Consider the following 72,089-nt stretch of genomic DNA (forward strand, 5'->3'; position numbering starts at 1 on the left):
ATTTGAAGAAACCAGAGTAATAGCCCACGCATCGAATTACTGAGACTCTGTGATCTGGGAAGCAGTCGAAATTAGACTTAGCGATAATAACTTTAGTAGAGACAACGGCTATGCACTTAGCGACACTTGAAAGAGTGCACTGGATGAAAAATCGCAGAGAAAAACTACCCGCACTTTACCTCCTAATTCAAGGGATGGTGCTGCGAGCAACGCAGGATAGAAACTACATCTATGGAAGCAGAGGGCACCACTTCACTACGCGCCACATCGCTGTTGCTATGATGTATTGCAGCTAATCAGAAGCCGTCCTTGGCATATAAAAGTGGGAACCCCGCTAGTTCACGACAGTCAGTTTTAGCCCTGACGACGACCATGGAGGTAGTGGTCGAAAGCTTGGAGTTTTATCTTGAACTGACGCGGCATGTACACCGAGAGATTTTTATTTAGAAAAATATTGCCTATATTTAGGGTTCTTGGCCGGCCGCAGTGGCCGTGCGGTTCTAGGCGCTGCAGTCCGGAACCGCGGGACTGTTAAGGTCGCAGGTTCGAATCCTGCCTCGGGCATGGATGTGTGTGATGTCCGTAGTTAGGTTGAAGTAGTTCTAAGTTCCAGGGGACTGATGACCTAAGATGTTAATTTCCATAGTGCTCAGAGCCATTTGAACCATTTTTTTAAGGGTTCTTGGCGATCGCACAATGTCGTTCGTTGAGGTAATACCAAAAATCGGGTACTGTCTTTTCGCCACTACCGAATAGGTAGTGAACAGCTTGGCCGCTGATCCACGTCACAGAGTTCGTTTTTGCTCTTGGGAAATAAATCTTATCGTGGAAAAGAAGTGATCGGGTAGTTATCCTGTCGGGAGTCGTGCGTGTGAGAAAAGCCAATATCTGACGCACCAAATACCAAACGTCCTTTGCCGATCCGCATTCGAAACAATGTTCATCCGTGCCAATCACTTAGCATGAGGCACATAAGGGTGAATCAGCGAGGTGGATGTGATGTAGGCGGTACTGGCACAACTGTTTCCCATTAACAGTTACGTACCATGCAGATTGCACGTCAGTATCAAGGGTGGTGGCATTCACTGCGTGCCACACAGCGCGCCACTTGGTAGTGGGGTGTTTGCTTTCAATCACATTCGGCGTCCTGTTCATTTGCGTGGCAGCATATATCGGCCTCGTCATCATCAAGCGGGTTGGTAGTGGTGCGGTGCGGATGTAGCTTAACTCAAGGAAGAGTTGGCTAATGTAGAAGAAATGTGCTGGGATGTCCGATGTCATCACAGGGGGTGCGAGTGAGATTGGTCGTAAGGCTTCCAGTAAGAGACTTGTGAGGCACGTCGGACTTCGTCGCCACAGTTGCAGGTGACAGCTGACGAACAGGGCCTTCGCTCTGTTGTGAACATGACAAAGGCCTAAACCCCCTCTGCCCCTCGGGAGAGTAAGGGACTCGTAACGAATCTTAAATAACATGCACGTATTACCAAAGGTTCCCAAAACCGCCAACATGCGGTGAGCCAGGGTAGGTGGTATCGGGAGTATCTGTGCAAAATGGGGGATACGTGACGCCAAATAGACGTTAGCTTATCGTGTCCGTTGCAGGAGGTATGTCTAAGACGGTGGTCACTTATTCCTGCTCTCATCTGATTCAATAAACTCCTGTAGTTAAGGGCTGTTGAACGCTTCATGTCAGATGTGAAATCAATGCCAAGACAGCGGATTGTGTCGCTGATTCATAGCGGAGTGACGCTGTTGTCGGGTAGGCCTCTGCCCATAGACAGTGCGTGTGATTTGTGGAGATTGAGATGGCTCCCGGATGCCGCGCCGTTGGTCGCCACCCACGCCAGTGCTACACGAACATCGTCATTATTGCGAAAAAGGATTACCAGATCATCCGCATAGGCAGTGCAGCAAAAAGTGTGTCTACCAAGGGACATCCCATTCAGGCGTTGTCGGAGGCCGCAGAGAAGTGGTTCCCAGACGTACAATATCGCCGAAAGAGGGCAGCCTTGTCTCACCGATCGCTGGATCTGTATCGGCTGCGTGAGACGGCCGTTATATAACACCTTGGACGTCGCGCCGCGTAGGAGACGCATCAGTACATTAACTATGACGTCCGGATACCCCACGTGTCGCAGTACCTCCATCAAAAAGGCCTGGCTAAGGTCGAGTGAGGCCAAAACTCCTGGCAGTTGGCGAGCTTTGGCTAGCGCGATCATATCTCTATATCGACACAATGCAGTGCGAATATTATGGTCACCACCTAACGATGCCTGGTCCTGCGACACAACACATCGTACTGATCGCTTTAGGCGTGCCGCCAGAAGCCTGGTGAAAATCTTCAAGTCACTGTTGAATAAGGTCAAGGGCCGATAGTCACTGATACTGGATCCGCTCGTGGTTTGTGTATGGGCACAATCAGTACTTCTAGGAAAGCTCCAGGGATCTGCGTCGTGGGAGATAAGATCGCGACAAATATCAGTCCATGCTGGTGCCTGCAATTGTTGATATGTCCGGTAAAACTCCAGAGGAAGGCCATCAGGTCCCGGGGACTTATGAGCAGCCCCAGCCTGTATTGGTTCAATGATTTCCTCTTCCGTTACATCTGCAGTCAAATCCGCTGCCGCTGTCGGAGAGATCGTGCCGTAAGTGAGTTGAGAGACTTCGGCGATCACCTCTGGGGGATGTCGATGTTCCGAGTACAGCATAGTGTAGTCAGCATGAAGGGCGTTTCCTATGTCGCGCTGGGTATCAAGGCGTCGTCCGTCTTCCGTCGTGATAGCTTGGATCAGTGTCCTGCGTCGGCGCCGTCGTTCTGCAACGAGGTGGTACATGGACGGTTCCTCCTGGGCCACTCTGAGTGCGCTATCTGACGTTCGCACCCTCAAGGTGGCAACGTGTTAATCTGATGATCTCTGCCTTGGCACGGTTCACCGTCACCTGCAGTGCACGTGAGTACGGCAGTGTTGTACATTCCCTTAAGATGCTGTAGTAAAAGTCCATGGTATGTCTCTTCCATGCTGCAACATCTTGGCCGTAGCCTATCAAGGTCTTCTGGAGGGCTGGTTTGGCGCAGAGTAACCACCACGGCAGTGTAGACCGGTAGGTGCCACGCCGGCGGCTACAAGAGTCCCACGTGTTCTCTATAAGGCGGCGGCATTCCTGACAAGCTAGGTGGGCGACGTTCAACTTCCAAGGACCACGGCTGTGGCGCAGGGTAATGGCGCAGATGTAGGCCTCATGGTCAGAAAAAGCTGTGAGCCAAACTTCGGCAGCTCTTGTCCCCACATCTATGGAGCGCGAGATGTAAATCCGGTCGATGCGGCTGGAGGAATGGCTGGAGTAGTGAGTAAATCCGGGCCGATCGCCACAAACATGTTCCCACGAATCCACCAATTGAAGATTATTTAGAATTGTCACAAGTTCTGCGCAGGGGAATGATGTGGTAACTGATCCTTAGGTGTTTGGCTACAGTTGAAGTCCCCTCCGATTATCAAGGCGTCCTGACGGCCCATAAAGAGGGGCGTGATTGTATGAGCGAAAAAGGTGGATCGTTCGCGACGCCGACGGTGCAAAGATGTTAATGAGTTTGACTCCTTGGATAGTAAGAGCCTCTGGCGTCAGGGAGATACTCGACGTCTTCTGCGGATATACCTTCGCGGAGAAGGATCGTCACACCACTGCCATTTGCAGACGCATGTGAGACCCAAGTCTTGTAGCCATAGGGTTCCTTGAAGTCTGCGACATACACCTCTTGAAGGAGCGCAATGTCGATGTCTGCTGCGTTGAGTAGATCTTGTAGCATCGCTAGTTTATGTCGGGCACGTATGTTGTTGACGTTAATCGTCAATAGACGGTATGTTTGGTCAGCCAGGTCGGCAACTCGGTTGTGTAGGAGGCCAGGTGTGGGCGGCAGGGCGGCCCCACAGAGGCTGACGATACAGCCGTAGTCACTGTGATTGGTCGGTGCTGGGTACAGCCGAGGGAACATCTCTGCCCTCGGCATCCTCCGGGTGCTGTGGCTCATCCTCGACATCATCCGCCCAAGAATCAGATGCAGCAATTGGCAACTGTTGACTAGTGCCGTCAGTAGAGCGTTTGCGCGCATGTTCAGTAGCAGAAGTGATGTTGTCAGACCGAGGCTCGGAAATTGTATCCGCCGTAACATCGTGATGGGAGGGTGAGTTGTGGTGGTAGAGTCCTGAGTGTAGTCCGACGCCGGATGTTCGTCCGGGTCACACATCCGAAGCAGGCAATCATCGGATGGCGTATGGCGCCGTTTCTTGCGTTTTCGAGGGGACCGTTCTTTGCGGACATGTTGTTCTGTGTCAGAGTGCGGTCTCCATTCGTAGGAAGGCAGAGGTCGGGACAATTTCCGTTTCTACTTCCATCTTCTCTTTAGGTTCGTCTCGGTGGCACAGTTGGTCACCGTCTTGAGGCAAGTCTGCCGATGACGTCGTAGAGGGGGATATGCTGCCCGCCACACTGTCATCGACCACTCACTGCAATATGGTGTTGCGATCCTGGGCAGGAACAGCTGCTGCGGTTGCAGCCGCTGCATACGTGATGGGGAGTGAAATAGGCCTCGCCGGGGATGGAACTTCACCAACCGGTGTCTGAGTCAGTCGGCGTTGAATGCAGGCCGATCGGACATGTCCTTCCTGGCCACAGCCGGCGCAAGTACGCGGTTGTCCGTCGTACATGACAATGGCTCTACAGCCGCCAATTACTAAATAGGATGGCACATGCTTCGTCAGTTCAATCTTAATTTGTCGCACTCCATTTAAGACGGGGTACGTCTCAAACGTTTGCCATTTTTCAGCCAAGTGTCTTAGCACGTTGCCGTACGGTTTGAAAGCTGTCATCACAACATCTGGCGGGACTTCGAATGGCAGCTCGAAGACCCTCAGAGTGCGAAGGCCTAATCCAGCGTGGTCGATCGTGACAGTTCCTATGTGACCATCAGAATGCTTAAATTTAAGTCCACGAGCGTGTCGGCACACAACATCAGTGCACGCCTTCTCATTGATCAATTTTATGTAGACGACACTTTGTGTTATAGAAAAGTGGATCCCAATGATGTCTTGAGGTGCAATATGAAGTTTTTCCCGGATTAAATGTTCAATGTCAAGTGCTCGAGGTCTTGCGTAGTCCGCTGGAAATGTGATCTTAATTGTGGACTTGCGATACGAGTGCGCCATGGCACTACCGAGGCACGGACGCGCGACACTCGCCGCAGCGGAAGGTAAACACTAAACCAACGAGTTAAAATTTCATAGAGTGGCTATAGGTCCGCCATGTTTGAAGCAAATTGAAGTTCTGTCCGCCATGTTTTCTTTAGTCGAGGCATTCGTCTGCTGTGTCCCGCCCCCTTGTAAATGCGTTTGACTTACTTGAAACAGCCCATACTAGCTTTATTTTTTCTAAGACAAGCAATAGACAGCAGTGATTTCTGTGTACACTGACAGCAAAAAGGGATGTTTTTGTCGAAATATGGCTAAACTTTTCGATGTAGATAACACTACAAGACAACTCAAATAAGTCTGTCCATCCACTATAACGTTACTTGTTGCCCATAAATTAATGCAATTAGAGCAGGTACCACCAGAATATTACGGTGAAACTTATAAACATGCTGTGGTTAACTATCAGAAACAGTAACGGGCGCAGAAATGCGATATTTTTGTCGCTATTTCAAAGTAAACAAAGCCTCAAAAACCAGTACACTGTGAACGAGAATATTATTTGAAATATGTGTTACAACTAGTTAACACAAGCATAGTAATTCAATAAAATAATAATCTACAAGAAAAGTAAAATAATTTATTTACATTTAATTTTTACAATGTTTTAGCTGACATTCGTATTTTTTCAGTCTTTTCACTGACCTTTAAATAAAATACGCTTCGTGTATAGTTGTCTCACAACTTTACCTGTCTGCTCAGATGATTTTGATTTGCATAAGAGATTTATTCGACATACAAAATAATATTTGAGCAGCAGTTTTATCAGTTTAACATAATGGGTTTCTTCACCAAATTCAGTTTCTGTAAAAAGATGTTCACTGTTTATAAATAAGGAGCCTCTCACCAATTGCAACACTTCTGTCTGGAACCTCAACAAAACGTTTTTCTGACATTTCAGTATTATGTCCTCATTATTTCTGAAAACCTTCTCAGCAACATTACAAAGTTTAACATCATTAGCCGGATTGATTAAACTGGTTTTCACATCTTTCACTACAATCAATCCAGTTCTTTTAGCCTAAATACAAGCAAAAATAACTTCTAAGCGGTCAGTACAGTTAATTTTGTTTGTCACCTGTCTCACTATACTTCCAGCTATGTACTCAATGACATATTCAGAGTACATACTCAGTGAGGCATAATCTGGCACATAATCATGGTCTACAGCTGCAGGGCTTACCTTAGCAAAAGGAAGTGATGGAACAGTAGCAGGAGGTAGCATACTAGTATTTGATTCTTGGTAATTGCCATTTTGAGAACCTTCTATCTGTGCAATTAAGCATTTCCTGTACGCTGATCTAAACTGCACAGCATTTGGGTTATTTCTGTTTCCTCCTCTACTGCGAATGCTGGAGAAAAATAATTCCAAGTTATCTTGACTTGTTCTACGGGTCAAAATATAATTGAGCTCTGCATTTTCTTTCCAAACATACAATTCTGCAATTTGCCTCATGCTCATTAAATTCAGCATAAGTCCATACAACGGCATTTTTCTGTTAGACAGAATAACAGGAATTCCATCAGAAAGCTTTAAAGACTTGAAATACTTAATGTATTCATTGATCATTTTGCAGACTGTGTCTCTGTTCCCTCTGAAAATTGGTGCCTTAGTGCCCTTGCCCATTGTGTGACAAGAATTTAATAAATCGAAGGCACTGTCTAACATTTTGGTATATTTAACTGTTGCCTCACATCCATAAAATTCTTTAATGCCTAAATCTTTGCAGAACAACATGGCATTTGCAACAGAATTGCTAAGGATTTGTGCTGCCAAAGCCACTTTCATTTCTTGAGTATGGTACAAAATGTGCTGCCTCCTAAGTTTGTTTGCAGCATGCAAACCTTCCCTTTCATGGAAGTCCACTAACTTTTTTAAATATTCCCATTTAATTATGTTATCACTGTCTGAAATGGTACCATCTAACAAAAAATTCTTTTCTGCAAGTAAATTAAGTGCCAGCTTTAGCATGTGAGCTGTGTCAAACATGCAAAATACCCTCATATCATTATTTGAAGGGTGGGGAAACCAACACTGTGCTCCCTGTTCATCGCATCTAATCCATAAATTTGCCATTAAAGATCTATTTGTGGCAGTACCATCGCAAACCACAGATACTATAGTAACACCAGTGTCTCCAAGTTTTTGGAGATACTGTTGTACCAAATTTAGCTTTACAGTAGAAGATAGGGAGTGAACTAAACAATAACCCACAGGAATTTTCCAATTTCTGTTTAGCGCTGTGACCATGAACACAAGAGCCTCTTTTGCTGCCTCGCTATCATCACTTTCTATGCCACCCTCCCCAAAATCAACATAGCTCTTATTTTTTCCCCATCCCAAACAAGGTCCTTCTTAATAGCCATCTCATCAAACATCAATGTTGCAAAAATTTGGGTTGCACTATTCTCAACTTCAGAGGCAATTTTAGTGAAACCCTCCTCAGTAAAACCGGGATGGCCACCCACTGACATTGCCCAACGGCGAAGCGTTCTTGGGTGGGGTAATTTCACTAATTTTCGTAAGTAGCTGTATGCCTTGGCAGAATAAAAGTGTAGGGTCACGGCAAATTTCCTTATTTGCTGAGAATAATGGCATACTCTAGCACTGCACTGAAATTCCAATAGCTCCTTCAACAAACCAACTACATGTTCAATGTTTAACATATCAGAAACTGAACTACATAGCCCTCTTCTCAAACCAGCAACTAAAGTCTGTAACTCCACTATTCTTCTTTTGTGTCGTACACTAAGTTGCTTAATTTGCTTTATCCGCTTTTTTAGTCGCACATTCTCTGCTTGTACTCTGTTATACAGGGTGATTCAAAAAGAATACCACAACTTTAGGAATTTAAAACTCTGCAACGACAAAAGGCAGAGCTAAGCACTATCTGTCGGCGAATTAAGGGAGCTATAAAGTTTCATTTAGTTGTACATTTGTTCGCTTGAGGCGCTGTTGACTAGGCGTCAGCGTCAGTTGATGCTAAGATGGCGACTGCTCAACAGAAAGCTGTTTGTGTTATTGAGTATGGCAGAAGTGAATCGACGACAGTTGTTCAGCGTGCATTTCGAACGAAGTATGGTGTTAAACCTCCTGATAGGTGGTGTATTAAACGTTGGTATAAACAGTTTACAGAGAATGGGTGTTTGTGCAAAGGGAAAAGTTCTGGATGGCCGAGAACGAGTGATGAAAATCTAGCACGCATCCAGCAAGCATTTGTTCGCAGCCCAGGAAAATCGACTCGCAGAGCTAGCAGAGAGCTGCAAATTCCACAATCAACTGTATGGAGAGTCCTACGAAAAAGGTTGGTTATGAAACCTGAATGTCAACTACCCGAAGCGATGGATCGGCCGCCAGGCAGCCCGTGACAGAGCACTTCATCACTGGCCTCCAAGAAGCCCTGATCTTACCCCCTGCGATTTTTTCTTATGGGGGTATGTTAAGGATATGGTGTTTCGGCCACCTCTCCCAGCCACCATTGATGATTTTAAACGAGAAATAACAGCAGCTATCCAAACTGTTATGCCTGATATGCTACAGAGAGTGTGGAACGAGTTGGAGTATCGGGTTGATATTGCTCGTGTGTCTGGAGGGGGCCATATTGAACATCTCTGAACTTGTTTTTGAGTGGAAAAAAACCTTTTTAAATACTCTTTGTAATGATGTATAACAGAAGGTTATATTATGTTTCTTTCATTAAATACACATTTTTAAAGTTGTGGTATTCTTTTTGAATCACCCTGTATTGTGTTTTCAACTTCTTAGGGCTTGGTAGACAGTAATTGTGGTCAGCAGAAACAGATGTGGGTCCGATAGGCAGTGAAAGAATGTAGTTACATCATAAGTTTATAACAGAGTTACACCATAAGATTATAATAGAAAGTATGTAATTCAAAGTAATAAGAACACGGAGTAAAATTAAATAATTGACTTACTTTGTGCTAATGATGTCACTGTAACAGCACTATCTTGCAAATTGTCGAAAGATCGCTTTCTGGTTTGTGGTCGTAATACTTTATCTTTCTTTTGTAAATGTGGTGGAAAATTAAAGATAGTAGGTACTGCTTTTGACAAAAGGCGCCTCTGGACATTTGTGTGGTACATATATTTCTCTTCAAAATGAGCTGAACAGAGGTAACTGGCTGTAGTAGGAAACCAGTTTTCTCGCTTCATATTTATAGCCCATCTTTTTGTAATTTCCTTATCTTTTAAAGGAAATCTGTAATCAACGATAAATAAATTACTTTCCTGCATTTGTCTTAAGCATAATTACAGTTCCAATGCAAATGACTCTTTAATAACATTGGTAAACATTTTTGTAAAGCAGTGATCAATAAATTGTTATATTTTGACTAAAGTTCAGTCTTGATCACGTCATGTATGTTTTAATGATACAGGTGACAGGTTTCGGTTCTTTCTACAAAACCATCATCAGACCCTGGCTCCTTTAGGATGGTAGGCGGAGCTCTCCTCGCTGCTACGCAGTCAACTGTCAGTTGACTGCGTAGTTGAACGCTGAACACACTGCAGGCATGTTGACTTTATATTGTGTAACAAAAAAGTCAACTAGAAAAGTTAAATATTGCAGTAATATCACAACAGCTGACACACTTCCAACACAAACAACAGTAACGCTTTCCTATTGTTTTGACTAAGGAGAACATGGCGGCCGAGTTAGCGTTGGTTGCCGCTAGGAGCGCTGTAACTAGTATCTCAGCCACTCTATGAAATTTTAATTCGTTGCACTAAACACTCGCGCGCGGTACGCTAACAGGGGGACACAGGCACGACGACCTTGCCTCACCGCTGTTAACAGCGGACTGGCCATCTGAGCTACGGAAGCACGACTCACGCCCCGTCCTCACAGCTTTACTTCTGCGAGTATCTCGTCTCCTACCTTCCAAACTTTACAGAAGCTCTCTTGCGAACCTTGCAGAACTAACACTCCTGAAAGAAAGGACACTGCGGAGACATGGCTTAGCCACAGCCTGGGGGATGTTTCCAGAATGAGATGTTTCCTATTTTGAAATTTTTCTAATGTCTTAAGGATTTTGTTGCTCTGGACGCTGCCCAGTGGCTGTGTGGTTTTATGTTGATTTTTCAGTGGTATGATCAGCGGTGCGCGTCGTCCGTTGTAGCTGTCGTTTAACTGGGGGACGACGCCTTGGCGGCGACCAGCTCGATTTGTAACCGATAACACGCTCGCTGTGTTTATCGGAAGACTCGTTCTTTGGTGAATTTAAGCTGAGTATTTTATTATTTGTACCTGTTGACGGCGAGGCGTCAGTGTTTCCTTTTTCACCTTTCTTTTCAGCTTTCATTCAGGCTCGATCTGAGTTGTAGTTTTGGCGCACCTTTGATGTGTCATTACTTGTCACTGAAATTTTGTAATACCTGAGAAATGCCTTTCATTGTACTGGATTTTTAATACATTTTTCAAATGAGAAATTGTGAGTTGTTTCTGCAGTTATGTCTTAAAAGGTGTTCTGCTTCTGTGGGAGTTTTTCTCAGTAAACCATTTATTGTTGGATGATTCTTAACATTTATGTAAAGAGGGTTTTGTAATTATCGTTTGGGATGGGCTTTGACGGCCGTAGACATTTTCTCTGTTTAATAATGTTTCAGATTCTAGAGCAGTTATGTATATTATTATGGGATAACAGTATTTTACTATTGTCATGCAATTGTTTAATAAAAACTGTTGGAAATTACAATCCAGACTTTGTGTTTGATTGGTAATTATTGCTTTGTCTTTATTAAGTTGAAGTATCCTTGAGCGTGTGTCCCACGTCTCACGTAGGATACTGGGAAAATCTATTCAGTATACAAAGTAGTCTACTCATAAAACTCTCTTTTCGTCCATCCTAGAATATTTGTGGAACACATACTTGAAAGGTCTAATAGGGGATATCGAACGTATACAAAGAAAGACAGCACAAATGCTTTAACCTATAAGAAATAGTCTGTGCCGCATAATTTATAATGGTTTTGGAGAGTGTGGATTTACAAGGTGATTTAAAAAGTCTCGCACATATTGGAGGAGCCAATATAGGAGTCGAAATACAGTTACTTTGGCTTGGTATTTTGGAAGTAGTGCCGAGTCTGTGAAAGCTTTGAAATATCAGGAAGAACAAGGGTACTCAATGCACACATGCCTTCAGTTCAGCAATGATCATGCACAGTTTACTGCAGTTATCACTACTTAGGCCACGCGTAGTTGCCGTCTGGTCAGGGGCGGGTTGCCACGGTTCGCGCGGCTGACCCCGTCGGAGGTACGAGTCCTCCCTCGGGCATGGGTGTGTGTCTTGCCCTCAGCGTAACTTAGTTTAAGTTAGATTAAGTAAGCCTAGGGTCCAATGACCTCGGCCTGACATTGGGTCACAGCCCTGGGCGCATCGTTTCAGCATCTCTCTCTCTCTCTCTCTCTCTCTCTCTCTCTCTCTCTCTCTCTCACACACACACACACACACACACACACACACACACACAGGTTAAGAAAAAAGAGATCACCTTGAAATATACACACCATTTTTTTACAATTTAAAGAATTATTGAAATTGAATGTAAAATGATCAGACTTTTGTAAGTTTAAAAATTAACAAAGATCTAACTACAAATTTAATCATCAGTTAAAAAGTAAAATGAAAGGAGATTAGAAAATGTTTGCTTATGAATCCTCATGCTTTTAGATTAAGAGCAGAGCTTAAGTTACAGAAAGCTTATATTCCCATCAGATCCTCAGTTAGTTGCATAAATAATCGAGCGTAAAAAATTAGATAGAATATGTGTGCCAGTATCATGTAGCGTCTTTGACTAGCAAAAAGAAGTCTTCGGTCCCAGATTCGAAATCCACCACCGCTTGTATGTTGATTAATAATCAACATTGGCGGCTGAAGACTTCCTGCCTAAGAAGTCAGCGTCATTCTGCCAACGGCTTTGTCAAAGAGGGCAGAGAGGCGGACAGAGGTTCAGGGCACTCTCTTGTCATCTCCTGGAGATGGGGAACTGCCACTAAAGATGGAACAATCAGCAATGATGAACAGCATGAGGATGCAGAAGACAATGCAAACCACTGAATTAAAGGCACATAACGTGTAACCACAAGACATGTAGACTGAAATTGAAAAATTGTCATACTGACTCTATATTGGCGAAATATTCCAGAATAATGCCCCATTGGGATCTCTGGGAGAGGCTACTAAGGGGAAGGTGGCCATGAGAAACAGATTGAGTAACCAACGAAAGATTTCTACGGGTCGGGGCGTGGTATGTCACAAGCTTGAACATTTGAAAAGTCTAGATGTAGTAGCGCTCAGCGAGGTGAAATGGAAGAAAGACAAGGATTTCTGGTCAGATGAGTATAGGGTAATATCAACAGCAGCAAAAATTGGTATAACGGGAGTATGATTCGTTACGAATAGGAAGGTAGGGCAGAGAGTACGTTATTGTGAGCAGTTCAGTGACAGGGTTGTTCTTATCAGAATTGACAGCAAACCAACGCCGACAACGATAGCTCAGGTATACATGCCAATGTCGCAGGCTGAAGATGAAGAGATAGAGAAAGTATATGAGGACACTGAAAGAGCAATGCAGTACAAAAAGGAAGATGAACATCTAATAGCCATGGAGGACGATGAAGTAGCAATGAGGAGTAGGCTGAAGTTTAAGAGAATAGTCAGGAAGAATCAACATGCAAAGAAGTGGGATATGGAAGTACTAAGGAATGACGAGATACGCTTGACATTTTATAAGGCTGTAGGTACAGCAATACGGAATAGCTCAGTAGGCAGTACAGTTGAAAATGAATGGACGTCTCTGAAAAGACCAATCACAGAGGTTGGAAAGAGAAACATAGGTAACTGCAAAGAAACCGTGGATAACAGTTGATCGATGAAAGAAGGAAGTACAAAAAAGTTCAGGGAAATTCAGGAATACAGAAATACAAGTCTCTGAGAACTGAAACAAACAGGGAGTGCAGGAAAGCTAAGACGACATGGCTGCATGAAAAATGTGAAGAAATCGAAAAAGAAATGATTATTGGAAGGTCTGACTCAGCATATGGGAAAGTCAGAACAACCTTGGGTGAAATTAAAAGCAAGGGTGGTAACATTAAGAGTTCAACTGGAAGCCCACTGTTAAATGCAGAGGAGAGAGCCGATGGGTGGAAAGAGTACAGTGAAGGCCTCTATGAGAGGGAAGATTTGTCTGATGTGACAGAAGAAGAAACAGCAGTCGATTTAGGAGAGATAGGGGATCCAGTATTAGAATCAGAATTTAAAAGAGCTTTGAAAGACTTAAGATCAAAAAAGGCGGAACGATAGATAACATTCCATCAGAATTTCTAAAATCGTTGGGGTAAGTGGCAACGCCCCGCCATGAACCATGGACCTTGCCGTTGGTGGGGAGGCTTGGATGCCTCAGCGATACAGATGGCCGTACCGTAGGTGCAACCACAACTGAGGGGTATCTCTCTTTAATCGGGCAGGTAAGTTAGAAAATTTAAAAAGGGAAATGGACAGGTTAAAGTTAAATATAGTGGGAATTAGCGAAGTTCGTTGGCAGGAGGAACAAGACTTTTGGTCAGGTGAATACAGGGTTATAAATACAAAATCGAATAGGGGTAATGCAGGAGTAGGTTTCATAATGAATAAAAAGATAGGAGTGCGGGTAAGCTACTACAAACAGCATAGTGAACGCATTATTGTGGCCAAGATAGACACGAAGCCCACGCCTACTACAGTAGTACAAGTTTATATGCCAACTACCTCTGCAGATGAAGAAATTGATAAAATGTATGATGAGATAAAAGAAATTATTCAGGTAGTGAAGGGAGACGAAAATTTAATAGTCGAGGGTTACTGGAATTCGAGAGTAGGAAAAGGGAGAGAAGGAAACATAGTAGGTGAATATGGATTGGCGCTAAGAAATGAAAGAGGAAGCCGCCAGGTAGAATGCTCAGAGCATAACTTAATCATAGCTAACACTTGGTTCAAGAATCATGAAAGAAGGTTGTATACATGGAAGAATCCTGGAGATACTAGAAGGCATCAGATAGATTATATAATGGTAAGACAGAGATTTAGGAACCAGGTTTTAAATTGTAAGACATTTCCAGGGGCAGATGTGGACTCTGACCACAATCTATTGGTTATGAACTGTAGACTAAAACTGAAGAAACTACAAAAAGGTGGGAATTTAAGGAGATGGGACCTGGATAAACTGGCTAAACCAGAGGTTGTACAGAGTTTCAGGGAGAGCATAAGGGAACAATTGACAGGAATGGGGGAAAGAAGTACAGTAGAAGAGGGATGAAGTAGTGAAGGCAGCAGAGGATCAAGTAGGTAAAAACATGAGGGCTAGTAGAAATCCTTGGGTAACAGAAGAAATATTGAATTTAATTGATGAAAGGAGAAAATATAAAAATGCAGTAAATGAAGCAGGCAAAAAGGAATACAAACGTCTGAATAATGAGATCGGCAGGAAGTGCAAAATGGCTAAGCAAGGATGGCTAGAGGACTAATGTAAGGATGTAGAGGCTTATCTCAGTAGGGGTAAGATAGATACTGCCTACAGGAAAATTAAAGAGGCCTTTGGAGAAAAGAGAACCACTTGTACGAATACCAAGAGCTCAGATGGAAACCCAGTTCTAAGCAAAGAAGGGAAAGCAGAAAGGTGGAAGGAGTATATAGAGGGTCTGTACAAGGGCGATGTACTTGAGGACAATGTTATGGAAATGGAAGAGGATGTAGTTGAAGATGAAATGGGAGATACGATACTGCGTGAAGAGTTTGACAGAGCACTGAAAGACCTGAATCGAAACAAGGCCCCGTTACTAGACAACATTCCATTGGAACTACTGACGGCCTTGGGAGTGCCAGTCCTGACAAAGCTCTACCATCTGGTGAGCAAGATGTATGAGACAGGCGAAATACCCTCAGATTTCAAGAAGAATATAATAATTCCAATCCCAAAGAAAGCAGGTGTTGACAGATGTGAAAATTACCGAACTATCAGTTTAATAAGTCACAGCTGCAAAATACTAACACGAATTCTTTACAGACGAATGGAAAAACTAGTAGAAGCCGACCTCGGGGAAGATCAGTTTCGATTCCGTAGAAATACTGGAACACGTGAGGCAATAGTGACCTTACGACTTATCTTAGAAGAAAGATTAAGGAAAGGCAAACCTACGTTTCTAACATTTGTAGACTTAGAGAAAGCTTTTGACAATGTTGACTGGAATACTCTCTTTCAAATTCTGAAGGTGGCAGGGCTAAAACACAGGGAGCGAAGGGCTATTTACAATTTGTATAGAAACCAGATGGCAGTTATAAGAGTCGAGGGGCACGAAAGGGAAGCAGTGGTTGGGAAGGGAGTGAGACGGGGTTGTAGCCTCTCCCCGATGTTATTCAATCTGTATATTGAGCAAGCAGTAAAGGAAACAAAAGAAAAATTCGGAGTAGGTATTAAAATCCATGGAGAAGAAATAAAAACTTTGAGGTTCGCCGATGAAATTGTAATTCTGTCAGAGACAGCAAAGGACTTGGAAGAGCAGTGGAACGGAATGGACAGTGTCTTGAAAGGCGGATATAAGATGAACATCAACAAAAGCAAAATGAGGATAATGGAATGTTGTCGAATTAAGTCGGGTGATGCTGAGGGAATTGTTGTTGTTGTTGTTGTTGTTAAAGTAGTAAAGGAGTTTTGCTATTTAGGGAGCAATATAACTGATGATGGTCGAAGTAGAGAAGATATAAAATGTAGACTGGCAATGGCAAGGAAAGCGTTTCTGAAGAAGAGGAATTTGTTAACATCGAGTATAGATTTAAGTGTCAGGAAGTCGTTTCTGAAAGTATTTCCATGGAGTGTAGCCGTGTATGGAAGTGAAACATGGACGATAAATAGTTTGGACAAGAAGAGAATAGAAGCTTTCGGAATGTGATGCTGCGGAAGAATGCTGAAGATTCGATGGGTAGATCACATAACTAATGATGAAGTATTGAGTAGAATTGGAGAGAACAGGAGTTTGTGGCACAACTTGACAAAAAGAAGGGACCGGTTAGTAGGACATGTTCTGAGGCATCAAGGGATCACAAATTTAGCATTGGAGGGCAGCGTGGAGGGTAAAAATCGTAGAGGGAGACCAAGAGATGAACACACTAAGCAGATTCAGAAGGATGTAGGTTGCAGTAGGTACTGGGAGATGAAGAAGCTTGCACAGGATAGGGTAGCATGGAGAGCTGCATCAAACCAGTCTCAGGACTGAAGACCACAACAACAACAACAACAACAACAAGTGGCAACAAAGCGACTATTCACGTTGGTGTGTAGAATGTATGAGTCTGATGACATATCATTTGACTTTCGGAAAAATGTCATCCACACAATTTCGAAGACTGCATGAGCTGACAAGTGAGAAAATTATCGCAACAATCAGCTTGACTAACAGCTCATGCATTAAAGTTGCTGTAGAGGATAATATACAGAAGAATGGAAAAGAAAATTTAGGATGTGTTAGACGACCATCAGTTTGGCTTTAGAGTAGATAAAGACGCCAGATAGACAATTCTGACGTTGCGGTTATTAATGGAAGCAAAACTAAAAAAAGAAAAAAATCGAGACAAGTTCATAGAATTTGTCGACCTGGATAAAGCGTTCCACATGGGGCAAGATGTTCGAAATTCTGAAAAAAACAGGGGCAGTCTGTAGGGAAAGACGGGTAATATACAGTATGTACAAGAACGAAGAGGGAATAATAAGAGTGGACGACCAAGAACGAAGTGTTCAGATTAAAAAGGGTTTACGACGGGGATGTAACCTTTCACTCCTACTGGTCAGTCTGTATATGGAATCTCCTGTGCCAACCTCTCAAAGCAACACTTGGGGCCTATATCCTTAATTATTTGTTGTATGTATTCCAATCTCTGTCTTCCTCTACATAAGCTCCCTCTAGTACCATGGAAATCATTCCCTCATGTCGGAACGGAAGTCCTATCTTACTGTCCCTTCTCCTTATCAGTGTTTTCCACGTATTCCTTTCCTCTCCGATTCTGCGTGGAACCTCCTCAATCTTTACCTTAACAGCCCACCTAATTTTCAACATTCGTCTATAGCACCACATCCCAAATGCTTCGATTCCCGTGTGCTCTGGTTTTCCCACAGTCCATGTTTCATTACCATACAATGCTGTACTCCAGACATACATTCTCAGAAATTTCTTTCTCAAATTAAGACCGATCTTTGATATTAGTAGATTCTCTTGGCCAAGAATGTCCTTTTTGCCAGTGCTAGTCTGCTTTTGATGCCCTCCTTGCTCCGTCCGTCATTGGTTATTTTACTGCCTAGGTAGCAGAATTCCTTAACTTCATTGTCTTCGTGACCATCAAACCTGATGTTAAGTTTCTCGCTATTCTCATTTCTACTACTTCTCATTACCTTCGTCTTTCTCCGATTTACTCTCAAACCATACTGTGTACTCATTAGACTGTTCATTCCGTTCAACAGATCATTTAATTCTTCTTCACTTTCACTCAGGATAGCAATGTCATCAGCGAATCGTATCATTGATATCCTTTCACCTTGTATTTTAATTCCACTTCTGAAACTTTCTTTTATTTCCATCATTGCTTCCTCGGTGTAGAGATTGAACAGTAGGGGCGAAAGGCTACATCCTTGTCTTACACCCTTCTTAATACGAGCACTTCGTTCTTGGTCGTCCACTCTTATTATTCCCTCTTGGTTGTTGTACATATTGTATATGACCCGTCTCTCGCTATACCTTACCCCTACTTTTTTCAGAATTTCGAACATCTTGCACCATTTTATATTGTCGAACGCTTTTTCCAGGTCAACAGATAGTATGAACATGTCTTGATTTTTCTTTACTCTTGCTTCCATTATTAGCTGTAACGTCAGAATTGCCTCTCTCGTCCCTTTACTTTTCCTAAGGACAAACTGATCGTCATCTAGCGCATCCTCAATTTTCTTTTCCATTCTTCTGCATATTATTCTTGTCAGCAACTTGGATGCATAATCTGTCAAGCTGATTGTGCGATAATTCTCGCACTTGTCAGCTTTTGCCGTCTTCGGAATTGTGTGGATGATGCTTTTCCGGAAGTCAGATGGTATGTCGCCAGACTCATACATTCTACACACCAACGTGAATAGTCGTTTTGTTGCCACTTGCCCCAATTATTTTAGAAATTCTGTCTTATGTGACCTTAAGTCCACAGCTCTTATAAATTCTGATTCTAATACTGGATCCTCTATCTCTTCTAAATCAGCTTCAGTTTCTTCTTCTATCACGTCAGACATATCTTCCACCTCATAGTGACTTTCAATGTATACTTTCCACCTATCCTAGTTTAGTTTAGTTATGTCAGGTTTCGTAGATCATTTTTACGATTATTTTATCGATATGATGTGGAACAAGTCAGATTACAAGGTATATGTACACACATGAACAGTGCTAATATTAATATTACTGAAATGTTTTGTTCTACAAATGCAACTACATTTAGATGCTCAATTTTTTTTACCAGTTCTGAAACAGAAACTCGTCCATGGAATAGAAGGAGTTGTCAAAAAAATGATCTTAAGCTGGATTTAAAACTTGATCTGCTACCTGCCAGACACTTTATTGTTGGGCAAATGATCAAAAATTTTTGTTGCTGAATAATGTACTCCTTTTTGAGCAACTGACAGCTTCAATAACGGATAGGAAAGGTCTTTTTTCCCCTCTAGTGTTGTACATATGAACATCACTGTTCCTCGCAAATTGAGATCGATTATTTATAACAAATTTCATTAGCGAATATATGTACTCTGATGTTGCAGTTAAAATACCTAACTCCTACATGACGTCCTTAGGTGAGCGCCACTAATTATTCTGACTGCTCTCTTTTGTGCAATCAATACTTTATGTCTAAGTGGTGAGTTACCCCAGAAAACTATTTCCTAAGACATTATTCAGTGGAAATATGCAAAGTATGTTAGGCGGCTGATCTTTTTATTACCAAGACTAGCGATTATACGAAGAGTGAAAGAAGCTGAACTTAATTGTTTGAGAAGCTCAATAATATGCTTCTTCCAGTTCAAGATATCATCAATGTGAACACCCAATAATTTGGAGAAATCTACCCTGATAACTGAACTCTGTTCATATGCTACAAAAATTGTTGGTATGACTCTATTCGGTGTACAGGACTGGATATAGTGAGTTTTTTCAAAATTAAGGGAGAGTCCATTTTCTGAGAACTACTTAATAATTCTTTGAAAGACATCCTTAGCAATATCTTCAGCTGATTTTTCTGGAATGGGATTTATTATAACACTCATGTCATCTGCAAAAAGTACTAGTTCTGCTTGCTCAACGTTAAATGAGAGGTCATTCACATGAATAAGGAACAGCAGAGGATCCAAAATTGAACCCTGTGGGACTCTGTTTGTGGTAACTCCACATTCACTAGAATTTACCACCCTCCCTACATTGTTTGTGTTATTCAGCACAACTGTTTGCTTTCTGTTCGTTATGTATGATTCAATCCAGCTGTGTGTATAGCCTTCAATTCCATAAACCCTGAGTTTTTCTAAGACTATGACATGATCCACACAGTCAAATGCCTTGGAAAGATCACAAAAACAACCAACTGGCGATAATTTGTTATTTAAGGCTTGTACTATTTGATGGGTAAATGTGTAGATAGCATTCTTAGTCGAGTAACCCTTCTGGAATAAAACTGTGACATGCTACGTAAATTATTTTCACTTAAATGTGAGACTACTCTTGAATACATAACTTTTCCGAATATTTTAGAAAATGAAATCAGCACTGAGACTTGTCTATAAATATTTAAGTCACTCTTGTCCCCCTTCTTATGAAGAGGTTTGACAATTGCGTATTTCAATCTATCTGGAAAAATTCCCTGTGTCAGCGAGGCATTACATATATCACTATCCACTTATAGAATTAGAACAACACTTCAAAATTCTGTTAAGGACTCCATCAACACCATATGAGCTCTTGTTTTACAGGGTATTTATAATTCCCTTAATTTCAGTGGGGGATATATTGCTATTTCTAAAGGGCTAGTCCTGGGAAATAACATTTTTAACATATTTTTGTGCTTCAGCTGAACCCTTTAACTCTATTTTTGCTGCTACATTCAGAAAGTGATTGTTAAAAATCCTTGCAGCTTGTGAATTATCACTCAAAACATCATCATTTAGCTTTATTGCTATGGTATGCTGTGCACTGTCAGGCTGCCCCGTCTTCCGTTTGACAATATTCCATATAGTTTTAATCTTATTATTAGCATTATTAATTTCTGTCATAAGACGTATCCTTCTCGACTTCCTAATGACATTCCTTAAAATATTACAGTATGTTTTGTAGTAAGCAAGTAACGTCGGATCCTGACTTATTCTGGCCTGTCCATATGTTTCCCTCTTCCTCCTACACGATATCTTAATTACCTTAGTAATCCATGGCTTACTTGACTTTGTAATGGCATTTTTGGATAACGTTTCAGGAAAGCAACTCTTAAATATTGAATTTGGAATCACTACCATTTTCTGTGTATACTTCATCCAATTCTACCTCTTCTGGCTGCTCTTAAAACTCTGTAACCTGTTCGCATCAAGAAGCCTCCCAGCGTTGTATGAACCTGCCTGAAGACTGTAAGGTGCCATATGTGTCATTTCCATTAACTGTGCATCATGCTCAGATAGCCCATTAACAACTGGGTACACATTAATTGTTTCTGCCTGACCACTGTCTATGAAAATGACCTATTATGCTGCTGCACGCGAGTTGTAAAATTTATAATAGATACTAGATTGAAACAACCAAACAAAGATTCTAGATCATTTTTCCTATCCGTATCTTTTAAGAAATCTACATTAAAATCACCGCAAATCACTAACTGCTTCTTTTTGTCTGACAGCTAGCTCAATAATGCCTCTAGATTTTTCATGAATAGCTGAAAGTTACCTTGATGGGATCTATACGTTGTTATAATTACTGTAGAAGTATATTGCAGTAACACCTCACAGGCTCACGCTTCAAGGATCTGATCTACACGGGAACTATTTGTTTCGATATTTTTGACTTTATGTCCAGTTTTTATATAAATAGCAACTCTTCCTTTTTCCATGTAGACTCTACATGACTAAGATGCTGATCTGTAATCCCTTAAATTTAACTTCTCTATCCCTGTCTCGTCTGTGTTTAACAGTGGAATTCCTGTTGCACTCTTAAAGTTACCACCCTTGCTTTTAATGTCACAGAAGGTTGTTTTGATTTTCCTGTATGCTGATTCTGTCCTTCCGACAACCATTTCTTTTTCGATGGCTTCACATTTTTCCTGCAGTCATTTCGTCTTAGCTTCCCTGCACTTCCTATTTATTTCATTCCTCAGCGACTTACATTTACGTATTCCTGAGTTTCCCAGAATGTTTTTGTACTTCCTCCTTTCATCAAGCAACTTACGTATTTCTTCTATTATCCAAGGTTTCTTCGCAGTTACCTTCATTGTATCGATGTTTTCCTTCCCAACTTCTGTAATGGCCCTTTTCAGAGACGTCCATTCCACTTCAACTATTCCATACTGCTGTATCCATAGCCTTAGATAATGTCAGGCGTATCTTGTCATTCCTTACTACTTCTGTATCTCACTTCTTTGAGTATTGATTCTTCCTGACTAATGTCTTCAGTTTCAGCCCCTCTTCATCACCACTATATTGTGATCTGAGTCTATATCTGCTCCTGGGTACACCTTACAATCCAATATCCGATTTTGGAATCTCTGCCTGACCATGATGTAATCTAACTGAAATCTTCCCGCATCACCCGCCCTTTTCCAAGTATACCTCCTCCTCCTGTGATTCTTGAACTGGGTATTAACTATTACTAGCTGAAACTTGTTACAAAACTGAATGAGTCTTTCTCCTCTCTCATTCCTTGTCTCGAGTCCATATTCTCCTCAGTCGACCCATACCAAGTCACAAAGCGCACGGTGCGAAGAATTTGGTCAATTTTGTTATAACCTTGGGCATTTTCAGCGATATCTGTGACTCTGAATTTTTGTATCCTAGTACAACTTTTGTTGCTGAATGTAGCTAAAGCATTCAAATTCCTTAGAAATGACTATCCATATGCTAATTGGTCTGAAAATGCCTTGTAAAATACATCGCGAAATATTTAAGTCATACTTTAAGTATCTTTTGCTATAAGGAAAAGGCAGCTGGAACCTTGATTTTTGGGCTGCTAGCCAACAACCAGGTGCTCACTATACTACACCAGCATCTATGAGTAAATAGTCTGATTTTATTGACCCTTGTCTCATGTGTCAAATTGAAAATCGAAAATTTCTATCAGTTTTCAGAATCTGTTTTTTATATTGCTGTGACCTATGATCTTCATTTTGTTAACACCACTGAAAAGAGCACATTTTTTGCAACAGGTGACTTAAAAAAGTAGAATGGTAATTTTCCATATACGACGTTTAAAATTGATTAAAAGAAACCTAAGCTGTTATGCTTACCACATGTATCACCATGGTGGCAGCTGTGCTGGAGAATGCCAAGTTACTTGTGATGTGATTTGTTAGTTCTAATTATTTGAAGAATGATACTTTTCTTTCTCTGGTGTGCAGGTACAACTGTTTCATATACAGGTTCCAGAAACTTCTGGAAATTAGATATGCAGGTGTGACTGTTCTATAACAGAGGACACGGGTTCCAGAAATTTCTGTAAACTGAGATGCAGATATTGCTGTTTTATAACACATGGCATGGACTCCACAAACTTCTGGAAATTCGATTTGTTGGTATGACTGTTTGATAACAGATTTCAGAAACTTCTGGAAATTTCATATGCAGGTATGACTATTTTATAACAGGCATGTTTTTCGGGAATTTCTGGATATTTGATATGCAGGTACAACTGTTTTATAAATCAGGGTATTGATTCCAGAAACTTATATACAAGTACAACAGTTTTATAACTAGGCACTAGAAACTTCCGTAATTTTCTGTAATGTTCTGGAATGTTCCCCAGTATTCTCACTGCATACACTACATATTTTGTAATTTGATTAGGGTATCATTCATGGTTGTATGCAGATTGTCAATCGTTGTATCACTTATGGTTATTACCTGTGAATGTTCACCTTGCAGTTTGCTTCATTCCTTCAATCCATTGTTGAACTGCAGAAGTTACAACTTGTTATGCCTTCAAACAATGGAAATAAGGACCTAGAGCAGTGCACCATTTGTGCAAATCAATAAGTCTGTGTGTCATTTAACTAACTTCACCAAGGACAAACGCCTTCTGAAGTCAATTAGTGACCTCTCTGATGAGGATTGGAATTTGCTGATTTGCCGAGTTGGATTTCAGCTTGATTGTGACGCCAAAATATGTTTACATCATGAAGCAGTACTGTTGAGTAGGTTTCAATAGGAAAAAGAAGAATCATGTCTTCAACAAAGGTCTGCATCCTATTGATGTTGTAACAGCTGACTTGTTGAAACAACTTACAACAGCTGATGTTAAGCCTGGACAAAAGCTTTTCCCTGCTTGTAGAGTTGACATCAATGGAAAAAAGGCCAAGCCATTGCCATCATAGGAGTCTGATGAAGATGATGCTACAGTTGCTTCAGACAGCTTGAACTCTAGCTTGACAGCAGTTGGTGTGTCACCACTAAAATTTCAGTGCGTTTCAAACTGGAATTCTAGTACATGTGCAAAACGAAATATAAGGCAAATTCAAATGGTTGTGGCTACCAAAATTGCTGAAATTGGCGGGCTTAAAGCAGATGATGTCATGGAATCGCATCCAGGTCAAAAATTGCACGATTGCTCTTCGTACAAAATGCTCCTCAATTAATTGAAAACAAAGCTGGAAGTGTTCTCAGGTTCTGAGAAAATGCAGATTTTAATTTTAGCCCCCATCAGTTGCGGCGTTAAAAAACGATGGATGAATTCAACGTATCTGAGCGAATGGTGAAAGCTGCCAGAAAGCCGAAGGAAGGGAAAGGTGTATTAGCGAAACCAGATCCAAAGCTAGGAAAGGCTCTGCAAGAAGATATTAAGGAAACTGTAGCAAAATTCAATGACAGTAATGAAGTCAGCCGAATCTGCCCTGGAAAAAATTACTTTGTTGTCTTAAGGACACCAGCTGGCCAAAACGTTCATATGCACAAACGTCTGCTGCTTGAAAGAAGCCTACCAAGAGTACTGCAGACAAAATTTACCAAACGTTTGCCTTTACAAATTTTCTGAGCTCTGGCCAAAGTGGTACATCACGGTTGGTTCAGCAGGAACACACTCACTTTGTGTTTGTACGGCTCATAAAAACGTCATGTTGATGCTAGCAGCGACTCCAGTTAAGGACGACTACAAGAGTTTGTTAGCTAAAAAAGGTTTGGACCATGCATTCAAAAGATCGCATGCCCTGGATTAAAAGTCCAGGAAAGGTTTGTCGAAGATACATTTCAAGATAACGAGATTGATGAAGCAATTGAATACATGGAATGGATACACACTCCGACGATGTGACCAAAACCCTGGATTAAAAGTCTTGGTAAGATTTGTAGAAGCTACATTTACAGAGAACGACATTGATGAAGGAATTAAACACAAGGAATGGATAGACACTGCCGGCGATACCCTGGAGACAAAGCAGTCAACGATCGAGGAATTTATGCAAAACATTGTGACCAAAATTGTGACCCTCTCACCCCATCAAACCAACTACCTAAAGGAAACCAAAGAAAATCTAGAATGTGGAAAGCTGGTTGCTCTGATGTATTTTGCAGAAAATTATTCATTTATTGTGCAGGACGCTCTACAAGTAAGTAGCACGTTACTCAGGTGCTAAGAGTGTGTGTCACCAGAGTGTGTTCACTTTAGACTTGCTTTAGACTGCAGTCGATTTTTGTAGTTTTTCTTGCTCCCTTCCGTGCACGTCAGCCACGTACTGCACATGTGTTCTTGAGGGCTAAATTCGAGGAAGGTATTCGGCAGATAGACGATATTGTTCATCTACAGTAGTCAATACACAGTTAGTTGTGTGATTTTGTAATACTGTCGGTGTAATATTTTTGGGGCACATTTTAGTGTGTTCAGTGTACTTGAAGTTACGTTACTTTTTGTTTTTCTCTCGAGATTACGCAAGTGTAAGATATGTTTTGGCAAATTTTCACGTATGCATCTTGCTTGAAGTTAGGTTCATTAAGGTTTTGTCGTATCAAATTTTTCCTTCATCGCCAAATATGCAACCTGACGTCACTCTGTATAGTGATTATTATAATAAAAGTATTTAGTTCAGGTAATAGTTCGTTTGTTTGATCTAAAGTAGAGGTTACCTCTTCCTCATTGACATATTTTAGCTCATGTATATTATTCTGTGTGGAATTTCAGGGCGAGTACGTTAGAGAGTATCTGAAACGCTCGCTATGTCCTGCAAAAACAGTTTTTGTTTCATACAAATACGACAATTTTTTCATGAATTATGATGGTTTTCCTGACGCTCTGTGTGATCTGGCATTTAAATACCACACCTTCTTTTTTGTATAATGCAGAGATAATGTCCATGTATCTTTTATCTTGTATGTTATTTCATGATCCTGTTTCTAAATGACAATGCATTGGGCATGTACAGAAGAGAATGGAGTCGAGGGGGAGAAGATTATTAAAAGAAAAGCCAAAAATAATACTGGAAGATGGCACAATGATAGGTGGTGAAGCTCGCCTGACCAGTGTTGAAATAGATAGATTTCAGAATTATTATGGTTTGGCTACAGAAGAAATGTTGAGAATTTAGAAAACACGAAAAACCTGGATAGGCTATCTTTTACATAAGCTTTCTACAAATGAAAATCCTCATTACTGTCTTTGCCTGAATGATCCTGACACTTACTGCAACTACAGGAGAAGTGCCACATATGACCACAAGCATTCATTCCCTGCAGCAGTAATGAATGGAATTAAATCTATACTTAGAGATCTTTGTAAAGATACTTTGCTGAAGAAACGTCTTCATGTGAAAATCGAAAATTTAAATGAATGTGTGAATTATGTCATTTGGACCAAGTTGCAAATCCTGTACTTGTTCAGACCACAACCCTTTGATTTGGTATATATGATGCTATTTTATCCTTCAGTGGTCGTGTAACAAGGAAACGATGTTTTGGAAGTACTGGGCATAAAATCTATTGAAAATGTAGTAAAATCCTTGATGCAAACATAAAAAGAGAATTCGCAAATCAGAAATTGCTAATTTAAAATGCACAAAAGAAGATAGAAAGAAAAGAAAAGGGACCAAGACGAGAAAAAAAGACCAGTGTGACTCAGATGATGCTCAGAGCCGTGCAAGACAATACAAGCCTAAGTAATTCTCAACAATAACTATACTGAAATTGCAACACTAAACTTTAAATTGATTTTTCTTAAACTGCATTTTTTGGCTATCAGGTCCATTATTTTTTAAACTAATTGTATTAAAAATATGACATTTGCTCAATTTGTAGTCACAAGTTAATAACTTATTACAAGTAAACTGATAACCAGCAATCCAACAGACACAGTTTTATAGCAATTAATGTTTTAAAAAAGTGAAATTTTATGATTGAAAGAACAAACAAAATCCTTTTCCTTCAAATACATAAGAGGTATTTTGTTCATTTTACTTGTAAATGCAGGTGTGTATGTTATACACATTCAATAAAAATTTCACTGTTTTTACACTGGCAGTTCTTCGAAAAGTGTACCCGTTCAAGGCGTGAAATAGCATTGGCAGAATAGGGATAAAAGTTGCCTTCCATCTCTCCCCTAGAGAGCCATAATACTAAAGAGATTAAGAAGACTATTGATATTTCACGTATTGTACCAAAAGGAATAAAAAAAGATGAATATAAGAGAGGAAATAGAGATTTATAGTGAAGGGATTATTTTATATTCACATCCCATTGTTACGACTTTCGCTGGCCGGTTGTAGGAGCTACAGTCCGGAACCGCGCGACTGCTACGGTCGCAGATTCGAATCCTGCCTCGGGCATGGATGTTTGTGATGTCCTTAGCTTAGTTAGGTTTAAGTAGTTCTGCGTTCTAGGGGACTGATGACCTCAGATGTTAAGTCCCATAGTGCTCAGAGCCATTTGAACCATTTGAACGACTTTCCATCTCATTACATTTCCCGTTTTTACTTTGGAAGTTTTGTTCCGTGTTTTATCTTATTCTGTTTTTACATTATAATAGCTTAGTGCCTACTGCTTCCCTCTTACGTGCTGTATGATCTGCACAATTTTTTTTCTTTTTCGTCAATCGAACTTTTATGTTGTTTATAAATTGCAATACCTTCTGAACTTTCTTCGCTAGTTAAGACCATAGATGAATGGTTTTTAAAATTGTACTGACCAAAAAGAGATTCTGGCAGCTAGAGTCCAAGGTTTCTCTTCATCATCCCTTCTGCTTTCTTGTGCTGATATTTCTGTAGAAACTTTCATCCTCTAATACATATTTCTTTATATTTTGCCAAGAAATGAATTACCCGTTTTGATAAATTTACTAATAAATTTACTAATATTAAGAAATATTTTCTTAAAAATTTTCATCCCCTATTTCATCCCCCTAGGTGCAAAATTTCCAAAAACTCTGAGTCATGTCTCTTTATTTCTAATAGAGAAGCCCAATGCAGATTTCCATAGATTTAACTTTCAAAACGCTTTCGTTGAAAACACTGAAAAATGTAATTTTTAAATTTCCTGCTGAGAAATTAGATAACTGTTTTCATAGATGTTGCTTTAAAAACGCTTTAGTGGTTCTTTAAAAACAATTTACTTTCAAAAAAGTTTTCACCCACTATTTTACTCCCTTATGAGTTTCCAAAAAGGCTGGAACGTGCATGTTTTATTTCGGACTGGGAAACCCAATACGAAATTTGTCTTGACAGTGACATATTTTCAAAAAAGCATTTATCCACCATTTCATCCCCTTATGAGTGGAATGATGTCTATGGTACAATATCAAAACATCCTCCAAATTTCAAGTTTCTGTTCTTAGTGGTTTGAACTGGATTATGACGAGTCAGTGAATTAGTGTGGGCCCCATCTCATCACCTTAGTGAGTGAATTTCCAAATACAGTGACACATTTTTTTTTTCATTTCTAACTGAGAAGCTAAATACCAACTGTCAAAGACTTAGTTTCAAAAATACTTTCACAATGAAATATTTTCACAAAAGATTTCCCCTCTTGTTGCACCCCTGTAGGGGATGAATTTCCAAAAACAGTTCGATTTTTTATATTTGATAGAGAAGTAAAATACAAATTTTCATTGATTTAGCTTCAAAAATGCTTGCATAACGAAATATTACCGTAAAAACGTTTGCCTTCTATTTCACTCACATAGGGGTTGAATTTACAAAAACAGTGAAACACATACTTTTTTATTTCTAGCTGAGAAGCCAAATTTAAATTTTCATAGATTTAGCTTTAAAAATAAAATTTTTCGTAAAACATTTCATCCCATATTTCAGCTCTTTAGGGGCTGAGTTTCCAAAAAACAATGAACATATATTCTTTTATTTGTAACTTAGAAGTGAAATACCAATGTTCATAGATGTAGTTTTAAAATTAGTTTAGTAGTTTGCATGCTGTTGCTTGCCTTAACCATAAATAAATGTCTACCTATAAGCGACCACAGTCCCTCATTGATGGAGAGATCTAATCTTTCCAGGCTGACCATTTCCAGTTTCTGAAAGAAAGAAATTAAGCTTCCCAGACAGTCGTGCCCATAAAATGTGGTTTTGCAGCTCGCTAAAGGAACTTGGCGACTTCCTGGCATCAAGGTAATTACAGTCTTGCCCCACTAAACATGTGCACCAGCTGTTCTGTGTGTATCATCCCAGCTTCTAACATGAGACTACTTGGAGTTTTATGACCTTCCCACCATTTGCACAAAAATTTAACCCCCTATACAGGTTAAATAATGCTTGAGAACCTTTTCTAAAGTAACTTGAGAGGTAGTATGCCACCATGTCGCCCCCAGTATGGCCCTTTGCGCACACATGCTGTCATATGAACATTCTGGTCACAATTTCGTCATGTAAAAAAGTTATAAACCACGCATACTAATGTAGTGCTGGGGAACACCGATATCATGACCTAAAATATGAATATTAATCTGACTGACAGTGTTGTTAAGCGGAGAGAGTGGCATGCCACCTCTCTAGTTACTTTAAAAAAGGTTCTCAAGCATTGTTTAACCTGTGTAGGGGGTTAAATTTCAAAAAATGGCGAAACAAGCATTTCTTTATTATTGACAGTAACTAAATGACTGTTTTGGTATGTCTAGCTTCAAAACTGCTTTAATAGCGACATATTTTCAATAACTATTTCATCCCCTTTTTCACCCCCTTAGGGATGGATTTCGAAAAGTCCTTCCTTAAACGACAACTGCAGTACCAGGCAAAAACTCTTTGCAAATTTCGAATTTCTATCTTATGTGGCTAGGTGATGATGAGTCCATGAGTCAGTCAGTCGGGGCATTGCCTTTTACATACACACGTCAAAAAACATTTTGCATCACTCCGGTTCCCAGAACTCCTCAAAACACACGTTGACTGTGAATATTGTATCACAGACACAATCCCTTTGACTGTTCAGAGATGTCACTAAACCCGTCTAAAGATGTAAAGAACGATGCATGAGCAGTGCCTATTACACGGAGAGGGTCCGACAGCCGATCAGTTCCTGTCATTCCACCAGGAAGGAGGTACACGGCTTGTGTTGTCTGTAGTTCAACCATGCCTAGATGGTCAACACTGTGATTCGATTGCGTCCGCAGTGTTAGTACCAGGAAGGGCTCTTAACAATGGAAGTTTTCAGACGTTTTGGAGTGAACCAAAGCGATGTTGTCCGGACATGGAGGAGATACAAAGAGACAGGAACTGTCGCTGACATGCCTCGGTCAGGTCGCCCAAGGGCTACTACTGCAGTGGATGACCGCTACGTACGGATTATGGCTCGGAGGAACCCTGACAGCAACGCCACAATGTTGAGTAATGCTTTTCGTGCAGCCACAGGACGTCGTGTTACCACTCAAACTGTGCGCAGTTGGCTGAGTGATGCGCAACTTCACTCCCGATGTCCTCTGCGAAGTCCATCTTTGCAACCACGACACCATGCAGCGCGGTACAGATGGGCCCAACAACATGCCGAATGGACCGTTCAGATTTGGCATCACGTTCTCTTCACCGGTTAGTGTTGCCTATTCCTTCAGGCAGACAATCGTCGGAGACATGTTTAGAGGCAACCGTGTCAGGCTGAAAACCTTTAGATACACTGTACAGCGAGTGCAGCAAGGTGGAGGTTCTCTACTGTTTTGCGGTAGCATTATGTGGGGCCAAGGTACGCAAATGGTGGTCATGGATGGCGCCGTAACGGCTGTACGATACGTGAATGCGATCCTCCGACCGATAGTACAACGATATTGGCAGCATAATGGCGAGGCATTCGTCTTGGTGGCATTCTATGGTGGTACAGCATGCAATGTGTGGTTTTCATGAGTAGTAAAAAGGGCGCAAATTATGTTTATGTTGATATCTATTCCAATTTTCTGTACGAGTTCCGGATGTTCCAGCTTAGCACCCAATGCTTCACTCAAGTAGACTGTGTGGCTTTGTTTTGATCTTATTTAGTAGCTCTTTTACGTTGTTCAAAAATTGAAACACCATCTGAGCTTTCCACACTAATTAAGGCCGTATAAACGTCGTGATTTGCAACTGTGTTTCTGACCAAAAAGCGATTCTGGTAACCAAAGGTTTTGTTAGTCATGGCTTTTGTGTTCATGTGACGATATTTCCGTAGTAACTTTCATCCACTAACAAATATTTCTTTATATCTGAGAGGTGAAATACCAATTCTCATAAATTAGCTTTAAAATGTTTTAATATAACGAAATATATTCTTAAGAATTTTCGTGCCCCGTTGCTTTCCCTTTGGGGTTGAATTTCCAGAAACAGTGAAACATCTTTTTTTTATTTCTAACCAAAAAGTCTAATTCCAATTGTCATTCATGTAGCCTTAAAATCCTTCAGTAGCCCTTTTCTAATTATTTATTTTCAAAAATCTTTCACCCACTATTTTACCCCCTTAGTGAATCAGCTTCCAAAAATGCTAAAAGACGCATTTTTCATTTTCTAACTGAGAAATCAAATACCAGGTTTCGTAGTTCTAGGTTCAAAATTCCCTTAAAAGCAACGTACTTTCAAAAAGCCTTTCATCCCCTATAGCACTTCCTTAGGAGTGGAATTTCAGACAATCCCTTCTTAAGCAATACCTACAATATAAGATCCACACCCTCTCCAAATTTCTATACTTAGCAGTTTGGTCTGGGTGGTGATGAGTGAGTGAATGAATCAGGCTGACCCTGTTTCACTCCGTAGAGGTTCAATTTCCAAAAACAGTGAAAAACATTTTTTTTCCATCTCCAACCGACAAGCCAGACACACATTTTCAAAGATTTAGCTTTAAACATGTTTTCACAATTAAATATTTTCGTAAATGTTTCACCACCTTTGTTGTTTAATTTCCTAGAACAGTGAAATGCGTACGTTTTATTTCCAAAGAAGGAGCGAAATGCAAATTTTCATACATTACCTTCAAAAATGCATGCCCAATGAAATATTTCCGTAGCAATTTTCATCACCCATTTCGCCCCCATATGGGTTGAAGCTCCGAAACACTGCAATACTTACTTTTATTTCTGAGTAGTCAAATACAAACTTTCATAGATTTCGTTTCGCAAATGCTTTCATAATAGAATACTTTCATAAAAAATCTCATGCCCTGTTTTAGCTCTTAAGGGGTTCATTTACCAAAAACACTGAAAGATGTAGCTTTCTATTTACAGCCAAGAAGTCAAATAGCAACGTACATAGACATAGCTTTAAAAATTCTTTAATATTTATTTAATAATGATATATTTTGAAAAAACCTTTCCCCCCCATAGGTTTAAATTTCCAAAAATGCTGAAACAGATGTTTCTTTATTTGTGCTTGAGGAACCAAATACCAATTTTCGTTGGTCTAGCTTCAAAATTGTATTAATAGCGACATTTTTAAAGGAAATCTTCATCTCCTATTTCACCCACTTAGGGTAGGAATTTAAAAAATTGCATCTTAAACGATGGCTGCACATCCTCTCCAAATTTCAAGTTTCTATCCTTAGCGGTTTGGGTTGGGCGATGATGAGTCAGTCAATTAGTCGATCAGTCGGTTTGGACATTGCCTTACATATAAATAGATTACATACAGCTCACAACTGCATGATCTCAAGCTGTGTTTTATCTTAATCTTTTTGTAGCAAATAGCCTCTAATATACATTATGATTGCACTTATGTATTTTATGAGCATATATTCACATATGATTATAATATTATTTAAAGGCTCCTACCCCACTCCCCTCCTCTCTTTTTGTGCCTTTGCCACTAGATTCCTATTTTAGGAGATATTCATATATTTAATAAATGTCACATTTTCATGTGTATTGCACATTCACACATTATTATATATTATTCCACACAACCGTATATGCTCTACATTTTACTTCTTATCCCCTTATCTTTTCTCCTCCTCCCTTCCTCCTCTTCCTTGTAAGTATGTACACAATTGCTTTACAGTACATTCATACTGTTACATTACAGTATGCAATGTTTTATAGCAAGCATTTGTAGACTCTATCGTGTTCACTTCATAATACACTTCGATGGATGGTTACGTTATTTTCTTTTACATCAGAATTCAGTTGCTTTAATGCATGATTATATTTCCTATGCATTATAGTACATGATGCATAACAGTCCCGCCCTACAATTGTTAAATTTCTTGAAATCAGCGCATTTGTTAACATTGCATATTGACAATTTTAAAAGGTCAATCCAAAGATATACCTTTCTCATTTTGCGTCGTTCATGTTTACTGCCTACAATGCTTTTCTGGATTCAACCATAGAGTACGCCACATCAGCTGACAGCGAATGATATTCAACTTTGACTTCATTACATTAGTAAATTTGACAATGTGGTTTCAGGTAATAGTGCCTGGACATGTAATGACTGTTTTTGATGATAATTTTATGGCACTTTTTCAGTACATGCCATAGAAGTTCATTCTTTTTATGACAGACACTTTGTGAAGGTGTTCTCGTTTATGCACTGTGGAGATCTCTTCTGAACAACACTCTGCAAGGCACCCCAGATACGCTCAAGAATGTTCGTGTCTGGGGAGTTTGGTGGCCAGTGAAAGTGCTTAAACTCAGAAGAATGTTCCTCGAGCAATTCTGTAGCAGTTCTGGACATGTGGGGTGTCGCCATGTCCTGCTAGAACTGCCCACGTCCGTCGGAGCGCACAATGGACATGAATGGACGCAGGTGATCAGACAGCGTCCTTACGTACGTGTCACCTGTCAGAGTCGTATCTAGACGTATCAGAGGTCGCATATCACTCCAACTGCACACGCCCCACATCATTACAGAGCTTCCACCAGCTTGAACAGTCCCCTGGTTACAAGAAGGGTCCATGGATTCATGAGGTTGTCTCCATACCCATACACGTCGACCGGTTCGATATAATTTGAATCGAGACTCGTCCGACCAGACAATATGTTTCCAGTCATCAACAGTCCAGTGCCGGTGTTGACGGGCCATGGCGAGGCGTAAAGATTTGTGTCGTGCAGTCATCAAGGGTACACGAGTGGGCCTTCGGCTCCGAAAACCCATATCGATGATGTTTCGTCGAATAGTTCGCACGCTGACTCTTATTGATGGTCCAGGATTGAAATCTGCAGCGATTTCCGGAAGGGTTACACTTCTGTCACGTTGAATCATTCTTTTCATTCGTTGTTGCTCACATTCTTGCAGGATCTTTTTCCGGCCGCAGCAATGTCGGAGATTTGATGTCTTACTAGATTCCTGATATTCATGGTACACTCGTGAAATGGTCGTACGAGAAAATTGCCACTTCATCGCTACCTCGGAGATGCTGTGTCCCATCGCTCGTGCGCCGACTATAACATTAAGTTCAAACTTAGTTAAATCTTGATAATCTCCCATTGTAGCAGCAGTAACCAGTTTTTTTACCGCTTCAGTGTATTTACGTTAAGCAGAATGAGATGAATTTTGAAAGAATGTCAGTACATTTTAAGTGGTAGAAGATTTTTGTATGTAAATTTTTGAAACTTCATGGTCTTTCTCTCGCTGTAAGGAAAATGTGTGGTGTCATCAATCGTCATTTCAAATCAAAGAAGTTAATCACCACTATTCTGCTAAAAATAATTTCTCTCTCGTCTCGGTAAGAAGAGAACCTACTACTATATTTTTTAAATTAATTTCTAATCCAATGGTTTATATACTGAGGAGAAGCGAGCTTAGACGGAAGCGGAGAGTATTTAGACTGGTTATTGAACCTCTGTGCTGAAGGATATTTTTTTCTCGGCTACAAAATGTGGTCTATCTAAAACACGATTTTACATTTGACAATCAAAGGAATAAATAAATAGACGTAACATCACAACTGAGGATCAAAAGGACAAGCATGAGTGTATGGTGAGGACATCATTCGTCACGAAACTTCCTGGCAGATTAACACTGTGTGCCGGACCGAGACTCGAACTCGGGACCTTTGTCTTTCGCGAGCAAGTGCTCTACCAACTGAGCTACCCGACTCACGCCCCGTCCTCACAGCTCTACTTCTGCCAGTACCTCGCCTAATTCGTCATGTCACTAGGAGTCGGAGCGACTCAAGGGGCCATAACAGCAACGCTTTCTTTGGGGTGTGTCATTGGTTTGTGTCTGTCAGAGGAGTCGAGGGTAGGGCGCAAATGACGGAGGGGGCTGTCTGTTCCCGGAACCACTGCAGGCATCCCCCCTCTGATCAGCATGAAGCAGTGCCGAACACTTCGTCCTACGACGCCGTTCTCTCGGCAGCTCGTGGAAAGTGCGGTTCTCGCTTGCACGCGAGGACGCGTGAGTGCGTGCGTGTCACACGTCGTCCTAGGGTACACTTGCCGCGTCTTACGAACTGCGATCGTCGAGTCCTCCTATTCTTGCCGCAGGTGAGGTCATTCCGATGTGTGCGGGCTCGTAATTAAGCTCATCGTGGCGCGGAATTTTAACTGGAGTGGCCGTGACACAAATGTAGCTGACGTGCCAACATCTACAACCTAATGAGGCTTAATTAACGACAGAAGACGTCGGCCACGATTTACGTCATATCTGTCAGCTTCAGCGAGAACAAACTGCGTACGTCAAAAGGGGGGGGGGGGGGGGAGAAAGGGTAGCTGGACAGACCTCGATGTCAGCTAGCTCCCGGCTCCATATCGGTGCGTGTAAGATTACAGGGTGGACACGTACCACGGCAGGCTTTCTTTGGAGTCATCTGACTGGTACGCTACGAATTCCTCTCCTGTGGCAACCTCTTCATCTCAGTGTAGCTCTTACGCCAACACCACCAATTATTTGTTGCAGATATTCCAATCACAATCTCCCCGTCGGCCCCTGTGACCGAGCGGTTCTAGGCGCTTCAGTCTGGAACCGCGCTGCTGCTACGGTCGCAGATTCGAATCCTGCCTCGGGCAAAGATGTGTGTGATGTCCTTAAGTTAGTTAGATTCAAGTAGTTCTAAGTCTAGGGGACTGATGACCTCAGATGTTAAGTCCCATAGTGCTTAGAGCCATTTGAACCATTCAGTCTCCCCCTACTGTTCTTAGCTTGCACAGCTCCCTCAGGTAGCGCCGTAGTTATTCCCTGATCTCCTTTCATCATGTCCCCTCTACTAAAGGGTGTTGTCAATATGTTTCTTTTTCGTCGATTCGACAGAGAACCTCCTCATTCCTTTTGTCATCGTTCCATCTAATTTTCATTTCACTGCAATGTTAATCATATTGATATTTCTTAAATTTCACATATTCGTTACAATGCTATTAGTATTATCGTTAAGTATGACCAGCCAGGTTAGCCAAGGGCGCTAACGCGCTGCTTCCTGGACGCCGATAGGCGCGCCGGCCCCGGATGGAATCCGCCCAGTGGATTAACAGCAAGGGCTTGTAAACGGGCAGCCTGGATGTGGTTTCTAGCGGTTTTCCACATCCCACTAGGTGAATACCGTGCTGGTCCCCATGTCCTGCCTCAGTTACACTACTCGCGAGTACACTAATTACGTCCTGGGGACTCCAGGGTGGTGACAGGAAGGGCATCTGGTCACCCTCTGACACTAACTTCAACAAATTCCATAGTAACAAGGCCGAACCCACGTCAGAGTGGGACAAAGGCCCAAAGAAAATCATGATGATTATCGTTATGTATTGCTCATGTATTACTTACAAAGTAATGTTGACACACAAAACATGTATGGCTTGAAGTAAGAGAGAGCCTGAAGGCCCCAACCTTACTAGGGGAAATAAAAGTGTAAATAAATAATTACAGTGACTTACACCTCTTAAAAACATAGAAATAGAAACGTTTTTACATACAAATTTCCATACGCTCCTATACCGTTTTGTCAAACAAATAAATATAATGACAGAGTGCTGTCGGTCGCACTTCCTCTCCATTCTGACGCTCCTGTCTGAACGATTCAGCAGAAACACTCGTTTTCATCGGAGCAGAATCCTTTCTGTCCGTCTCCACCATTCAGCTGCTTTCTTGTAGTCACTCCAAGTAGCAGGAACCCGACTTTGGAATGGCCTCCGTATCAGATCCAGCTTCAAATGACTGTTAATGACATGTAAACTAAAGCAAAAACAATCTCTACCTTTTCCCCTGCTTGCATTTGTTATCCCATTACGTCCTTCTTTAAAACCAGATCTTCCTCATTTGCCACTGCTCTTAGGTGGAGCAGTTTACCAACATTTTTCACTCTCAGAATTCTCTATGTCAGAAAATATCACTTCTGTACCCCTATAAATACATTTCATGTAGTTGTCTAAAGACTGAGACGCACAAGAAGTGCAAAAATCGCAAAGCAGGAAAATGGGTGGGCGTGAAATGCAAGGATATAGAAACATGCATAATTAGGGAAACGACAAATGCTGCCTATACACACATTTAAAAAATCTTTGGAGAAAAGAGAAGCAGCTATAAGAATATCTAGAGCTCAGATGACAAATCAGTACCGAATATCTAGAGCTCAGATGACAAAGCAGTACTGAGCAAAGGGAAAGCTGAAAGGCAGGAGGAATATATACACCGCCGGAAAAAAATGCAGCACCGTCAAGAACAAGGTCATTGTACTGCCAATTGACGTGACAGGTCGTTCATCATTGTAGGAGAGATCAGTTTGGGTTCTGGGGAAATGTTGCAACACGCAAGGCAATGCTTGACCCAATGACTTGTTTTAGAAGATTGTTAAAGAAAGGAAGCTTTTGACAATGTCGATTGGGATACTCTCTTTGAAATTCTGAAAGTAGGAAGGGTGAAGTTTAAGACGTGAGGATTTACTTCATCGTGAGAGCATCAAGGGTGCAGACATGAAATGGAGGCATGAAATGTATTCTCAGCTGCAAATATGGACAACGATCAACTGTGTAACGGAGTGATGACAGTGAAAGTTTGTGCTGGCACTCGAGCCCGGATTCCCCACTTGTTGTGAGTGATCGCCTTACCATTTGGCTACCTGAGCATGACTCATGACTAGACACAAAATGTCCGCAACATTGTGTCTACAACCTGTATGTATATATTCCCATAGAGGGGAGACATTTTACTTGAAAGTCGCTTGCCCAGGGTAGGCAAATAAATAAGATATTACAGTTCCTTCGGTGAAACTTACATGCCCAAAATAACGTTACATCGTAATTCGGAATATCACAGGCACTGCAATATAATATTGTCGCAGAAGAAGCTGAGTAGCACCGCGGTGTAGTGGTTGTGATGACTAAACTGTTGTATTGGGGGTCGTGAGTTCAAAACTTACCTGGACTGTACAATTTTAATATCTATATTCGTTTCGAGTAAATTCTAGAAGTATCCACAAATGTAAAAAACCACTGTACTGGAATGTTCTGTAGCTGTATATATACTGTATGTGTTCCGGGTCTTGTATGTGCAAGTGCTGGATAAACCTTCGATAAGAGAAGTTAGTGTTCGTCATTCATCTAATTACACCTTCTTCTACGTGACATTATTCTGGTGGAGGCGCCGGGTGTTGGACATGTGATAGCGCACGTTACCGACGACAGAGCCGCTGTTTACATGCCGAGAAACCCGAGTTCGAGCCATATTCAACAGGTAGCAATCTATTGGAGACAGAAGAAGAAGAGGGCGTTACGATAACAGCAACTGTGTGCCACCACATGAGACATCCTTCCGCGATCCAAACAAGTGGCCGAAGGTATATGAGCGTATAGCCAAATTTAACAAACTGGATGACACCGTGTGTTTGGCTAAGGTATTTTTCTACTTGGAGAGCACTGCCAAGCAATGGTGTGAGAACAACGAGGAGAAGTTCACAAGCTGGGAAGTATTCCAGGTGGAACTGCGCAAGTATTTCGGCGACACACAACGACAGAAGTGCAAGGCTGAAGTTAAATTAAAGTGCAGGGCACAGCGTCCAGGAGAAACTACAGCATCCTACGTTCAAGACGTCTTGGAGCTGTGTAAAATGGTGGATCCTAGAATGGAGGAGGAAGATAAGGTTGCATATCTCATGAAGGGTATTGCTGAGGACCTCCTGAAGGAGGTTTCGACAGTATACGACTTCATGAAATGGTGCCAGTATATCGAGACAATGCATCAAAAAAAATTACACGCAAGAAGTTCGAACGGCTTCCAAACGTCGTATCGATGTCTGTGATGGAGGAAGCAACTGATTTCACAAGGTTTTTTTCTGATAGTGAGAGAGGAAGTTCAGAAGACATTTGGATTGCACGGCGAGCAAGAAAACCGAGACGCTTCTAGAGATCATAAGTGAGGAAGTGGAACAGACATTGAACTAAATCTCTCGTCCTTCATTTCCCTTTAAAACAGTAAAAAGTCGAGACCCAGGCGTGGTTACGTTCTTAGAATGCCGCATGAGGAACCTGTTTTGGCACCAAGGAAGACTGATGTATGGAAGACCCAGGATAACCAATCAGTATGTTTCCACTACGGACGACCGGGACATGTGGTGCGCTATTGTCGAGAAAGGCGGCGGATATTTGATGACGTCCGCGCCAGAAGACAGCAGACCGATCTTAACCAACGCCAACTCCGGGACGATGAAGATGAACAAGAAGATGTGGGTACAGGACGACGTAGGTCACCATCGGCGCAAGCTAGCTGCTGGAGAGGACGCTCTCCAACACGCCGATCAAGGTCTCCATCGCCGTTTAGAAGCTCCAGCCGATTACCTAGCCGCCGCGACCTCGAAAACTAAAGGGTGCGCCGGCCGCGGTGGTCTCGCGGTTCTAGGCGCGCAGTCCGGAACCGTGCGACTGCTACGGTCGCAGGTTCGAATCCTGCCTCGGGCATGGATGTGTGTGATGTCCTTAGGTTAGTTAGGCTTAAGTAGTTCTAAGTTCTAGGGGACTGATGACTACAGCAGTTGAGTCCCATAGTGCTCAGAGCCATTTGAACCAACTAAAGGGTGCGACCTTCCTTGGAGGTGAGGCCGCCGAAGAGAAAAATTCTCCGCCAGTTGCAGAAAACCGTATCCGTCGACAACAAAACACCTCTGCTGAAGATGGCTAATGGAAAACATGTAAAACCTACAGGAAGATGCGTATCCGAGTGTGTGGAGACTCTGTGTGTTGACAACGCATGAACATGTGTTGAGTGTATGCAACCTTAGAATCTGAAGATGGTCATTGCATGGCCGAAACCGGTTATGACTGTGTCATAAACATGTGATTGCGTCTATAAATAAACAAAACATTTTTTTACAAGATGTACCATTCGTGTGTATATAAGTGGCAATACAGAGCCCTTAGAATTCATCGTCTGACAAGGGTGTAAGTCATGACGTCATTCTCGGATGGGACTTTTTGAAAGCTTCTCAGACAATTGTAGAGTGTGGTCGCTCGAAGATTATACTACACAATATGAGATACTGTGGACAGGAAGATGCGCATCCGCGTGTGTGGAGGCTATGTGAGCTGGATGAAGTGATTATTCCTGCAGTCAGCGCTAGAAAGGTAACTGTCATGTGTCATGCCATGCACCAACCCATCGATCTTGTAGTGGAATGTAAGGGAAGCATACCACTGAAGAATTATTCGTCGTCGCATTTAAGAACGGATTCGGTGAACTCTGGATAGTTAACTGTCGTCGAGAACCGCAGATCCTTACACGACGCATGTGCGTAGCAAACGCTGAACCGTTAATTTCCGAACAGCTGAGCGTCATAAAAACATTCCATGCCGAGTCTGTGGGCGCAATTAGCCCTACCACCCGAGGCAAGATCTTCTAGCTCGACTATCACTATATCTCACTAAGGAACAACAGAAGAAGCTACTTGCCATTCTTCAATTCTCTGAATGCTTCAATCCACAGGTGAACAGCAAATTAGACAAATCGATGGTGAAGCACGGGAATTGCACTGGAGACCATCAACCAATAAGCCAGAGAGCATACCGTGTGTCAGCAACAGAACGTCGAATAATTCGCGACGAGGTAGAGAAAATGATGAAGAATGACATCATTGAGCCTTCGCAGAGCCCATGGTCGTCTCCAGTGGTCCTCGTCAAGAAGAAGGATAGCAGTTGGCGCTTTTGTGTTGGTTACAGGAAGCTTAATAACTGAAAAGGACATTTATCCTGTAACACGAATTGACGATACACTAGATTGTCTGAAGGGATCTAAGCTTTTCTCAACCATGGACATGTACTCGGGATACTGGCAAATGGAAGTAGATGAGGCTGATCGTGAGAAAAATCCATTCATCGCCCCTGAGGGCCTGTATGAGTTTAAGGTAATGTCGTTTGGCTTGTGCAATTCACCAGCGACTTTTGAACGGATGATAGATAATCTTCTAAGGCACCTAAAGTGGACGATGTATCTTTGTTATTTAGATGACATTATAGTGTTCTCAGAGACATTTGGTGAACATATAAAAAAAAAACAGAGAGCCGTTCTTAAGTATCTTCAACAAGGCGGACTGAAACTTAATCCAAGAAAGGGTTTGTTTGGAGCAAAAGAAATCAAAATACTTGGTCACCCTGTGTCAAACGAAGGTGTGCGACCAGACCCAGAAAAGGTGAGATCTATAACAGAATTCCCTGTTCCTAAGTATTAGACATGTGAGGAGCTTCCTCGGATCATGTTCTTATTACCGTCGTTTTATCAAAGACTTTTGTAGCAAAGACAGGCAGCTCCAAGAGTTGTTAAAAGTTGATGCTAATTTATCTGGGGTGGTGCTCAACAAGGTTCTTTCGATGTGCTGCGAGAAGATCTGACTGACGGAGCCTGTACTTGGTCTGTATGATGAGAGAGCACCTACCAGAACTACACACAGATGCCAGTGGGTATGGGATAGTTGCTGTTCTGGAGCAGATTTCGGATGGAAAAGAGAAGGTTATAAGCCTATGCTTATAGGACATTTGCCGAACCCGAGAGAAACTACTCAGCTACAGAAAGAGAATGTCTTGCTGTGATCTGGGCCATGTGCAAATTTCGACAGGATCTCTATGGAAGGCCATTCACAGTTGTTACAGACCGTCACTTTGTTCGTTGACAGGTCTTAAGGATCCGAAACGACGACTCGTCAGGTGGGCACTATGTCTTCAAGAGTATGACATTACCATAGTGTACAAAAGTGGAAGAAAACACCAAGATGCCGACTGTCTCTCGAGAAACCCTGTGTAAGACCGTCAAGACTTCGATGAAGATAGTGATTGTCTCACTGCACTCCAGGATCTCTGTGCTGAGCAGAGGAAGGACGCCAAGATATCTCAAATTATGCTTCCCTTAAATTGGTCAGAGGATGTGAAAGGACAATTTAAGGTAGTTGATGGATTACTTTGCAAGAAAAACTTTGATCCGTTTGGAAAGAAGTGGCTTCCAGTGATTCCTAAACACATGCACTTAGATGTTCTACAGAAATTCCATGACACACCTGAGACCGGATATTTAGGATTTATTAAGACATACGATAGAATCCGTAAGAGATTTTTCTGGCCAGTTTTATTTAGGAGTGTCCGTCACTAAGTGTCGCACTGTCGAGAATGCCAGATGGGAAAGGCAGTTACTCATAAACCACCTGGCCGACTCATACCAATCCCACCAGCCGAAACGGCTTTCCAGCGTGTTGGGATTGAGCTCCACGGACGATTTCCAACGTCTGCTAGTAGCAATAGATGGATTATTGTTTGCACTGATTACCTGACACGCTATGCCATTACAAAAGCCGTGAAAACAGCCGAAGCATCCGAGGTAGCCAAATTCGTCGTGGAAGACATTGTATTAAAATACGGTGCCGTAAGGTCGTTAATTACGGATCTAGGGAAAGTTTTTCAATCGTATCTTGTGACAGAGAATAGCCGTCGGTGCAACATTACTCATCACATGACGACTGCCTGCCATGCGCAAACTAACGGGCTTACTGAACGCCTTAATAAGACCTTGGACGACATGCTATCAATGTTCGTCAGTGTTGAGCAGAGCAACTGGGATGATGTGCTACCTTTCGTGACGTTTGCTTGCAACACCGCCGAACAAGACACCACAGGATTTACGGCATTTTTCCTGGTGCATGGGCGTGAGGCGACTACGACGATGGACACTGTGTTTCCGTTACATCCTGATGACGTGGACGACTACTACATCGGATAGGTGTTAACCAGAGCTGAGGAAGATCGGCAGTTAGCTCGACTCCGCACGCTGCAGGCTCAAGAAAACGATCGCCGAAGGTATGATGCGAGCCACCGCCCTGTTGTCTACCAGCCTGGGGACCTCGTCTGGATCTTCACTCCTGTTCGGAAGGTTGGTCTCTCTGAGAAGCTCCTCAGGCTCTACTTTGGACCTTATAAGGTTGTAAGACAGTTGTCTGATGTTACTTATGAAGTTGAAGATTTCGACACCGACGCAAGACGACAAAAGATCAGAGGTACGGTCCATGTCCTTCGAATGAAGCCCTATAAGGATCTTGCAACCAAGGATGAATTCGAAGCTCCAGCGATAGGCAACAAGCGGGAAGGTGACGAAGAGCGTAGCGGCATAGGAAGCTCTAAAAAGGTTCACCGCCAGGGCGAGAATCAGTCATCGGGAGTCGTAGTATGCAGGACCGATGACTTGTTCCCGGACTAGGAAGACTAACACCGAGACGCCGTTCACTTAAGGAGGGAGCAATGTCGCAGAAGAAGCCGAGTAGCACCGTGGTGACAGTTCCGCTTGAGCTGCGCTAGAGCACACACGTACCTCGTGTCCGCTCCGTTGCAGCGTAAACAAGCCGCGAACTAGTTCATTTTCTTTGTGTTTTCTTGTTACAAGGTGCATCGTCCTCGTGTTGTCCTGATATAGTGTTTTGTGTCTTATTTTTGGCGGTTTCGACCGCTTAATAACCGTTTATCATGGAAAGAAAAGTTACCATGAAGTGCAGCCTAAGTTTTGAATTTGACAAGTCTACCAGAAATGTTCAGCCAAGTTCCCTGGAAATCCACGATTGGATCGTTGATGTCATTGGAATTACGTCCGATCAAATCCATACGGCCTACTTTGATACAGATCAATACTGTTTTTCCGTGAAGCTATTGAATCCTGTGCTCCTGGATAAGATTCTTTTGCAATTTGGAGAGACTGAAGAATTCCGACATCGTGACTCTTCGGTGATTACTGTCACTATTTGTAACGCTGAAACAGGCTACAAGAATGTTCGTGTTTAGCCGGCCGCAGTGGCCGTGCGGTTCTAGACGCTTCAGTCCGAAACCGCATGACTGCTACGGTCGCAGGTTCGAATCCTGCCTCGGGCATGGGTGTGTGTGATCTCCTTAGGTTAGTTAGGTTTAAGTAGTTCTAAGTTCTAGGGGACTGATGACCTCAGATGTTAAGTCCCACAGTACTCAGAGCCATTTGAACCATTTGTTCGTGTTTATAACCTGCAACCTGAAGTACAAAGTTGTTTTCTTAAAGACTTTTTGTCGAAATATGGAGATGTGAAACAAATTCGGCACGAACGGTGGTTTCCACAGCACAACTTGCAGTGCTATAGTGGTGTACTTTCAGTAGAGATGCAAATCAAGGAAAATATTCCCTCTCACGTACTTGTTTGTGGTCACAAGGCCCATGTCGGTACAGTGGCCAGGTAGGGACCTCTTTCATTTGTAACGAAAGTGGCCACACGCGTCAGGACTGTCCAAGGAGAGATTTTGTCCTAAAAAGTTCATTACAACAGCGAAAAAAGCTCACCTTAGCTGATTTAGTGACTACAAACCAGGTGACAGATGTTGTAGCAACGACACCTGGTGTCAGTATTCAAGACTGTACGGTAGTGACCCCTGCGGAATTCCGACCATTACCACAGAAAGACATACCGGTACAGGCTCCCTTTAAAAATGTTACACCTTCTGTTAACCCGGCGGCACCTAACAAAAGGAGGCGAACATGTGACGAAGATAGTCCGAATGAAGACTCCTCTCACAAAGGGTGGGATACTAGCAAAAATGCCAGTAGTAATGTTGTTGATAATTCTTCCGGGTTATATGGCCGTGGTCCATGGAATACTTCTATTCCTAACGTTTCGTCCAATGCTGCGTTGCACATCCTCAGAGGTATGGCTGGTCCTGTTGAGTCCTGCCGACTGACGAGTCGGGCGTCGGAGAGCGGCCTAAATGCCGAGGAAAGTGGGCGTGGTCTATCTTGCACGTAGTAGCAGAGAGAAAACTAGTCAAAGATAAAATGTAACTATCGATAATAGTCCGTCATAGATAATACTCACTTATCGATTCTGTAACGCCACTGTCCAAATCTCGCTTAATTTCAAGGCCTCTTCTTTTATATTATAATTATCTTCATGTTTATAAATTTCAATAGGCTCCCTATACAGTCGTGGATAATAGTTCGTGGTAGCACTTAAAACTGTAGTTTCAGAAAACTTAACTACCTGGTCACCGCAATGGCTTATCTATTTTACCCAGTCGGCAAAGACTTTTATGCTCCTTTACCCTCGTATTCACACTTCTTTTCGTAATACCAATATAGACCTTGACACAGGTACACGGAATTTTATACACACCGCTAGATGATAATGGTGGCCTTCTATCTTTAACAGAACGAAGTACTTGTCCTATTTTTTCTGGTAGGTTTGAATACCGTTTTCACTTTATGTTTCAGCAAAACACCTTCTGTTAACCCGGTGGCACCTTACTAATGAAAGGTAAAGACACCGTGTTCTTCCATTGTTGTGTACCATCCCTGTCCTTTGGCCTGCTGTAATTAGGTTTTAAAACTCTATTAATTTCTTTGTTTGAGTACCCATTCTTTTCGAAGGCCTGTTTCAGATGATTCAGTTCCGTATCCAGATGTTCCGGTGTACAAATCCGTTTTGCCCTGTCCACTAAACTTTTGATTGCACCGCTTTTTTGTTGTGGGTGATGATTGGAGTTCTTATGTAAGTATCTTCCAGTATGTGTGCTCTTCCGAAACACTTTATGTTTTAGACTGCCATCGGTCTGTCTCATGACTAACACATCGAGAAACGAAATAGCGTAGTCTTTTTCCACTTCAATAGTAAACTGAATTTTAGGGTTCATGCCATTAAGATAATCAAAAAATTTGTCTAAGGCTTTTTTACCGTGTGTCCAAACCACGAATTTGTCGTCTACATAACGATACCAACAACATGGTTTCTTATTTGCTTTATTCAACGCTAATTGTTCAGTTTTCTCCATGTAAAAATTGGCAATCGCAGGGCTCAACGGGTTACCCATGGCAACACCATCCAGTTGCTCATAAAACTCCTCATCCCACAGAAACTGACTAGATGTAAGACAGTGTCTAAACAGAGAGGTCAAATCTTCAGGGAAAACTTCCGTTATATAAACCATAACTTCATTGACCAGAATCATAGTAAACAGAGATACAATATCAAAACTTAACAAAAAAGTCTTCAGGAGTCAAGGTTAGACCTCCAATTTTCTCCATCCACGACTGTATAGGGAGGCTTTTGAAATTTATAAACATGAAGATAATTTTAATAGAAAAGAAGAGGCATTGAAATTAAGCGAGATATGGACAGTGGCGTTACAGAATCGATAAGTGAGTTTTATCTATGACGGACTATTATCGATAGTTACATTTTATCTTTGACTAGTTTTCTCTCTGCTGCTACGTGCAAGCTAAACCACGCCCACTTTGCTCGGAATTTAGGCCGCTCTCCGACGCCCGACTCGGATCTCCGGCGGTACTCCGCAAGGTTACCGCCCTTCGATTGTGCCATTCCATCACTAATCGAAGTGCTAGGTTTTTCAGGTGCCAGCCAGCCAGCCAGCCAGCCCGTCAGCCCAGCCCGGCCCAGCCCAGCAGCAGCAGCAGCAGCAGCAGTAGTCCCAGTCCCGGTCCCGGCCAGCAGCAGCGGTCCAGTCGGCAGCAGCCAGCCAGTCCTCCTGCAGCAGCAGCAGCAGCGTTCCAGCCAGCCCAGCAGCAGCAGCAGCCCCGGCCCCGTCCGTGGCAGCAGCAGCAGCAGCAGCAGCAGTAGCTGCGGCGTTCCTGCCACCCGCCGTCGTCGTCGCCGTCGCCGTCGCCGTCGCCGTCGCCAGCAGCGTGGGACTCTGGTCTTCGTCCGTCTTCGTCTTCGTCTTCCTCCGTCTCCGACTTCGCCTGTCCCCAGTTTTTGTCCTTTCTTTTTCGTCCTGTGCGTTTTGGTCTCTCCCTGTCGTCATGTCAGCCCCCACCACCACTACTACCACTACCACCACAGCCATCGTTTATACTTCCGCCTCCGCCGCCGCCACCACCATAACATGGTGTGCCCAGTCACACCCCTCCTCTTTCCATCCCGCCTCTTCTCACTCTCCCTTCGCCCTCGCTCTTTGTCGCCCCCTCTCCAGCTTCTTCCTCCCGCTCCTCTCCCTCTGATCCTTTCCCCCCACTCCCCAGGCCTGTCGCTCCAGCTAGGGTGGTGGCCTGTCGGGCCACTGCCCATGCCCAACTCTCCCCATCGCCTTCACCGTCACCGTCACCGCCACCGCCACCGCCGTTGCCGTCGCCGTCGCCATCGTCTTCACCGTCACCATCTCCGGCGCCGACTGCTGTGTCCACGCTGGGACCTGCCCCTTCCCGTCACCTCCTTATAGCTCCCGTCCCTCATATCACAACCCACCCTTCTGCCGCTGTTAAACGCCCCGGTGGCACCACCACCTCCTCCGCTCCCAAAAAGGCCCTGCCCCATCCTCCCTCCCCCCCCCCCCCAGAATGCCATGGATGTCTCCCCACCTGGTCCCGCTCCCTCCGCCTCCTCCTCTTCCTCCTCCTCCCCCCCCCTCTTTATACAAATACCTCCTCTCCCATCCCGATCCTTCCCTTCTCGAGGCCCAGAATCTCTCCCTCCTCCTCCGCCAACACTTCCCTGGTGGCCCCATCTCTCTCCTCACTCCCAGATGCGATTCCGTTCTCATCTCCTCCCCCAGCCCAACCCTCCATACTGACATCCTCTCCCGCCTCCCCATCACCCGTTTTGGCCCCAACGCCTCCCTCACCCCTGCTCCTTCTCAGTCCCCTACCCGCCAACCCCAACCCCCGAGTCACCCGCTGGCCCTCACCGCCGTGATCACTCGGCTTAGTCTGACGATCATGGAGGAGGAGGTGTTGGTGGAGCTCAAGGCGCATCCCATGCTGGAGGTGCGGGCGGTCTGCCACATTTTCAACTCGGCCGGCCCCACCCTCCTTATGCGGGTTTTCTCCGAGGATGCCCCCTCCATTGACCATCTCCTGAAGGAGGGTGCCCTCCTCTTCAACCAGCGTTACAAGGTCAACCCCTCCCATTCTCCTCCTCAATCCCTGCGCTGCCAGAGGTGTCTGCGCTATAACGCACACCCAATAGCCAAGTGCAACAAGCCCCCACCTGCCTGCATTGTAGGCAAGTGCACTTCCTCCGGCAGTGCCCTAACCTTCAATCCCCCTCCCCCTCCTGCAATACCTGCAATCTCCCCCATCCCACCTACTCCCAAAAGTGTAAAGCCCGACCCCCTCCGACCACTCCTGAACTCACTGTTCCCGCCCATCCTCTGGACACCCCCACCCCTCCCTTCGCCCACCCCCTACCGCTGAGGACATCATCAGATTCCTCACCATCGTCCTTCAGAATGTTCATCCTTTTCAGCGCCCCCACACTCTCCAACAGATATCCCTCGCCGCCCGTTCCACTTTCCAACTCAAAATGTACGCCACTTACTCCAACAACCAGGCCCATTTCACCTTCTCCTGTCTTGACACCCTTGTCTAAATCCCTGACATGGTGCGACAGCACCGTATCCTTTACAACAATATCCGCTCCCTTCCCGCCAACAAGAACCTCTTCCTGCACACCCTTACCACCCACTGCGTGGATGCCTTCCTCCTCAATGAAACCTTCCTCCAACCCCACCTCACCGTCCACACTTCGCCCTATCTCCTCAACTGCTCCGAAAATCCCCTCCCGATTGCGCGTGGCGGAGTTGCCATTGGTCACCACTGCCAGATCCCCGTTCGGCTCCAACCTCTCCTTCCCGACCCCACCGAACACCTGATCCTTAGTCTCTTCTTCCCCGGCCTTACCGTTACCTGCGCCACCATCTATGTCCGCCCTAACGCCCCTATTCCCTTCGACTTCCTCTCCCACACTGACCGTACCTTCTTCTCCAACGTGATCACCGCCGACCTCAACATCCATAGTCGTTCCAACGCCCAGTTACGGCGGTGGCATCGGTTCCTCTCCTCCTTTCAATGTGACCTCATCCCCATCCCCCAGCACACCCGTCCCGAATCCAACTCCACTCCCGATGTTATCCTTTCCTCCCCCAACCTCCTTGGCCGCATAACGGTGGATGTCCTGGAGCCTATTGGTAGCGCTCATCTCCCTGTCCTTCTCACCATTTCAGACGGTCGTCGCCCCCACCCCGACCCTCGTACTGACCCTCCCCCTAAGTATGTCCATGACTACTGGAATGCCTACCGGGATACCCTCTCCACCCAGGTCGATAGGCACCCCTTCACCTACCACCACCCTGACGATGTAACCCATGCAGCCTCCTTTCTCCAGCAGACCTTGTCTGAGGCCGCGGAGGCCCACATCCCTACTGTCGCCATCCACCCCCACCGTCCTACCTTACCCCCCACAGGCTGTCCTCCTCCTCAGTGAATCCCGCCGTCTATACCGTTCCTTCCTCCGCACGCGTGACCCGGACACACTACGACACCACCGGCAACTCCAGCGACACATTCGTAATTTGCTCGCGGCTAAGAAACGCCAGGACTGGCGACAGACATGCACCCATTTAAATGCTACCCTACCTATCAACTCGTCCAAGTTCTGGTCAGCCTTCAGTCGGCTTACCGGAACTAAACCCTCCCCCTACTATCCTCTTCTCCATGACGATCACCCCTTCCCTGACACCCTTAGTAAGGCCAATCACTTTGCCTCCTACCTCTCTGATGTGTTTTCCATCCCCAATGATCCCCAGTTCGATTACTCCCTCTTCCCAGATGACCACGATCGAACTGACACCTCTATCCCTCCCCTCGCACCTGGTTTCCAGTACTTGGACAACATTGCACACACAGAACTAAATGCCCCTATCACTACACAGGATCTCATTGCTACACTCCGCACAACATGCAACACCACTCCTGGTTGCGATCGTGTCACCTACCGTCACCTTCGTGAAGCTCCTGTCTCTTTCCTCTCCACTCTGGCCAGGCTCTACAATGTAGTCCTGTCCACCGGTTACTACCCCAACCTGTGGAAAACCTCCCATATCCTGATGTTCCTTAAACCTGGCAAACCGCCTTCCACCGTCTCCTCCTACCGTCCCATCAGCCTTACCTCGGTCTTCAGCAAGGTTCTGGAATCTATCCTCACCCGACGCATCCACCAGCATCTCCACCAGCACTGCCTCCTTCCCGTTACCCAGTGTGGCTTTCGACCATCCTTCTCTTCCGACGACCTTCTTCTTCACCTCACTCATCTCCTTTCCGAACAGCTTAATTCCCGTCGCTCCGCAATCTTCCTCTCCCTGGACCTCGAATGTGCTTATGACCACGTATGGCATTCCGGTCTCCTCTTCAAGCTCCAAACCTTCGCCCTTCCCATCAACTACGTCCGTCTGATCGGTTCCTTTCTCTCCCACCGTCCTTCCTACGTCACCAGCCATAACACAGATTCCTACACCTTTTTCCCCTCTGCTTGTGTGCCCCAAGGCTCCGTCCTCTCCCCCCTTCTGTACCTTTTGTACACAGCGGACATGCCGCTGCCGTCACCCCCCGTCCACCTTCTCCAGTTTGCCGATGACACCGCCTTCCTTGCCATTGCCCCATCCTGCAGTGCTCCCAACACCTTCTCCAATCCCATCTTGACCAGTTCACCGCTTGGTGCAACCAGTGGTTGCTCAAGGTCAATCCCTCCAAAACCCAGGCGATCATTAGGCAAAACCACCCCTTCCTTCCGCTTCCTTGATTTCTATCTCACCATCTATGGCCGTCCTATCGCCCTCACTCCCACCCTTAAGTACCTTGGCGTCACCCTCGACCGTCGCCTCTCCTGGACTCCCCATCTCTGGGCAATCCAAGCCAAGGCACGCTCCCGACTCCGTCTCCTCAAGCTCCTTTCCGGCCGTACGTGGGGTCTGGACCCCTCCACCATCCTCCACACCTATAAATTCGTCATCCGCCCTATCCTCTGTTATGCCCACCCTGCTTGGATCTCTGCCCCCCTACCTTTTACAAATCCCTTCAGATCCTTGAACACCATGCTCTCCGCCTCGCCTATCGCATCCGTCTCCCCTCCCCCACGTGGATCCTGTATGATCTCATCCCCTTTCCCCACCTCCTCGTTTTCCTTGAGAGGATACGGATCCTGTACACCTCCCGCAAACTTGATCCTCCTCATCCGCTTGTCTCACCCATCCTCTCCCACCCCCGCCCGCTGCCGCGCCGGTATTCCCACGTCCCACCCAGTCTCCATCTCTCCACCCTCCTTACCCTCTCCCAATGTGGCTTCCGCCAGCACCCCCTCCCTGATGATGTCCTCCTCCCCTCCATCTACCCCTCCTACCAACTTTGATCCTCCCTCCCTCTTCCTGTGTCTGTTCCTTTGGGCACTCTCCGTCCCTCCTCCCCTTCTCCCCACTCCTCCCCCGGGCCTCCCCTCCCCTGTCCCTCTACTCCTCCTCCCATCTCCTCAGCCATTGGCATCTTTGTTCTCCCCTCTCCACGCTCTCCCCCCCCCCCACCCTTCTTCCCCTCTTTGCAGGTCCCCGGACTCGCACACGCTATGTGGACTTTCGCGCGCCAGAGATCATCGCCATCTGTGTCTCGCGTGTGTGACGTCGTTTTGTGTTTTTAGTGTCCGCCGTCACGCTTCTACGTTCACTTGTGCCGTCAGATTCATCAGTGTTATGTGCGCCGTGTCACCGTGTTTTCAGTGTCGTTATCGTCGAGTGTAAACGGCTCCGTGTTTTTTGTGTATCTGTGACCACTATTTTTTGCCCGTCCCTGTGTTCATTTTAATTCTCCATTATTGTACTGTTATTGTCAACACTATGGCTGAAGAGCGGCATAGCATGCCGCTGCCAGCCTACCTGATTGTTCAGGTGTTAAAATGACAATAAAGAAAAGAAAAAATGCCCGACTCGTCAGTCGGCAGGACTCAACAGGACCAGCCATACCTCTGAGAATGTCCAACGTAGTATTGGACGAAACGTTAGGAATAGAAGTATTCGATGGACCACGGCAATATAACCCGGAAGAATTATCAACAACAGTACCATCCGGTCGTGAAAGCCTTCATTGTATAATGCCAGTAATGTTGCGTCTGAACATAAATATTAACACCGAATCAGTCCAAGTCCCGATGGTAAACAACACGCCTGCTGCGCCTGAACCGCAGCAACGGGAAGAAAGTTCCCTACTCGGACAGCAACCACAACAAGTAGAGCCAGGACGTAAACAAACAGCGTGTAGTAGTGAGTCGGTGGAGAGTGAAAGTAAACATACCGGCCGGCATCTACACAGCTTCCATAATAAACAGGCCGGGGAAGTGAGTATTGATAAACACGCGTACAGTGAGAGTGTTGGAGGAGGTAGTGAGCCACCGCAGAGCAAGTCGGTTGAAGCGCAGGCAAAGGACGTAGCGGCTGGTGAGATGGACTCCGACATCTGCCGCGACACCCCGCCCTCGCCTTCTGCAGAAGGATCCAGCACCAGTCGGAGGCGTAAAACCAAAGTACAGCCCAATGTAAACGTAACGCGCAAAAAGAACAAAAACACGGGCATTGCTGCTGAAGCCAATGACAGTCAGGAAGTAAGCGGACAGGCCGAACCGATAATGGACTGGTGCGAGGGCACAGAAGTTTAACTCATGGAGGAAAGATAGTCAAGTACACATAAGAAGCGTACAAGGTACTGTCACTGAACGTTAACAGGATTAAAACAGATTTGAAAATCGCGGCTTTACAGCAATTCCTCTACGAATCTGACGCCGACATCGTATTTTACAAGAAGTTGTTTTTACGGGTCTTCATATATATGGCTTCAAAACGATAGAAAAAATAGCTGTAGAAGAACAGTACAGGAACAGCTATTTTAATACAGGAAGGCATTCCAGTAAAAGACATTGTGCTGTCAGAATCCGGCAGTGGTATCAGCTGTACAATATATGAAGTGACTGTGGTAAATTTATACGCACCTTCCGGTAGCACTAACAAAGTCGAACGTGCCAAATACTTCAAGGAAGATATTATTTATCTTCTTCGAAAACACCGGCACTACCTCATTTTAGGCAGCGATTTCAATTGTGTCCTGCATGAGAAACTTCAACTACTGCGGGGAATTACATGATCTTGTGAAACATCTTAGGCTCAAAGACGCTTGGGAACTAAAATTTCCCACCCTAGTGCGATACGCGTTTCTCACCTCCACTTTGTGCAGTCGCCTTGCCCGAGTGTACATCACTGACATCCTCTGTGACCGAATTATTGCGGCTGATGTTATTCCGGCTGCTTTTCCGATCACTGCGCAGTTCGTATAACCATCAATTTTGACAAACAACCAACGAAATTGTACAGAGACCTGTGGATGCTAAACGTATCGCTTTTTACGAGACAGGGAGCTGGAAGATGATGTCAGGGCAACGTGGGATGCTTGCCTACGCTCATTCCATAGGCATCCATCCAAAGTAGACTGGTGGATTAATATTGCAAAACGAAAACCACGCCAGTGTGTAATGTTTTATAGGAGACAGAAACCGGGAGACAGTAGGAAGACTACTGAATTTTATTATTCTGTTTTAAGGGAACTGTATGATAACTCTCATAAAGGCGCCTCTGTCAGGAATAAAAAACATCAAAGATAAAATCATTGGTATCAAACGTAACCAACTGGAAGGACTCAAGATAAAGTCCAAAACCCATCCTGTGCTGGAAGATGGAATAACATCCATGTATCATCTCATTCAAAATGTTCAAAAGTGTGAAATCTTATAGAACTAAACTGCTAAGGTTATCAGTCCCTAAGCTTACACACTACTTAACCTAAATTATCCTAAGGACAAACACAGACAACCATGCACGAGGGAGGACCCGAACCTCCGCCGGAATCAGCCGTACAGTCCATGACTGCAGCGCCCTAGACCGGTCGCCTAAACCCGCGCGGCATCACGTCATTAAACGTGTCAAATCGTAGGAGGACCTTCATTGATGACGTGCTGACAAGCAATGCCAGAGTACCCTCCAATCAAACTGACATCGTCCACGAACTGCAGAACGTGTTGACGAGGGTTCACTAGCTGAAATTCTCAGAACATTACCCAGTGCTTTTACTCCTGCCGACAACAATGAACTTTTAACCGATTTTACTGAAGATGAAGTTTTAGAGCTGATTAGCAAATCCCTTGCCCATAAAAGTCCAGCACCAGACGGATTAACGAAGTAATTTTATTATAAATTTTGGAACATCATAGGGTCTACTTTACTACAGTTTTAAATGAGATAATAAAAGGAGGGACCATCCCAAGGAATTTTAAAGAAGGGAAAATTGTTTTAGTGCCGAATACCAGGGGACAGCAACGCATCGACAATTTTAGGCCGATTACTTCATCAAATTTTGACTATAAAACTGTTGACAGGGCAATAAACAGTTGACTGTCTCCACTAATCCGCAAAATCGTCAACAGACATCAGTCCTGCTTCCCTGGCCGGACAGTCATGACGTCGGGTTCAGAATACAGAGACATCATTTCAGAAGCCTCAGTAACTAATTTGAAATGTGCATTACTCTTCATTGATTTCCATAAGGCCTTTGATCTCGTCTGCTAACGATATCTGAAGCACATTATGGAACAAACTGGCTTTGAGGAGAGCGTTATCAGGTCGTCCGCCATATGGTCACAGGACTAACAGCACGAATAACCATCAATGGACAGCTGACACAGACAATAAACATTGAGAGAGGCTTTCCACAGGGCAGTCCCCTCTCCATGTTGTTTGTCCTGTCATTGGAGCCACTGCTCAGGGGAATAAATGATAAACTATTTGGCCTTTCAATGTCCGGTGTACCTTTCATTGTAAGAGCTTACGCTGATGACGTGGGAGTAGTCATTCGACGAGACACGGAAAGAGAAATCCTGAAAGGAGAACTAGACAAGCACAGCGCTGCTTCAGGAGTGAAAATCAACATCGCGAAATGTAAATTAATGAACATTACAGGTTCTGCCGCCTTAGCCATACCATGGGCCGAAACAGTAGACCAACACAAAACTCTAGGCCTTATACTCGATAGGTGTCCATTAAAAATGGCGACAAGGAACTGGAGAGCGACCATCAACAAAATGCATGGCACCACTTTAGAAGCTAGCTGGAGATCAGTGAATATAATTGAAGCAGTACGAATTGTTAACACCTATCATTTCTCCAAAGCATACTATGTGGCTCAGGTCTTTCCCATTTCCAAGATGCAAACGAGGAAGGCAATGCAGCTTGTAGCCAGATATGTATGGAGAGGGCATATCTTCAAACTAACTTATGCTACTATCACCAAACCACGATTGACAGGGGGTCTCGAATTAATTGATTTAAATAGGAAAGCCACTGCATTGTATCTCAAAAGAATTAAAAGTATAATAAATAAGAATCCAAACACTATCACAGCTAAGATTTTCGCCATACTTAGACCTAAAAGAATGTACCCGCCGGTTAATATTCAGAATATCATCAACTTCCATCTCAAACATGTTCACATGTTCTATCTTGAGATGAGCTACTTACAGGACAGTACCATGAGAACCGCTTCTTTAAGTACAACGAAAATAATTCGATATTGGCAAAAGACGGACAAGCCTAACAACATCACTCATAAGCACGCAAAAGTCAGCTGGGCAACGGTTTGGAGCACCCTGCACCTGAAGATCCATACATCAGAAGTCTCATCCACGTGGTACCGAGTGGTCAACGAACTCATACCGACCAACGAGAAGCTTCATCGCATCGGCGTCAGTAACACACACAGATGCTTTACAGGGAGCCAGAACGATCTATCTCCTCCATGTTAATTTCAACAAATAGAAGGAACACTTTTTCTAAAACCATTAAACATATTGCTCTGAAATTTGGACTACATGTTCAGTGAATATTTCTCTACAAAGTTATAATGCCATGTTAAGAAATATTTATTGGTTTTTGTTTTACAATTTTTTTTAACAGATGCTTATTTTTTCTCTAAAATTTTGCACTTTTTCTTCTATAACTCTTGAATTATACAATATTTTTTACAATTTGTTATGAAAATGAAGGAAAAGAAGTAAACAATACTGTGTATAAATTTCATTGATATACGGTACTGTTAGCAGTATCTGAGAAAATGTTCCTCAAAGATGAAAATTTTAAACTTACGGGATGACCTCGATGCTGAGCGCCCATAAGCCCCAACACACCACCACCACCACCAAAGTTTTTCAATACAGTCCTGCCCCCTATTACGATGGCTTATCAGCATCCTCTTCTTTTTCCAATGTTAGTTTCCTTTTCACTGGTCTTTCCCTCCCTTTTGCTGCATGTTGTAGGCTTTTCACTCTTCTTCCTGCACCTCCTAGTCTTTCCTCATCAATTAGGCGCATTGTGCAAATGGTGTTGTGTCCTGGTTGGAAACCTAAACGTTTCAGCATATCACATTTGATAATGTTTCCTTCATTGTATGTTGCCACTGCATCATACACTCCAAAATGCAATATTTTTATCTGTACAAACACTATTTTGGGAATCCTAATCCAAATTAAATTATTTACACTTTCATTTGGATTTTGTGTTTTCCCATGTAAACACTTTTCCAGTAAACTTGGCTGTGACAAATCTCTGAATATGGGCTTAATTACAGCATTTGGTAAACTGTTTTTATGGGCATATTCTTTTCCTGATTGGTACTTACACCGTTTACCTATGGGGCACAGTGCATGTTGTGGGTGCTCATTTGTTGATGCATTATGAAAAAATAATGCCCATACTGCTCTCCTCATATGCTCAATGCTTCTTGTATTTTTCCTAATTGCACACCCATAATACCATAATACCATGGATCATGGCAACGTAGAGGTCATAAATCTCTAAGTGGAGTTGTGGCACCTGCCAGTGGAGACAGGTGCAAAGTAATTGATATTGCTATTCTCTCAACACATTGTAGATATAAAGGCAATACCAAGGACAAACATAGTGAAAGTTGTGAAGCAAACGTTGGAAAACAAAACACTATCTAATTCCGCAAAGATACCCTGCTTGCAGCCAGCGAGTGGCACTGTCAGAGGTGACACACCAAGTCGCTACAACCGTTTACGTGGCGTATCAAATTTGCAGGGATAAAAAACACACTTAGAATTCACTAAGAAGAGTGAAACTTGGTTTGTTTTATTCAGGAAACTCCAAATAAATTTATGATAAAAAAAAGCAAAAAAAAGTTAATTTCGTCATTTCCATCGTTCCAGCTCCCCTTAAGTGTGGGTCCGCAGCTCGTGGTCGTGCGGTAGCGTTCTCGCTTCCCACGCCCGGGTTCCCGGGTTCGATGCCCAGCGGGGTCAGGGATTTTCTCTGCCTCGTGATGACTGGGTGTTGTGTGATGTCCTTAGGTTAGTTAGGTTTAAGTAGTTCTAAGATCTAGGGGACTGATGACCATAGATGTTAAGTCCCATCCATAGTGCTCAGAGCCATTTGAACCATTTTGAACTTTAAGTGTGGGCTGACTGACTCACTGCTCCACAGATTCACCTGTAGTGGACACGTCCACAACTGGACATGGGTGAGGAAAAGACTTGCTGTATTCACCAGAAATTCTGAAACAACGTACACACCGGAGATACTCCTGTGGCCCGATACAGCCTTCTATCCGGCAACCAAAAATAACACAATTATGTGGTTGTTAGGTCGACAACAAAACAAGTTTCCACTCTTACATGGAAATTAATAGATGGAGAACAACACAAATAAGCGAGGAGAAAAAGCACTTCAGCAACATGCTAGCTGTGATATTTGAAAAGCATGGTGTAATGTGACAATGTGGCATTTAGTGAAGGCCAGGCATAGTCAAGGCGCAATGGTAGAGAATGTGGACGCTTATGCCATCTGTGGGCCAGAATCGAAGGCAAAGTGGAAGTGCTTCCACCAGGTGGCAGCTAAATTAAAGAACGCTGTGCGGGAGACAGTGTCTGGCTAGTGCTGCACTCTTACAGCGAAATAACAAAACTAAATAATATTGTATTGTGTAGTAAAAATATAAATGTAATATTACTTTAACATGTGAAAATGACTGTAATTGAATATTGTAATGCTGTGGTATGTTTAATTGTAAATAGAGAACTTAGCGTAATGTAAAATAATGTTTACATGTGTGGGGAATACCCGAGAATGAGAACAGTGTACAGGTTGGCGCGTAATATTGGCGGTAGAAGTAAGTTGGCGTAGCTCTGAGGCAGAACAAGTCTTAAGTGGCGTAAAAGTGACTGCCGGTGTGTGCTACGGTAACGTTGCTAACAGACCATTTAGAAGTGAGCTGAAAACAGATATGTACTTCGTTTATCGTATGGCTAGAAGCTAAATGGACACGAAGGCTTGTAAGACCCGGTATTTCGACGGAGATGGGCTGTGAGCGGCAAAACAGTACGGTTTCCCACTCTGGGGTACATGGCACTGCATAGTGCAACGCTGCGTTAACTGCGACGGGTTGCTTGTGCCAACGGCGAGGTGTGAAGGGACCAGTAGCCGCATCCAACGGCCTATTGTGATCTCAATAACTGATGAGGTCCATTGGTGACCTCACTTCGGTAGCAACGAACTAGAAGTTATCTTACAAGAGTACTATTATGAACAGTGGTGGCTATACCGACGCCATTACCAGTACATTTACATTCTGAAAATCAGTTTGTGTAATAGTCAAACCAAGTTCTCTACAGTGTGTAAAGTTTGGAGGCAATAATAATTTTATGGTTGAAATTGCATTCCCTGAGTGTAATTAATTATATAAAGTAAATAGCTCGTTATTACCCCATATCCAGTGATTTCTATGTGCTGCAACATCAGTGAAAAGTTATAGTGCGTGAGTATCGGCGTAGCTATATTGCAAGAGAAAATAGTCGGAATTAACGCCGAAATTGCCAGCAGACGCCGCTTCATGCAACGGATGGAAGATGTCAGGTACTGTGCCACCTTAATTACTATCGAGCTCGATGTGGTGGCTCTTCAGTACATTGCCATAGTCAAAAATTACTCGGTTCCGTCAGAGCAAGATGATTCTCAATTAGTGTTTTCAGTAACTATATTGACAAGCAGATCTATATTGTTCTTTAATTAAGCGTTCAAGGAAATTGCTGCCACCACAGTACACATTGGGCCTTCTGCACAATGCAAGCTCAATAACATTAATTCAGTAATTACAATTTGTGTAGTTTACATTAACCTAAAACAAGTTCAAGTGTTTATCATGTGTGTTTATGTATTGTGAAACGATTTCAGGCTGTGGTAGTGTTTTAAATGAATAATGTCCTCCTGCTAGGCAATATCAAACATACAGAATTAAGTGCTCCCTGTTCAGTCACTACTAATAATCAAATATAGACGTAAAAATAAGTTGGTTACGCGCCATTACCATTATTTATTCCATAAATTCCGTGTAGTAGTTGGATCACCATAGGGTGTCGTGTCTATTCAAACCTATTACACGTGAGAGCCGCTTTCCGGAAGTCCGATGCCGCATGGTCTAATAATAATACAGTAAATTCGGGTAGTGGCATCGCAGTGCTATAGGTTAATAAAAATCAAGTATTTTTTTTACAAAGAAGGGCAGTCCCTTTACTTTCCCTTCATATTGAATATACAGTTCTATTTTTCAAAAGTGTAAAAGTTTCTTTTTATATTCTTCATTAAAAATGTCATTAAGAATTATTAAATAACAATGCCGAAATCAAAGAGTGACGAGATCTACTCGGTTCACATGCAGAAGCCTGTTTAGTTCTACATGTGGTGGGCAACAGAAAGAGGATAAATTTATTTATTTATTTATTTTCTTTCTTCCGATTTATCAGTTTTTTTTTTTTTTTTTTTTTTTTTTTTGTTAAGAAGACATTATCGGTTTCTCCAAATTCTGGTAACTAACGTGGACAAGGCATCGGGGCGGGGGGAGGGGGGAGGGGGGAATCGTGGCCACGCCTCGAATTCTACGACCTCTGCCCTCCTTGTCCCCAACTGCCTCTTCTTGACATGCTTCTTCAGCAAACCAAGCTCAGATGGATGAAAGAAAAAAAAAGTGGTGTAGTGTAGTGGTTATGATACTAAACTGTCGCATGGAGGGTCGTGAGTTCAAAACTTGGACTGTACAATTTTAATTTCTATATTTGGTTTGAGTACATTCTAGAAGTATATACAAATGTAAAGAATCATTGTACTGGAATGTTGTGTAGCTGTATATATACTGTATGTGTTCTCGCCAGAGGCAGTTTGCTCGGAGTTTATGAATACAGTGAGAAGGTTGAAATGGGTGTAGGGTGTAGCAGTTATTCGGACATGAAGAGGCTTGCACACGATAGAGTAGCGTGGAGAGCTGCATCAAACCAGTCTTCAGACTAATGACCATAGCAGCACAAAACATCGTGGTAGCTGTGAATAAAATGTCAGATGATGAGCTGACAAGTGGTGGAGAGTGTGGAGGGGCCTGGCAGGTGAGCCAGATGTGTGAGGGCGTGGTGTGTGGGTGTGGCCCTGTCCACTGCAGGGGCAGGTGATGTGTGTGCATGGCCCTATCTGTCATTGGGGTTGGTGGCATGTGGGCATGTCCCTGTGGTGTGTGGGCATGATCTTACCTGCTGCATGAAAAGGTGGCATGTGGGTGTAGCTCTGTCTGCTGCAGTGGCTGCTGCAGTGTGGGCGTGGCCTTATCTGCCACAGGAGTAGATTGCAGGTGGGCATGACCCTGGCTGCTGCAGGGCTGGGTGGAACGTGCCAGCACGCTGGGTGCTCCAAGGCCAGCATCCACTCGCTGTGTGAGGATGGTCCTTGCTGCGCATTGGGGATCTATCAGCTCATACAAATCTGTTATGTTTGTGCATATGCACAGTCATACTGAAGGCCTGATTACAAGGAAAAATATTGCTGAACCATCGATTTAATAAGTCATGGTTGCAAAATACTGAAATACAATATTTACGAAAAAGTGGAAAAACTTGTAGAAACGAACATTAGGGAAGATAAGTTGGTGACGAATACCAACCCAATGAATTGCCTTCGAAGGAAGGAAAACCGAAGACTTGTATGGAGAAAGCTTTTGACAATGTTGATTTGAAAACAGTTTTTTTATGCAACTGTCTGACATTTGCAGTACAGCTGTTTTTTTCTCCAGTTTTCCATCTGCAATTAATCAGGAGTTTTCATTGTTATGTTGCGTATATTTACCAAAATGTTTGGCCTAAAATGAAAGTATTGCCTTTTTCCCACTTTGCTAGTGTTACATTCTAGTACTATGATATTCTGCTGTTAACACCGATTTGTTGTTTTAGTCTCAAAGTATCGTTCGTTAGATTGCCAATCTTTGCACGGCAGTCAGAACTTATAAGGATCAATTTGAATATTTTGTACAGCTTCTCTTCAGAAAATACTTCACTACAGATTACTGTAACCTCTGCAAAAAGTGTTAGGTTACTGTTGCTATTGTCTACAAGGTCGTTAATTTGCAACATGAACAGCAAGGGTACGGAGACACTTGCTTGGGGGTGACACCTAATCTTTCTTCTACATTTGTCGATCACTCTCCATTCGAGATAATAAGCTATGTCCTCCTTGTCAAGCAATACTTAATTGAGTGAAAGGTTCAAAAATGGTTCAAACGGCTCTGAGAACTATGGGACTTAACTTCTGAGGTCATCAGTCCGCTAGAACATAGAACTACTTAAACCTAACCAACCTATGGACATCACACACGTCCATGCCCGAGGCACGATTCGAACCTCCGACCGTAGCGGTCGCGCGGTTCCAGACTGTAGCGCCTATAACGGCCGGCGAGTGAAAGGTTACGATTGATAATACATACGATCGTACTTCAAATAATGAGTAATATGCTTTCTGGAAGTGAATAAATACTCCACCTTACTGTCTGTCTTGACCCATGGTTTTCAATGTAGTCCTGTGAGAAAGCTGTGCGTCTGCGACTGTTGTGAATCTGATTGGTCGCAGTCGTCTATAAGGCGGTGTTGTATGTTCACTTACTTACGCTCTTGCAGACTTTCGACTGGATCAGGCCACCGTCAACCGAGAAGTAATGTACGAGGGTTTCCCAGAAAGTAAGGCACCGCATTTTTTTCTCAGCCGAAAACAATACTACGAATGCGAAACGTTGCGTAGGTATTGTTTGAAGTCTCCTGAGTGAGCGCGCCAAGTTTCCGTCACTTCCGACAGATAGCGTAGCTGCAGGAGAGTTTCAAAATGGCGTCTGTAGGTGATGTACGTTACAAGTAACGTGCCGTCATTGAATTTCTCACTGTAGAGAAAGAAACTGTGGGTAATACTCACAAACGCTTGTGCAAATGGAGCATCAGCTGTCGACAGAAGTGCAGTTAGGCGGATGGTGAGGTGATCAGAAGGTGGTTCGGCGGAGCTCAACGATTTGCAGCGATGAGAGAGACCTTCCAGGGGTCACAGCTGATATGTTGCAGTGAGGTGATGTTGTCATTGGCGAGGACAGATTAAAGGATGCCATTCATGGAAGACATTTTGAGGATGATGAGGAGGTGACTCATACAGTGAAGCACTGGCTCCGCCACCAGGACAAGGATTGGTACCGACAGGGTATACACGCCCTTGTTTCGCACTGGAGAAGCCCACAAAATGGGATGGAGATTACTTGGAAAAATTGGGTGTGTGACTGAAACACCGTTATTTCGTGTGTGTAATTCTCATTATGTTCAATAAAGAATTGTCGAAGAAAGAAATTCGGTGCATTACTTTCTGGGCAACCCTGTAGCTACGACTGAGTGCAAGCACGTCCACCCCCACCAAACTGTACTGATAAAGGGCTACGAAAAATGCCAAACGAAATCTGACAGCAGTATTATAGTCTATATCTTGGTGGTATTCTATGCTGCACATCCAAATGACTGTCTATTCGTCGTAAGCAATTAGTATGGGAAATTCTAGTGAAGGTAAATCTGGGACCGAAAGAACAGCTACGCATCTGCACTAGAGGGTGTTGTTGGTTGGCGATACAGAATAAACTATGGCTTACTGATACGTATAAGAGACATTTCTTGTAGACCAGACCAATTAAAGTTACAGGGATCTTTCCGCAATTTGTCTACTGCGGGTGGCTAATACTATATTAGCTCAGAAGGAACTGATCGTTACGGCTTTTGTGGTTGTGAATTCAAAAATTCGAATACATCTGATATTTTAACTTGATGTATACGTGTTGTGGAAAACTGTAGTTTTAATAGATTGTTCGATTATGGTAGGATGTAATACCTCGATACTCTACATGTTGAAGACAGTCAGGACCTACAATATAAAACAATGTGAGACAAAAGGCTTACTTGGGCTATCTAGCTGGTCAGCAGACTTGTAAAACACTTTGGCTGATCCTTGCTCTTTCTTCTTCTTTGCAGGAAACAGTGTATGAGTCTGTCTTGTGATGTAATACGACATACATCGCAGAACGCTTTTATAATGAGCCCCTCACGATGGCAAACGTGACCCAAGTTGCTGCATATTTTCTCAAAACGTTTTACTGCAGTTCAATCGAAGTTATAAAATATCACAGCGCAGATACAGTCTGCAACCGTCACTCTCACAAGGGAACCTCCCCATCGCACCCCCCTCAGATGTAGTTATAAGTTGGCACAGTGGATAGGCCTTAAAAAACTGAACACAGATCTATCGAGAAAACAGGAAGAAGTTGTGTGGAACTATGAAAAAAATAAAAATAAGCTAAATATACAAACTGAGTAGTCCATGCACAAGATACGCAACATAAAGGGTAGGCTGAGCTCAGGAGCGCCGTGGTCCCGTGGTTAGCGTGAGCAGCTACGGAACGAGACGTCCTTGGTTCAAGTCTTCTCTCGAGTGAAAAGTTTGATCTGCTATTTTCAGACAATTATTATCTGTCCGTCCGTCGGTCCGATGGATTTGACGCTCTACACACGGAAAAATTTGAAAACGTTAAAAACATATTTTTTGACAGAGCACAGGGAAAACTGTGCGACTGTGAAACTGTTGCATTCATCTGCTGCAGTTTATGTGACAAACTCTTATGTTTTTATCACTTTTTTGAGAGTGATTATCACATTCACAAGAAAACCTAAATCGGGCAAGGTAGAAGAATCTTTTTACCCATTCGCCAAGTGTACAAGTTAGGTGGGTCGACAACATAATCCTGTCATGTAACGCACATGCCGTCAACAGTGTCGTATAGAGTATATCAGACGCGTTATCCTGTGGAGGAATCGGTTGACCTATGATCTTGCGATCAAATGTTTTCGGTTCCCATTGGAGAGGCACGTCCTTTCGTCTACTAATCGCACGGTTTTGCGGTGCGGTCGCAAAACACAGACACTAAACTTATTACAGTGAACAGAGACGTGATTGAACGAACGGACCGACCATAACTTTGCGAAAATAAAGAAAGTAAACCTTTCACACGAGAGAAGACTCGAACCAAGGACCTCTCGTTCCGCAGCTGCTCACTCTAACCACGGGACCAGGGCGCTCCTGAGCTCAGACTATCCTTGATGTTGCTTATGTTGCGCATGGACCACTTAGTTTGTATGCTTTGCGTATTTTTATCATACTTCCACACAACTTCTTCCTGTTTTCTCGATTGATCTGTGTTCAGTTTTTCAAGGCCTTTCCACTGTGCCAACCTATAACTAAATCTGAGGGGGGTGCGATGGGCAGGTTCCCTTGTCAGAAGTGTTAGACTCCTGATTTATGGTTATCTTCGGCAACATCGTGTTGACCAAGGTCTAATGATTTGTGAGAGGCAGATTTGTGGTACAATATTAACGCCCAATATCTGTTGATATTAATGTAACGAGTACAAGTATGGACTGATTTTGCTACTAAATGATGCTTTTTTTATTAATAAGACTATATGCAGCAACTCATAGGCGTGTAACATAAATTAATTTCAGTACCTTTTCTTTCCTCTGGCTGTTACTGGTCTTCGCCAAGTGGCACACACTGTCGTCATTATCAATCGCCTGCTTGCGCTCAGACAGGCGTCTCGCGGGCGATCCTCGGCTGCTGTTTCAGCTGCCGCACTGCGACCGAGGTGGTGCTGGTTGTAAGACGAAAGCCTTTGGAAAACAAATTTGGATCGTTACTCTTCGGCGATTCCCCCCATCTCTCCGTTTGCGTACGGCTTTTCCCGCTGTTACTTCTAGCCAATGAGATGGCTCTCCCTCTGGGACGTGCGAGAGAGATTTTGCCCGGCTGTCTGCAGGCCCACAGTGGCATCTGCAGGAATCACGGTCCTGAGGCGAAAGAGACATACATCTTCTCGCCACAAACACGCTGCTGACTGCACTGTAATCAGGTACGTGCGACCCGTTTTTCCATCTATTATTGTGCTTCTGTTGTTCGCATTTTCTTAATAATGTTGGTAATTCGTCTTTGGTAGATACGCTTATCGGTATATGGTGCTCGATTTCTAAGGTCGCGTTTTATAGTCTATGACTTCGTACACAGGAAGAGTTGATTTCTTTTCTGCTGCACTGTGACCATTTCTCTGTCTCGTTTGCGTGTGGCCATGTCGTATATGACTCTCTCTGCATCTATTTGCGTGCCTTGTAATGACGTAAATATTGCAAGAGTTACCTTTCTGGCAGATCTCGCTTGCCGTCATCCTGGTCCTGTTTCTGCTACGGATCACATATAATGAGGGGGGGGGGGGGGGCTATTGCAGCAGTTCTCTCGTCATTTGAGGGATATCCATTATTAATTCACAGGTAAGTTTTCATAGCAAATGCAGGAGTGTGCCGCGGCCAGTGTGGCCGAGCGGTTCTAGGCGCTTTAGTCTGGAACCGCGCTACCGCTACGGTCGCAGGTTCGAATCCTGCCTCGGGCATGGATGTGTGTGATGTCCTTAGGTTAGTTAGGTTTAAGTAGTTCTAAGTTCTAGGCGACTGATGACCTCAGATGTTAAGTCCCATAGTGCTCAGAGGCATTTGACCCATTTTGATCCAGGAGTGTGCTGACTGTGTGGCGTGTGGTTTTGTAATTCCAAGGATCAGTCTCAATTACACACAATACTCAGATTTTCCGTGGCTAGTATACGAGGCTTATGTACTGCATGTCGCATATATACTGGACTAAAATAAAGTAACAAAAGATAATTTTGAGAGGATACGTTTATTTTGCCACAAAACAGTATAAACAGGTGATAGTAAAACAGAAGCTATGTAATGAATACAGAATGCATACAACTGCAACATGCATAACGATAGACAGAAATGTTCTTCGTCTTTTCCAACGTAACGGATTTGCACACTCATTCCGGCAACTGGTCAATGTGTTCTGAATGGTGTGTGACCACCTCTGGCAGCAATACAGGGCTCAGAACGACGGGTCATGCTCTCAATGATGTCGTCAGTCTCATGTTGAGGCAGTAACGCCCATTCTTCCTGCAGAGCTGCTCGCAGTCTTGGAGAGTGGTCGGTGGATGCTGACGTGGTGCAAGCCGTCTCCCTAGTGGATCCCAGACATCCTCTATGAGATTCAAATGAGGCCCCACATGCGTGCAATATCTTCCAAGAAAACATCGACCACCTGTGCTCTTTGAGGTCGAGCATTATCGTCCATCGATACGACGTCTGGGCCCAAAGCACCTCGCTACAACGGTAAGTGAGGTCCCAAGATCTCCTCACGACACCTGACAGCAGTTAAACCTTGCCGACTCACCCACACAATTTCGTGAAGAGGGGTTCGCGTGGTAAACACAATCCCTGCCCACACCATTAGGGATCCTCCTCGATTTCGGTTTCTTGCCTCAATGTTTGAATCCCGAAATTGTGTTCCACGTTCCCTCCAGATGCGAATCCATCGAGAATCACTCTGTGAGTCAATCTGTGAAAACAGCAATGGCCCACTGTTCGACGGTCCAGGTTGCATGTTGTTGACTCCACTCTAGACGTTCCTTACTGTGAAGACGTGTCAGAGTTAGACGTACAGCATGCGTCCGACAATAAAGACCACTCTGTCGTAGTCTTCTGCATGCCGTTCGCCTCGATACAATACGTCCAGTGGATGCTGAAAGCTCACATGCCAGTTGGCGTGCGGTACTGAGGCGGTACTGTCGTACCCTTACAGCTCTTCTCTTCTGAAGTGACATATGGTCGGCCCTGCCCTGGTCTTCGGGGTACAGTTTCGTTCCCTCCACACCGGAGGAACAACAGAACGATTCCCATTGAGCCATCGGGTGACATCAGTTTGCGACTGTCCTGCTTCCCTGCTTTCTATGGCTCTACACCGTAGAAAGTCTGGTACGGATCTTGTCTGTGCCATACTGCACCGTCTGTGTGTACACTGTGATTGTGGATGTGGGGCTTCCCGGCAAACACTACCTCACATAGGTGCCCTGATGTCATCGTTGGCCGGAATGCCATCTTCCGTGCAGAACACGATCATACAGACATCTGTTGACAGCTAATACGATTATATCGTGGATTAAACACAGGGCAGGGAAATAGCGGTTTGTTGCTTTCAGTTTGGACACCAGTAAATTTGTAGGGTTTATTTTGTTATGAGTCTCCGCTGTACCTGCAAGGCCGCCCAACTAAAAATGGAGTCACACACTTTAGTTTGAAAAGCGTGACGGTTGAACAGGAAGAGAGTATGTTTCTGATTGGGCCAGACAGAAACGGCGGTAGGGAGAGATGTTCTTGGCACTTAAACCATTAGCAAACGCATCGACAAATTACGACAGGTTTTGCTGTGGGGGGACGCCCTCTCCCTGGACAATTAGGCAGCATTTGTGACAGCTACTGAGTCGGAGGTAATTCACTTGCACTGTGCAAATTTCTCTACCACACCTGGGCAGATGGTTTACCTTAGTGCTAGGCACACATGTGGAGCACTCCCGTTCGTGAACTGGTGGCCACGGTCGTACGAAGGTATCCATACCGTATCGAATACAGGTAAGGAGTTCCTCGTAGTCCAGGTGTGTTCCAGTCTTCGATACTCCCACCTACATCTTGGGCTCTGCTTGCCGTTATTACCGCGGGAGGGAGATCTCGGCCATCAGTGTTAGGCACCAACCGAAACTTTCTCGGTAATCGCTGGGCACTGTGTCCACGGTCATCGACGTTCGCGGATGTACACCATGACGTCGAAGTCTGAGGGGGGGGGGGGGGGGTCTCTACCCTCCAGCAGGCGACATCACTTTCGCTGGAGTAGGTGCAAGTATTGAACGACTCTGTTCTGAAGTGTGCTACAAATACAGTATCTTTGGTTTTAGACATCAGAATTTTACTGCGACGTGACATAATCTAGTAATGTAGTGTGGTATTTCTGACATAAAATCTTTGGCTTATAGAATTCTCTAAGACGTCGCTATTTCTATCAGCTTGGCCTTTTTTAACACTAGTTTATGATACATAAATCGGGCCCGTGCTGAGGGCATCATGACGAGGACGCGTCGTCGAGGATAGCCCTCCCTTATTGGACCAAATACGCAAAATTGTGGAAAACTCAATAAAAAAAGTCAGATTATGGAAATACGTGAAACTGAGGGCACATATCTGCCTAGGTGGGGTCTCTGCAGGTACTACGTAATATTGGTATTAACTACTTGATCTAGAGTGACGTAATTTGTTATAAACAAATCATACAGCCTGCCCTGTGCTACAGAGTTAGTCCAGTGATGAAAAATGAAGTTGCGTAGATGTGCCTCAGTATCAGCAATATCTAATTCTGCATTGCGATTGCCTGAGAACATCATGACATATAACAGGCGTCGGGAACTGTCTTACTTTATTGGACAAAATACGTAAAATTGTCGAAAACCCTGTAAAAAATCTAGAATTGTGGAAAATACTTAAAATACGTATAACTGAGAGCACTTACATATTATCTGCCTTGTTTTGGCGTCTGCTACTGCCTCGAAATATTAAACAAGTACACCCAGAGTGACGTAATTTGTTATAAACAAATAGACTCAATCTCTCCCCGTGCACCTGACTGCATCCTGTTATAAAATAGGAAAATATGAAAAAATGCGTAAAAATGAGGGTAATTACATATCTGCCTGCTTGTGGCCTCTGGTGGTGTCACGTAATATTGATACCACCGAAAAGAACTCTGTTGACGTGACTTAACATAATTTGTGATTAACAAATAGACACACATCTCCCCATGTTCTAGAGCTCGTGAGTAACCCCTCCCACAGAAGTGTCCCAGTTAAAAAAGACGAACGTGCATGACACTCATATGGGAGGGGAGGCAGTTGGCGCGTTTTTTTTTATATCGCATGATAAAATTGGCTAGGGTATTCCCATTGGTGACCTTGATCAATTCCTGGTGGTTCTGTACGGGAGAGGGATTGGGAGAAGCAAGGAGCCCAAGTGGGATGTCTTTATCAGTAACCTTGAGATGAGATCGTTATCTGTACATGAAATGGTAGTCTACTTCCTCTGACGCAGTTGGTGCTTTCATTTACACTGAAGAGCCAAAAACCTGCTACACCTGCCTAATACCGTGTAGGGCCCCCGCGAGCACGCAGAAGTGCCGCAACACGACGTGTCATGGACTCGGCTAGTATCTGAAATAGTGCTGGAGGGGACTGACACTATGAATCCTGCAGGGCTGTCCATAAATTCGTAAGAGTACGAGAGGCTGGAGATCTCTTCTGAACAGCACGTTGCAAGACATCCCAGATATGCTCAATAATGTTCATGTCTGGGAATTTTTGTGGCCAGCGGAAGTGTTCAAACTCAGAAGAGTGTTCCTGGAACCACTCTGTAGCAATACTGGACGTATGGGATGTTGCATTGTCCTGCTGGAATTGCCCAAGTCCGTCCGAATTCCCAATGGACATGAATGGATGCAGGCGAACAAAATGGATGCTTACGTACATATCACCTGTCAGGGTCCTATCTAGGTTTATCAGGGGTCCCTTATCACTCCAACTGCACACGCCCCACATCATTACTGGGCCTCCACCAGCTTGAACAGTCTCCTGCTAACGTGCAAGGTCCATGGATTCATGAGGTTGTCTCCATACCTGTACAAGTCCATCCGCTCGATACAATTTGAAACGAGACTCGGTCCAACCAGGCAACATGTTTCCAGTCATCAACAGTTCAATGTCGGTGTTGAAGGGCCCAGGCGAGGCGTAAAGCTTTGTGTCGTGCAGTCATTAACGGTACACGAGTGGGTCTTGGGCTCCGAAAGCCCATATCAATGATGTTTCGTTGAATGTTTCGCTTGATGGTGGCCCAGCATTGAAAACTGCAGCAATTTGCGGAGCGGTTGCATTTCTGTCACGTTGAACGTTTTTCTTCAATCGTCGTTGGTCCCTTTCTTGGAGGATCTTTTTCCGGCCGCAGCGATGTCGGTGATTTGATGTTTTACCGGATTCGTGATATTCACAGTACACTCGTGAAATGGTCGTGCGGGAAAATTCCCACTTCATCGCTACCTCGGAGATGCTGCGTCCCATTGCTTGTGCGCCGACTGTAACACTAAGTTGAAACTCACTTAAATCTTGATAACGTGCCATTGTAGCAGCAGTGACCGATCTAACAACAGCGCCAGACACTTGTTGTCTTATATAGGCGTTGCCGACCACAGAGCAGTCTTCTGCCTGTTTACATTTCTCTGTATTTGAATTTGCATGCCTGTACCAGTTTCTTTGGCACTTCAGTGCATATGAAATAGATAATGGGGAAAGAAATGGAAGGGATGAGTGGCAGCTCTTGACTTCCGGGCCTACGGGCCATTGTAGTAACATAATTTGCGAAAGTTGAAAACTTGTGCAGGACTGGGGCTGGTACCTGGATTTCCCGCTTGGAAATTCCGACGTGTCCAGCAAAACAGACACCACTCGGAAACATACATTTCCGAAAGAACGTGACGACCGCTTCGCGTTTGTTTCAGTGCGGATGCACTAATATCGACCGAACTCCTACCAGAATTAATAATTTGCGACCAGTGGTTTAGTGAACAAGGCACGCAGCGTGCGATGATTTGGAAATTTGAGTCGGTCGGGGGGCGTGTCTGGAATGCAGATGTTGTTGAGGCAACCGGTCACGAGAAACGATAAATCTGGGACTGAGTCCCGGTCCAGCACGAGTTGTCAACTTTCGCCATTGTATTAGCACAATGCCTGTGCGGCTGGAAGTCACGAATTGTCACCCATCGCTTTCCATTCTTTCCCTATTTTCTTTCTCATATAAATATCTGACTAACTATGAGGGGCATATGAAAAATCCGCGCAAAAATAAAAACTACATGTTTGGGGTAAACCTTTTTTATTTTTCGACATAGTCTCCTTTTAGACTTATACATTTCGTCCAACGCTGTTCGAATTTGTTGATACCTTCAGAATAATAGGAATTGTCCAAGTCTGCAAAATAGCCGTTAGTTGCTGTAATCACCTCCTCGTCTGAATAAAATCTTTGTCCCACCAGCCATTTCTTCAAACTGGGGAACAAATAGTAGTCCGAGGGAGCCAAGTCTGGAGAATAGGGAGGATGTGAAACGAGTTGGAATCCTGTTTCCATTAATTTTGCGACCACAACTGCTGAGGTGTGTGCTGATGCATTGTCGTGGTGGAACAGGACATTTTTGCGGTCCAATCGCCGGCGTATTTCTTGCAGCTCGGTTTTCAAACGGTCCAATAACGATGAATAATATTCACCTGTAATTTCTTACCCTTTCCGCGATAGTCGATGAGGATTATCCCTTGCAAATCCCAGAAGACTGTCGCCATAACCTTTCCATCCGAAGGACTGTTACAGATTCTCCCTTGGTAACCCATTATTTAGATTGTTGTTGGGTCTCAAGAGTATAGTAATGTATCCATGTTTCAGCCACAGTGACGAAACGGCGCTTAAAGTCCTGCGGATTCTTCCTGAACAGCTGCAAACCATCCTTGCAACACTTCACACGATTCCGTTTTCGGTCATGCGTGAGCAATCGCGGAAACCATCGTGCGGATAGCTTTCTCATGTTC

This window comes from Schistocerca serialis, chromosome 9 (genome assembly GCF_023864345.2).
Source record: "Schistocerca serialis cubense isolate TAMUIC-IGC-003099 chromosome 9, iqSchSeri2.2, whole genome shotgun sequence".
In the NCBI taxonomy this organism is placed as follows: domain Eukaryota; kingdom Metazoa; phylum Arthropoda; class Insecta; order Orthoptera; family Acrididae; genus Schistocerca; species Schistocerca serialis.